Raw genomic sequence first — 71118 nt, 5'->3', positions numbered from 1 at the left:
GGATGTTAGACCTCTTATCTCACTGGGTGTGCACCTCCCTCGGGCTCAGTAAGGACACTCTGGTCTCACAGAGGTTGGTGATTCAACCAGGGTCCCCAGAAGAGCCTGGCAGAGCAGGGGCATGCCTGGGCCTGCGACTCACTTCCCATTTGGACCACTTGCCAGCTGGATTTGCCGTCAGCGCATGCGCACTGTGGTCTGGCATGGGAGTCGGGGTTACTTTCTCTGGGTTGGTGCATCCCACGTGTACAGAGAGACACACCGGGGCCACGGCCCTGCACACAGCCCAGAGCAAGCAGCCCCTGTGGTTACCAGCTTCCTCGCTGCCAGTCTGGGATGCTGAAACTCTCTGGTGGTAGGAGAATTGTTCAAGTTGTTCTTGCTCCACAGTTCTGGATTGGGCGCTAGGCTTGGAAGCCTGTATGTAGATCCATTGTTCAGTGAGTACAGTCAAGAGCGGGCTCCTGCTGAGAAGTTTCTTTAAGAGGCTGCTTCTTTTCGGTTGAAGATACACAACCCCTTTTAGGTTTGTTTAAGCAGACTTGACTCTGTGACATCAACGGCTGAACCAGGAGGCCAGAGCGAGAATGTTCAAAGCAGTACGGCTCACGAGAGAAAAATCTGGAGCCTGCCCCAGTGCCCATAAGCAGCAGGGATGATGAATGAGTTGTGGCGATGTGGTCACATGGTGAAACGTTAGACAGCGGTCAAAAAAAAAAAAAAAAAGAACGGCCTAGCCACAATGTGATGGAACCTGGCAACAGGAAACCAAGACAAAAAGGTCCCAAGAGGCGGCTGGCTGCATGACACTCGAGTAAAATTAAAAACCCTGAGTAGGAAATCTTAATTTTATGGCATTCATATGCATGTAATTAGACTATACAAAGTGTTAAACAAGGGGATGCTGCCGGGATTAAGATGGCAGTTACCCGGATGGGGCCTGAGGCAGAGTTAGAGGCAGGCTGGAGGGAAGGGGGAGCCATTGTTCTGGGTGATGGGTTTATGGACGTTTATTACATCAGTAAAACCAATGTCACTAAGCAGTGCCAATAAAAGTGGGCAGGGCACAGGCCATTAATACGGCTGCCACGGACCAGGGAGTCTGTAAACCTGGGATCCAAGCAGAAAACCCAAACCAAGCTAAAGGCACGAACAGAGACTGGAAAAAATATGTATGTCAGGGAGTAAGAACTTGGCAGCCAGACTCTGGGGAAGGACATTATTTTGTTTCGTTTCAAGACAGAGTCTTGTGTGGCCCGTGCTGGCCTTAAACTTGCTGTGTAGCGGTGGATGACCTTGAACTTTTCCTCATCCTTGTCCCGCCTCCCCAGTGCTGGGAAGACAGGTGTGTGCCACGCCCACCTGGGGTACACAAAGCCCAGGCCTGAACTCTGGCTTCCTTCACACTAGGTAAGCACCTTACCAAAGGAGCCACGGGCCCAGTCGCCCCCCTCACTCCGAACTGACTTTCCGTTACCGCATGGAAATTTTAGCTGTCCCTCAGCATCTGAGGGGGCTTGGCTCCAGGATCTCCCAAGTCCCTTAATTGAAACGGCGTAACATTCACACATGTCTCCCACGCATTCCTTCCGTGTTCTTTACATTGTCTCTAGATTACTTATAATAATACACAGCTGTTATGATGTCAACAGTTGTTATACTGTGTCATTTAGGGGATAATGACAGGAAGAAATAGTCGCTACACGTTCTGAACAGCTGGCGTTCTTTTACCAGATTACCTTTGATCTGTGCTTAGTGGAACCCGTAGATATACAACCTCTGGATACAGGTAGTGGCTTCTGTTTTTTAACTGTCATATTGGTAGGTCAGAAGTCTGGGCAGTCTACAGCTATGTCCTTTGCACAGGGTCTTTGCACTTACTTAAATAAAAATGTGGGTACTCTGTGATCTCACCTGAGGCTTGGGATCAAACTTAGTTAGGGTTTCTTAGTTGCTGTGAGGAGACACCATGACCAAGGCAATTCTTATAAAAGACATCATTTAACTGGGGCTGGCTTACAGTTTCAGAGGTTCAGTCCTTCATCATCATGGCGGGAAGCCTGGCAGCATCCAGGTAGACGTGGTGCTGGAGGTGCCAAGAGTTCTACATCTTGATCTGAAGGTGGCCAGGAGAGGACTGTCATCCAGGCAGCTAGTAGGAGGGTCTCAAAGCCCACAGCCACAGTGACACACTCCCTCTAACAAGGCCGTACCTACTCCAACAGGGCCACACCTCCTAATAGTGCCATTCCCTGGGCCAATTGTATTCAAACCACCACCTCTACCCACATCGTTCCCAGTTCCCAGAGGGCATTAACTTCGTGAGGCCTCTGCTATCTCCTACAGTGTGGCTTTCCACAGCATGAAAGCGACCATGCTCCAGTAAGTGACAGACATCGGTGTATTCATGAGTCCTGCTCACACTCAGGGGGAGAGTATTTACACAGTAAGTGTGTTGATTCGAATGAGAATCAGCCTCTGTAGGCTCAGGCATTTAAACACATGGTCTCCAGTTGGCAGCGCTGAGATACATAAGAGACACAGCATTGCTGGAAGAAGCATGTTATTGAGTGAAGGATTTCAGAGTTCATAGCCTTGACCCCCACCCCCTTCCAGTTTGCTCTCTGTTTTGTGTTTGAAGCTAAAGATGAGATCACTTAGCTTCCTGCTCTGGCCACCGTGCCTGCCCACCATGATCAGCTCTGATCCCTCTGGACTCATAATCCAAAATAAACTCTTTTTCCTCTCCCTTCCCCTTCCTCCTCCTCCCCTTTCCTCCCTCTTCTTCCTGTTCTTTTTCCTTTTCCAAAAAAGGATTTATTGGTCATATTTTTATGTATGTATTTGACTTTGTCAGTGAATACCACATGTATGCAGTACCCACTGAGGCCAGAAGAGGGCGTCAGATTTTTCCCTAGAGCTTGGGTTACAGATAGTTGTGTCTGATGTGGGCCCTGGGAACCAAACTCAGGTCCTCTGGAAGAACAACAGTACTTAGCTGCTGAGCCATCTCTCCAGGCCAATTCTTCCTTCTACAAGTTACCTTGATCAGGAAGTCTCAGCAGAGCAACAGAAAAGTAGCCACCCCTGTATGTGCACAAGGGCGATGGAATCCTGGGGACCAGATAGAAGAATGCTCTCACTTCCTTTCCAGAGCCTACTCCCTCCTCCGTGAAGTAAAGGGGGTACTCAGGAGGGACTGTAGCTCAATGGAATAGAAGGATCAGTGGAGAGGCCATTCAGACATACTGTTGAAGGAGGGCCCTCTGGAGGCTCAGGGAACATGGTGGCTATTGTGGTTTGAATGTAAATGGCCCCATTGGCTCGTGGAGGGGGGCTCTCATTATTAGAGGTGTGGCCTTGTTGAGGAAGTGTGTCACGGGGTGAGATGGAGGCTTTGAGGTTTCAGATGCTCAAGCTAAGCCCAGTGTGGCTCATTCTCTTCCTGCCACCTGCCAGTCCAGATGTAGAACCCTCGGCTCCTTCTCCAGCACCGTGTCTGCCTTCTACCATGCTGATAACTGGCTGAACCTCTGAACGGTGAGGCAGCCCCAATTAAATGCTTTCCTTTATAAAGAGTTGCCATGGTCATGGTATCTCTTCATAACAATAGAAACCCTACCTGAGCAGGTAGTGTGGGTATCATTCTGCTGATCATCTTATGAAAAAGCTGAATTTGGGGTGTAGAGTCTGTGCGTTGTAAAGCTTACAAAATGCTGCTGCCAGAAACGGGTGAGGATGCAGAGAAAGATAAACCATATTCATGGATTGAAGACTCAGCAAGGGGAGGGAGGATGCCAATTGTCTCGGAATGAACTACGTATTTGACGTGTCAATCAAAGTCTCAGCAGAGTCTTTCCTGGTAGATTTAAAAAGGCGGTGTCAATTCCCAGAGCCTACATGGTGTGTGTGTGTGTGTGTGTGTGTGTGTGTGTGTGTGTGTGTGTGTGTGTGAGAGAGAGAGAGAGAGAGAGAGAGAGAGATCATTCTTACAGATCGTCCTCTGACCTTCACATGTGTGCTTAGGCAACCACACCGTGATGCACCCACCATGTAGCAGTTTGAATGAGATAACCTGGTCGTCTTAAGTATTTGAATGCTCTGTTCCAGTTGGTGGCACTGCTGCTGGTGGCACTGCTGCTGGTGGCACTGCTGCTGGTGGCACTGCTGCTGGTGCCCTGCTGTTTGGGTATGTATAGTTTGGTAGTAAGCTACTATGTGGGTGCTGGGAACCAAAGAGGGGCCCTCTGCAAGAGCAACAAGTCCTCTTTAACCACCAAGCCATCTTGTTAGCCCCTAACTTTTTTTTGAGATAAAAAAAAATCTCATGCAACCCAAGCGGACCTCAAATTCACTCTGTAGCTGAGGAGGACCTTGAAATTCTAATCCTCTTGCTTCAATGTCCAGAGATCACAGACTTGTGCCAGTTACTGACCTCAGGTCTTCCTGCATGCTAGACACTACCTACTGAGCTACGCCCAGCCGCCCTTTCCTCAGAGCTGATTTTTAATACTTATTTACCCTGTGTGTGCTGATGCACGCATCATGGTGCGTGCGTGGAGGGCACCGGACATCTTGTACCTTCTACCATGTGTGTCCAGATACGGAACTCAGGTTTTCAGGTTCAGCAGTAGGAGCTCCTATACACTGAGCCATCTCACCGTCTCCTCAGCCCTTTTATGGTTATGGAAGGTTCTATTTCAGGGCCGGAGAGATGGCTGCGTGGGCTCAGCGCTTGCTGTGTGAGTATGAGGACCCCAGGTTGACCTCTAGCGCCCACGTAAAAAAACTGGGTATGCTGGTGCACACTTGTATTCCTAGTGTCAGAAATGGGGAGACAGGAGGATGCCTAGGACTTGCCAGCCAGTCAATGCAGCCTAAATGGTGAGTTTCGGTCCCTGTCTCAGAAAACGGGGTGCTGGCTCCTGAGCCACAATGTGTAAGGTTGACTCAGGCTTCTGTGGGCATGCGCACATTTCCTCTACCTCCTAAGACAGAGACTGCAGCAGTTGGGCCTTCTACAGTGACCTAAGTGAAGATCTTATTATTTCAGGAGGTGACAGCCCCATGAGTATAGCCGTGTCCCCAAAGATCTGCCAATAGGACGGGGCGTAGAGGTGGAAGTCCAATGACATGGATTAAAAAATTGCTTTAGGAATAAAACCAACGAGCGGGAGCATGCTTATAGAATGAGGAAGGTATTTTGTGAACCTTGACAATGTTTCCTTTAGGCTGAACGTCATTACAAAAGCATGCAAAACACAGTTTGATCGCAGGGTTTGGGGTTAAATCCTGAGCCTTGGATGTGGAAAGACATTCGTGAAATGTAGTTTCCCAGGTGTATGGTGTCTGGAGTCTGCAGCGGTGTGGATGGGGCAAGGCCTTCTGGTTCGTTTCTACTCCAGCTCACCAGCGCAGAGTCCCTTACTGCACGCTTCCGCACAGGTGCCCTGCATGGGAAAACTGCTTTTTGGCGTGATTTTCTTTCTGTGGTCCTGGGAATTGAACCTAGAGCCTTGTACACGCTAAGCTAGTGCTCTACCCAGCTCTGTTTTCTCTTCTTATTTCGACATACAGTCTCACGAAACGACTCAGGTTGGTCTCGAACTCACTCTGTTGCCCCGGCAGGCCTTGTATTTCTGATCGCTCTGACTCAGTCTCCTGAGTAGCAGTGATTATAGGCCTGTGCCATCAGGCCTGGCACACTTCAAAAAAAAAAATACCATTGAGACGGGTCTCACGTAAGCCTGATTGGCCTTGAATTTGACAGATTCCCTGAGATGATCGAGACGTCTGATCCTCTCGCCTCTACCTCTAGCTCACCGCGGTTATAAATGTGCACCACTGCCTCTGGTTTATACCGTGTTCAGGATCGAACCCAAGGCTTCATACATGCTAGGCAAGCACTCTACCCAGAAGCCCCATTTCCAGCCCCTCACACGTTGGACTTCACATTTGCTTTTCTGCCATTACACACGCTTAGATGTGCAAATGTTGCCATATCACCCTGACCATACAGAATCCACCCGGTGATGTGTTATTTAAGTCTGTGGCCTCCGAAAACCAGGCTAGATCACGAGTCCAGGCATGCAGGGGGCTATGCCGTTGAGGTTTGTGTCCGCACACCCTAGATGGGCTCACAAAGGGCAAAACCACTCAGCGGCACATTTCTCAGAACATTTCTCGGTTGTTAAGCAACACACCATGGTATTTACTCTAGAGAAGAAATGAAAACTTTTCTTCCCACGAAACCTTGTCCTCAAACGTTCATGGCAGCTCTGCTTGTAAGAGCCCATAGCCACAAACGACCCAAACAACTTCGAACGGATGAACGGTTCGCAGAGCGCGGCGCGCCCAACAACAAACTACTATTCCACAGTAAAAGGGTTGCAGTTGACACATGCGACAGCTTGGATGGCACTCAAAGACATTTCTATTAAATGAGAGAAGGCCGCCAAAAGGTTACACGCTGGATAATTTCATTTATCTGACGGTCTGGAAAAGACAAAGCTGCAGTGATGGAAAATGTATCAGTGGTTGCCGGGGTTACTGGCGGGGGACGAGGGCGTGTCTGCAGAGGGGTAGCACGAGGGAGCTTCTGAGGGTGACGGGGTTGTTTGGAGGATGCTCACACAATTCTACACCCGCGTCTAGATTTCTAGGACTGTTGAGCGGAAGACGAAAGGGTGCATCTTACTGTATAAGATCTTTATATTTTAAAGGATTCGTCTATTTTTATTTTATTGGCCTGAGTGTTCTGCCCCAATGTATTGTATATTATATGTATGTGTGTACCACGTGCTCGCCTGGTGCCCCCAGAGCTCAAATGAGCATGTTGGGTCTTCTGGAGCTGAAGTGACAGCTTGTTGTGAGCCGTGGTGTGGGTGCTGGGACCCAAACCTTGATCCTGTGGAAGAGCAGCCAGTGCTCTTAACAGCTGAGGCGTCTCTTCAGTCACATGAATTAATCTCTCTCTCTGCTGCCACACCCAACTTCCTGGATATGAGGCAAGCATTCCACCAGCTCAGCTGTATCCTCAGTCCAGCTGCATGAGAGTTTAACAGAGACAGACACAAGCTCTAAGAGAGTCCTTGAGTTTGCATCTTGGAGAATAGACTTGTATTTTGGAAAGGATAGTTCTCTCTCTCTCTCTCTGTCTCTCTGTCTCTGTCTCTCTGTCTCTCTGTCTCTGTCTCTCTGTCTCTCTCTGTCTCTCTCTCTCTCTCTCTCTTTCTCTCTCTCTCTGTCTGTCTCTCTCTCTCTCTCTCTGTCTGTCTCCCTCTCTCTGAAGGTTTGCATGCATGAACATATGGAGGCCAGATGGGTATCTTCCTCTATAACTCTCCATCTTGTTTTGGTGGGACAGAGTCTCTCACCAAACCTGGACCAGCTCTCCAATTTGGTTAGACTAGCTGGGTGGTGAACTTCAGGAATCCACCAGTCCCCACCCTCTGCGTACTAAGATTACAGGAGCACACCACCGTGCCTTGTGTGTGCTGGGGATCTGAACTCAGGTCCTCATGCTTGCACAGCCAGCACTCTTTACCGACTGAGGCCCCTCTCCAGCCTGGAAAGGCTTCTCTTATATCATGGAGAAGTCCACATAGTGCATAAAGCTTAATAAATGCTCAGTAAGGGAACAGTAGCAATAAAGAGATAAAGGATTATGTACTCATAAATGAATTATGAGTCTTGGAAGCAAAGTCTCCAAGAAAGTAAGCACCGGGTTCTTCTGGGAAGCACACTGCTGACTTCTGGGAAAGATGCCAGAAGGTGCTGGACACCAGCTGGGAGAGGGGATGCCCCAGAAGGAGAGGGAGGACGACTGCCGGCCTGCAAGGCTGGTTGCAGACCCTGCTTTCTGGATGCCTGGTCTGCGTAGGGGAAGAGAGTTAGTGGTGGCCTGTGGTTTGAACCCCAGGTCCCTCGCTCACCTCCCAGGTGGCCCGTAGCCATGACCTACTTTGCTTACCTGTCCTGCAGGTGAAGCCCCGCCCTTAGCTATTTTTATGCTGGCAGAATTTCCAGATTTTTTTAAAAATAAGACTGGTTTGTGGAGCTGCCCCATGGGAGACCATGACGGGTTCTTTATTTCTATCTATTGAGGACCAAACTGTCATCCCATAGCTGTCTCAGACAGATGGTGTCTTTCTTTTTTTTTTTGGTTCTTTTTTTTCGGAGCTGGGGACCGAACCCAGGGCCTTGCGCTTCCTAGGTAAGCGCTCTACCACTGAGCTAAATCCCCAGCCCCCAGATGGTGTCTTTCTTGCTGGGAGAGTTCCCCCAGTGTCCAGGATAAAGTTCAAACTCTTCCCTAGATGTTCAAAGATCTCCTGTAACCTAGAAGCCAGCTTCCCTTCAGCCTCACATCTTGCAGAGCCTCCTAGATTGCTCTAAAGACTAGCCACTGCAGGCTTCTTGCCAGCCGCTGACAAGGCCTTTTGCCTTCCTGCTGGGAGCTCCCTGTTAGGAACATCCTTTCTCTACCCAGCCAAAATGAATCCATCCCTTGGGACCCCGGCTAATGTCAGCTCCCCCATGAATCCACTAGCTGGAGTGATGGTACCCTTAGAGACTCTTCTTCCTATGGAGTTTCTGCTTCCTATGGAGTTTCTGCTTCCTATGGAGTTTCTGCTTCCTATGGAGTTTCTGCTTCCTAGGTCCAGGGGTGTCCACTGGGACCATGTCCCTCTCTTTGGTTCCTGGACCTGACCCTGGTCCCACAAAGTACTGATATTGTTGGCAGCCAGGGCCTCTGTAACAGCCTCAGATGCAGTTCACCCTGAGTCAGGGCTGAGGCGCCTTCATCCTGGCCTGGCAGGCTCTCTGCCTAGTGAGTCAGAACCTTCCTGGGTCAGGCAATGGGCTCACCACTTTTCCCAGTCCTTGAGCAAGGTTCGAAGAGGTGATCTGAAAGTTCTCCTCACAGCAAAGGGAAGATGGGCAGGCAGAAGTGGAGTTTCAGTTTCAGGCCTCAAGGAGTTGCCTCTGGTCTAACTGCTATCCCTTCTTCCTCCTCTTCCAAGAGAACTCCTTCCCCGTGGCTCCCTGTGCCCATTTGCTGGACCCCAAATGTGGTGCATATGATGGAGCTCTCCTGGCTATTCTGAGTCTGCCTTGCCTGTCTCCATGGTCCCGGGATGACAGGTGCCCTCCAGTGTCCTCCCCAATCTCCTTGTAGATCTCCTTCCTAGCTGCCAGTCCCTGAGAGGGTGGGACCCTTCCAGGTAATCTTGTGTCATTTCTTTTCCTTCTGCAGTTACCTAAGGCCCAATAGCCAACACTATATCCTCCCAACCCTCCTGCTTCAGTGTTCTTCCCAATGCCCTGGTGTCCCAGGATTCTCATAGTCCTCGGTCTGACACGATCGAAGCTCTGTGTGTCTCTTTCTCCAGCTCTTCCTGCTCAATTCTACCCCAGGCACAGAGCCCAGAAGTTCTGCACCAGTCTAGGCCTTGCCCTCGGATCCTTCTGACAGGGCTACCTCATAGTCTAGGTCTTCTCTTAGCCACCAGCATTAGTCCCATCTTAGCTCTGTTTTTCTGCTTTTGCCGTTCCTAGCTTCCTCCCCACAGAGACCCCAGGATGCTTTAAAAATAACCCACCAGGTCTGCCCTGAACCATGCTGTTTGTAGTGTGCAGGAGGAGAAGCAGTCTGCTATGCATACATCCTGCTGTCTCCACGACTTGCAAGGTGACTCTGCCTTCCCAGGGCCCCCATTTCCTCTTTGGAAGGTAGATCTACCTCCTGGAACACTTCTGAGAACGGAACGCGGTCATCCTCAGACAGGGACTGCTCTAAAACAGAGCAACTAAAAGCGGGTCACAAGCCTGACCTAGTCCACGTAGGGGTCACAACTAATGTGGGAGTTGAGGGAGGCTCTGTAGTGGTGTAAGTAAAAAGGATCCTGAATGCACAGAGACCAAGAGTCTGATGAGTAGGGAAATCAGGTGCACAGTCAGCCTGAGGGGTTCAAGGTGTCACTCGCCTGTGTTGTGTCCGGCTCCTTCACCACAGCCCTGGCTCTCCGATGGAGTTTGTGCTGAGCATGGCTCATGCTGCCTGGCATGCTGCCAGACACACCTCTGCTCGGATTCAAACTACGGGATGTTATGCGATGTCGTGTTTGTATCATATAGAACATCCTGCCTTCACAGAAACATGATGATTTAACTACGCAAAAGCAAAGAGATAATATCTTCTTCCAATCACCCCCTCAGCACGTAACAAGTTAGTAGCTTACTGTGTTAGGATGTCTGATTTTTTTTTTTTTAATTCTGTTACAGTTGCTGATTTGAATTTCAGAAAAAAAAATGGTGATTTTTTTTTCATTTGGGATTAGAATAGACTTTCTAACAATTTCTGATATCTGCCCATTTTTATTAGGTATTTACATGAAGAAATAGTTTTAGCTTTGGTTATTATAAAATCAAAATACGGATCAACTCTGAAGGAGAGGTAGTTAGCTGGGCGTGTGAAAATGTTTGTTGTGTGATCTGACCACTGACCCCGGGAACTCTCGTGTATGTTACAAACATCTTGAGAAACCCTCTGTGCTGGGGCCTGCAGAGGTGACTCAGAAGTTAAGACCACCTGCTACTCTTCCAAATGACCCAGGTTCGGGTCCTAGCACCCATATCAGACAGCTAGTGCCTGCCTGTAACTCTAGTTTCAGGGGATCTGATGCCCTCTTGTGGCCTCTGCAGGAGTACATAGGAGTACATACGTGCATACAGACCTACATGCACGAGTTTTTTTTTTTTTTTTTTTTTTTTTTTGTTTGGTTGGTTTTTTTTGGTTCTTTTTTTCGGAGCTGGGGACCGAACCCAGGGCCTTGCGCTTCCTAGGCAAGCGCTCTACCACTGAGCTAAATTCCCAGCCCCCACGCACGAGTTTTAAAAGTGTTCTATGAGTTTAAAGATGCTCTATGTCTCACGGTATCAAACATTCAGATGAGATTTCTATCTCTATGCAAAATAAACAAGTTCAATCGTCTCACTAGTGCGCAAACTTCCTTTAGTCTTTATTATAAGAGGTAGACCCATATCTATACCAAAGAGATGTTTTAAAATAAGGTTGTGATTTTTTTTTTAAATTGATGAGTGTTTAATTTTGTGTGTGAATGGTGTGCACGTGTGGTGCTCATATGTAATGCATGTCTTAGTCAGGGTTTTACTGCTGCGAACAGACACCATGACCAAGTCAAGTCTTATAAAGGACAACATTTAATTAGGGCTGGCTTACAGGTTCAGTCCATTATCATCAAGGTGGGAGCATGGCAGCACCCAGTCAGGCACGGTGCAGGAGGAGCTGAGAGTTCTACATCTTCATCTGAAGGCTGCTACTGGAAGACCGACTTCCAGGCAGCTAGGGTGAGGTTCTTAAAGCCCCCACCCACAGTGACACTCCTACTCCAACAGGGCCACACCTCCTAATAGTGCCACTCCCTCGGCCAAGCATATACAAACCATCACAATGCATGAATAAGTACACGCAGGTGTGTGTGCACATGCGCATTCGTGCATGTGGAGGTCAGAGGTCAACATTAGGTATATTCCACTCGGGCTTTCTACTCTTGATGAGTTTTGTTTGTTTGTTTTCTTAGCGGGGCTCTCTCAGTAAACCTGGATCTCTGTGAATGACTAGACTGGATAGCCAGTGAACTTCTGGGATCTGCCTGTAACTGCTCTACCCCCATAACCCAGATACAGTTATGTACCCCGCCCCCTTTTTTTGGGTTGGGGGGTTCAGTACTAGGGATCTGAACTCAGGTCTTCATGTTCGTTTGGAAGGCCCCTTACCAACAAGGTCATGTCTCCAGCCCTGTGTTTTGTTTTTATCATATTCGTGATACCCACACTCATATGAGAAAGCCTGAGCTAACAGTGTGTAGTGAATGAGCCTCCAGGAAGCCCTCAGTATCCAAGGAGATTGGTGGTGCTGGCTGCATCTTGTCTCCATGGTCCTGGTACCTGCAAACTTCCCTCATTCGAGAGGCCAGGCAGTCATGCTTCAGGGGATCTGTGCTTTTGACTTCTCCGACCTGCCTGTCTGGCCAACCGTTATTCCCACTTCAATGCCCAGGTGGGTACTTCCTCTCCGTGTGCTCTCCGCAGCTCCTCTCATTGCCCTGCCCGATCCCACCAGCATCGGAGTGGGAATGAGCCGCACTCAGGAATGGGCCATTTCCACCTCCGTGGCTCTCAGGCTTGGGTGTGATATGTCACATCTAGACCAGGATAGAAGACTGTGGGGTTGGAGCAGGGGTCTGTGAGTCTCGAAGGCCTCAGGGCTGGTGTGGTGTGGGAAACTGTCCACACACCTCAATACTGGACTCTGTGGAATCTCTGGGTAGGAAGGGAGGTGACGTGAGTAACAGGCCCAGCTCTTCCAGACACCAAAGGCTGACAGGCCCTGCACAGGGCTGCCCTGGCCTTTGGAGATGCTCCCCAGGCAGGAGGGGAACCTGAAGGTGGCGTGTGGGATGCTATGGGTCAGGAAGGCCCAGCATGACAGACAGAGCATCCTGGAAGTCTAGGCTGGAACAGCGGAAGGAGGATATAAGAAGCCTACTAACTGGTGGCTCCACCGAGTCTCTAAGTCTGCCACACAGCGGCTACTGCATCCACATGGGTGTTCTTATTAAAATGAAGTAAAGGTTAGCCCAGCTCTGGGGTCACATGACTCATGTGGCCAACATTCCAGGGCCTCCGGGTCTGGTGGCCTTCAAGCCTCTACACTTCCAGGTGCAGGCCCGTGATTTTTCCACCACCATGTCCTTATTCAGAGCAAGTTATGGGACCACTCCGTTTCCAGTTTTCCTGTCTCTAAATGGGAGCTCAGCAGGTTTTGAGGTTAAATGAGTTAAGTTCTTATCATAGCATCTGCTCCCTGGGAAAGAAAAGCTTGACTCCTACCAGGGCTTCCCAACGAGATATTAGCATTTGGGAAGGGTATACAGAATTCAGACTCAGTGGGCCATGGGCATCTCTGGGAGCTGTTGGGAGCACCCAGGTCTGTAGCTGCAGGAGGAACAGGCTGGCTGACTGACTGTCCCTTCGCTGCGTGTTTTGTCTGCTAAAGTCCAACGTGAGGTTTCAGAGAGAGCGACGTGGCTCCACTCTTTGAGTATTTTAAACCACAGATCATCAATCAGACCTGCCCAGTCCAGTGGTACAGATCGTCTACCGCTAAGGTAAAGAATGAAGTCTCTCTAATTCAAAGCCACACTCAAAGGCTGTGAGGGTGGCTTGCAGACTGTCCTATCGTGTTTTGACTAGGTCTAGTCTAAGAGGAGAGGGACCGTACCCCAGTCCCCACCGTTGGCCCAGTTTTGTCTCCACCTCACCACCCTGCCCACCCTGACTGCCTCCATCTGGTTTCCAGTGATTGAAACCTCCCCGCCGCTCTCATAGCTGACCTTCCCACCTTTAATTCGATCAGGAATCACAAGCCCTTTTAATTTAGGAAATAGAAGGCTAGCTGCTGAGCAGGCTGCCCCTGATTGACAGGACTGTTAGCCCAGTCAGGCTGGCCTGGGGAGGAGGGCACAAGCTCATAACCTCAGCTGGCTCCCGTAGGGTAAGGGCTCACCCCAGGGACCGGGGAACAAAGAAAAGCCAGCCCTCTGCAAACCCCAGAAGAGGAGGGGGTGAAGGCTTCGTGGTTGGGGGTAGCTGCCAGCTGGCCCAGAGACACAGAGGAATGTGGGGCTCTCACTGCAGTCTGGGGATAATGACATAGACACAAGAGAGGACTTCCCAAATGGCACCCACCATTTTCGTTGTGATATTGGGTTGTCTTCCAAACTTCCTGGACAACAGTAGGTGTGCTTTCTCTCTGTCTCTCTGTCTCTCTGTCTGTCTCTGTGTCTCTGTGTCTCTGTCTGTCTCTGTCTCTCTGTCTGTCTCTGTGTCTCTGTGTGTCTGTCTGTCTGTCTCTGTCTGTCTGTCTCTGTCTGTCTGTCTCTGTCTCTGTCTGTCTCTGTCTCTGTCTGTCTCTGTCTCTCTGTCTGTCTGTCTCTCTGTCTCTGTCTCTCTCTCTCTCTCTCCACTTCTGGAAGAGAGGTCCCTGAGGAACCATTGTGCCTGGGCCTTAGTTTCTCATCTGTACCTAGGGATCAGGGCAGGACCCAGCTACCTGGCTGTCACGAGGATTAAATGAAGGGACAAGAGCTCACAGGTTCCTCTCGTTTGATCCCAGCACCCCGGACTCCAATTTCCACGCATGCACACGTTCTTATGAGCATGTCCACCCCACCATAGTATACCCCAAACAACTCTGCCATTCAAGAAGCTCCCTCTTGCCTCTGCGAATCTGTCTCCACTCCTTCCTCTCTCCTCAGCCTACTTTTCTGTCCCTATAGGGTTCTCATCTCTGTCTCTGGAGATTTCACGGAATCAGACTTACACAATCTACAGTTTTGTGTGCCTGATTTTTTTTTTTAACTTAGCATAGCGCTTTTGAGGTTTTTCTGCGTTGGAATATACATCAACACTCGGTTCCCTCTGAGGGCTTGAGTAGTGGTCTATTGTGTGTGAGCCGTGTTCTTTTGCTCTAATATCTGCGGATGGCATTTGTGTCAGCTTTGACATTCATTCACTTTTGGGAGTCAGTACTCTTCATCTATCCTGTGGCTTTGGGGATTTTCCTCGGGTTTGCCGGCAAGCACTTCGGCCTGCTGAGCCATCTTTCTGGCTTCACGTGTTAATTCTTGAAGACATCGCCAAGGCATCACCCACGGTAGCTAAACCGTTTTTGTGTGTTTGTTTGTTTTGAGAAAGAATCTCACTTTGTAGCCTTGGCTGGCCCAGACGTTGCTATGTAGACCAGGATGGCCTCGAACTCATGGAGATCTGCCTGCCTCTGCTTCCAGGTTGCGGGGATTAAAGGTGTGCAGCACAATGCCCAGCTGGATACACTGTTTGTCTTCATTTCAGGAGCAGTGGACGAGGGTTTCCACATCTCCACATCTCCAGGACTGTTCTAGTTCATCCTTTGGTGTCAAATATCCATTCTAGTGAATATGAATTCATTTTGCTTTTCAAGATTTATTTTTCCTTTTAATCGTGTGTGTGTGTGTGTGTGTGTGTGTGTGTGTGTGTGTGTGTGTGTGTGTTAGCACTTGGGTGCAGGTGCCTGTGGAGGCCAGAAGAGGGCGTCAGATCTCCACGAATGAGAGTTACATACAGCTGTGAGCTACCTGATGTGGGTGCTAGGAACTGAAATTGGGTCCTCTTTGAGAGCAAGAAGTGCTCTTTACTTCTGAGCCATCTCTTCAACCCCGTGAGCATGGAGATTAATCTGCATGTCTCTGATGGCTGACGTGCATCTAAGTTACGTATGTCATTGGCATAAAACGGCCCGTCCTCTCGTCAGCCATCGGTGAGGTTGGTGTGGTCCCTCCCTCACTTTTGTGATGCTTTCTCTCTTGGTCAGTTTAGCTCAAAGCTCCTTAACCAAAGCCATGGCCCTATATGGGAGTAACAAAAAGCTGGCGACAGGAAAAGGTTCCTGAATGACTAAACTGTCATTAAAACCCAAATTCGATGACTCAACAGGTAAAAGCACTTGCCACCAAGTCTGAGGATGTGAGGTGGGTCCCCCAAGACCTATACTATAGAAGAAGAGAACTGACTCTCACAAGTTGTACTCTTATTTCCACACACACATGCTCCCGAATAAATAAAAGTGTGATAAATATTTAAGAATTCAGAGTGCATTGAATCTGAGGTGGTTCACCTAACCTTGCTGCAGCCTTGGTTCTAAACAAGCAGCAAGCACGCCTTGCACATGCAGCTGCACCATACTCTGCCTGGAGCCCTTCTGTTCAGGACTAATGTGTAGATTCCCCCTTTAGGGCTTACGGCCTCCCCAGCCACAAGTTTTGTTTTTTTTTAAAACCAGGTTTACAGTGTCAGATGTGAGTTTCCTTCCGTGGGGGAAGGCATTAAATCAGATCAGAAAGTGGTTGGTTACTCCCTTAATGGTATGCCACCATTGCCACAGTGGGCACTCCTTGCCTGCAGGTAAGTAGCATAGCACAGAGTGTCTCCAGCTCAGCAAGACTTTGACATCATGGTCATAGCGTATTTACCATAGTCTTTTGCTCTTATAGAAGAGATAAAACAGTTGAGTTACAGAAAACAAGACAATAATTTCCTTCTATCAGTATGTATCAGATTAGCATATCCTTGGAATGTATTGTATTGGAAGGCTTCTAGTGGTTTGACTGAGGCTGGCCCTCACAGGCTCACGTATTTGAATGCTTGGGCCCCAGTTGGCGGAACTGTTTGGGAAAGGTTAGAAAATGTGGCCTTGTTGGAGGGGTGTCACTGGGAGTGGGTGTCTTAGTTGGGATTATTGCTGCTGTGATAAAAACACCATAACCAAAGCAATTTGGTAAGTTAATGTGGTTTATACTTCCGCGGCACTGTTCGTCCGTCATTGAAGGAAGTCAGGATAGGAATTCAAGCAGGACAGGAACCTGAGGGCAGGAACTGATGCAGAAGCCATGGAGGGAAGCTTACTGGCTTGCTCAGCCAGCACTCTCTCTCTCTCTCTCTCTCTCTCTCTCTCTCTCTCTCTCCTGTCTCTCTCTGTCTCTGTCTCTGTCTCTCTGTCTCTCTCTGTCTCTCTCTGTCTCTCTCTGTCTCTCTCTGTCTCTCTCTCTCTCTCTCCCCACTCCCTCTCTCTCTCTCCTGTCTCTCTCTCTCTGTCTCTGTCTCTCTCTGTCTCTCTCTGTCTCTCTCTGTCTCTCTCTCTCTGTCTCTCTCTCTCTCTCTCCCCACTCCCTCTCTCTCTCTCCTGTCTCTCTCTCTGTCTGTCTCTGTCTCTGTCTCTCTCTGTCTCTCTCTGTCTCTCTCTGTCTCTCTCTGTCTCTCTCTCTCTCCCCACTCCCTCTCTCTCTCTCCTGTCTCTCTCTCTCTGTCTCTGTCTCTGTCTCTCTGTCTCTCTCTGTCTCTCTCTGTCTCTCTGTCTCTCTGTCTCTCTCTGTCTCTCTCTGTCTCTCTCTCTCTCTCTCTCTCTCTCTCTCTCTCTCTCCCCACTCCCTCTCTCTCCCTCCTTTATGCTTATGAACTCACTGTCTGGAACTGTAAACCTCAAATAAACTCTTTCTTCCTCTTTCTTCTGCAAAGTTGGTTATGGTGACTCTGTAGCAACAGAAAAGTAACAATGTTTGTTTTTTAAACTACTGTTTGACACTATAGACAGTTGCCAGTGCTCTAGGTTGCCCACTGGATGTGTATGGTGAGACCTCAAACCTGAGTGCACTGTATATTCTTGTCACAGGATAGAGGGAAATCAAACAGGAACTGTGCTGGAAGCATCCACTTCCTTCTGGACTCCGTTGTTCCTCATGAAATATTAGCTGTTAGCTCTTCCACACAACCTTAATATGTGCCCAGTCCTGAGTGTGGAACCCAGACCCTCTCCCATGCGAGGAACGGGGTCTGCAATGGACAGACTTGTAAAAGTTTCTATTTGGAGACAGCCTCTATTAAGTAGCTTCAATGCCCTTAACCCCTGCAGTCCAGACAGGTCTTGGACCTTATGCTCTACCAGCCTCGGTGTTCCTCTGCTGTGGACCTGGACATCATGTGGATGTGTAAGTGTCCATCAGATTTGGGAATATTTTGATTATCAGTTTTTGAAACATTCCTCCCTCCCTCCACTCCAGCTCTTTCTTCTTCTTCTTCTTCTTCTTCTTCTTCTTCTTCTTCTTCTTCTTCTTCTTCTTCTTCTTCTTCTTCTTCTTCTTCTTCTTCTTCTTTTCTTCTTCTTCTTCTTCTTCTTCTTCTTCTTCTTCTTCTTCTTCTTCTTCTTCTTCTTCTTCTTCTTCTTCTTCTTCCTCCTCCTCCTCCTCCTCCTCCTCCTTCTTTTCCTCCTCCTCCTTTTCTTTTCCTCCTCCTCCCCCTCCTCCTTCTCTTCCTCCTCCTCCTCTTCCTCCTTCTTGAAACTTCTATTAAGTTAATTCTGTTACATGCTAGTTCCATTACAAGTTCTATTACATGTTAATGCACTGGTTAGTTTGATGTCAAATTGACAAACTAGAGCCATTCAAAAGGAGGGAACCTCCACTGAGAAAATGCTTCCAGAAGGTCAGACTTGGGCAAGCCTGTAGGGCATATTCTTAATTAGTGGACCCAGCCCATTGTGGGTGGTGCTGTCTCTGGGCTGATGGCCTTGGGTTCCATAAGAAAGCAGGCTGAGCAAGCCTCGGGGAGCAAGCCAGTACGCAGCACCCCACCACCACCACCTCCCCCCTGCCCCATGGCCTCTGCATCAGTCCCTGACTCAAGGTTCCTGCCCTTATTGAGTTTCTGATCTCATTGCTTTGGATGGTGAACTGTGATACTGAACTGTGAGTGAAATCAATTCTGTCCTTCTTTTCTTGCTTTTGTTTCTTTAGTGTTATTCTCTATTCCATAAGCCATTTTTATCTTTAATTCTTTTCTTTAAAAAGAACTTTTAGAGGGCTGGAGAGATGGCTCACTGGTTAAGAGCACAGGTTGCTCCTCCAGAGGACTTGGGTTCAATTCCCAGCACCCTCATGGCAGATCACAATCATCTGTGACTCTAGTTCCAGGGGATCTGACACCCTCACACAGACATACATGAAGGCAAAACACCAATGCACACGAAATGAAAATAGCTATTTGTTTTTAATTGTTTTTAGTTTCTGTGTATCAGTGTTTTACCTGCATGTCTTAGTGTATCATGTGTCTGCAGTGTCCATAGAGGCCAGAAGAGGGCGCCAGATCCCTTCACCTGCATGGCTGTAAGTTGTGTGGGTGCTGAGAACTAAGCTCTCCTGAGTCACCTCCGGACCTTCTGTAATCCCTTACACATGACTTCTGGTATCTTTTTTTGATGACATTTTAAGTGGACATAGTGGCACATGCCTGTGAAACTAGCCTTGGGAAGCTAAGGCAGGAGGATTGTGAGTCTGAGGCCGGCCTGGCTACAGATGTAGTTCTAAGCTAGCAAAAAAGACCCTGTCACAAACAAAACAAAAAGCAAAGAGAAGCCACGTGTAACAGTGACTTTCCTGACATCATCAGTTCCTGGGTGCCTCAAGTGTGGTTTCCGTTGATAATTCTTCTGAGTAAGTCTCATTCCCGCTTTTGTTTGCATGTCTTGAAAGGTTTTGTTGATAACTGGATATTTTAGGCAGCTTGCAGCAACTCGGGATTCTGATTTATCACTATGGACCGCTACTTTTTGAGACTGTCATCACTAAGTGTTTGGGGTGTCGATGGCCTGGCCAGCTGCCTGGGGACTTGTCTGGGCTTATTCAATAGACTGTTTTCCTTGCTGGGAGGCATTGCCAGTGGCTCTGCTTAGCCTCTTCGCTTTAATTTTTAAAAATTAATTGACTAAGTAATTAATTAATCCATGTATGTATGTGGAGGCAAAGGGATGACAACTTACTAGAATCCTACCATGCGGGTCCCGGGGATTGAACCCAGGTCATCAGGGTTGGCTGCAAGCCCCTTTACCTGTTGAACCATCTCACACGTCCTATTTTGAATTCTCGTTTTTATTTTTATTTTTTTTTGGCCTGGCTTCCTAGGAATCACTGATGGGTCTTCTAAGCTAGCCCATCAGCCAACAACTGATTGGATATGGTGTTTAAATCGCTCCGTCCCAGAAGGCCTCTGCTCTCTGCCTGGCGATCTGTGAGTGGGTTGGGAGTATATTCTGACTTCCAGTGGATTACGGTACATCCTGGCCTTTATAGCCTGTGTGCTCAGCGGGTATGAATGGCTAGCAGAGGCTCTCTCCGGTTTCCCCAGGGATGCATGCTGTGCCCTGGGGATGTGTGGGGGCTTATCAGGGCTTGCTGTGGCATTCTTATTCCTGTACAGCTCTCTTAAGTGCCTTGCCGTTTTGACTGCTTTAATTGTCCCTAACTAGTGACAGACCTCCAGGTAGCCGCAGTGTTGGTCACCACGAGCATCCTTTGAAAGACAGAAATATAGCCACACAGAAGTACACACACCAGTCCTGTTGCTCCATATGAGTGTGTGCTAGCATGAATTCATGATTAGCCAACCACAGTTTGAGATTGTGCTCAAATAGGCACAATAATAAGTGTGCTCTAATAAGATCTACTATCGGCTTCCTGCGTTCTCCCTGGGCGGAAAGCTATGTGTAGTCACAAAACCTTGCTTTTCGTGCCCCCTGGATGGGGCTCGGAAGGGACTATGAGAAAGCTAGAGCAGCTCCGGGTTGTTGAGAAGGCGTTTTTGAAGCATGTGGTGGTTATCCACAGTGGTTGAACTTGCTTCCTTGGGTCATCAGCCTGGCCTGTCTTGGCCGTCCCTCAGGGATCTCGGCCTGGCAGCTCAGTCAGCAGGCCTGGGGTGGGGAACCAGGTGCCCTCTACACTGGCTTCCAAGCACAAGGAGCTTGCCAGGCACTCGAGAGGAAGGTCTAATAGAGCCAAGGGAGAGATCAGTCCCCTCTGGGCAGGACTGCCAACAGCAGGGTCACCTAGCACAGAGCTAGCTCCTGACCCAGGAGCCCAGGCAAGAGAGGGCTTGAGGCTAGAGGGCTTCCTTGGACCCCTGCAAAGTCTTCATTTAGAGCACGGGGAGTCAAGGAGTGGGCCCTACCCTGGGTACAAGCCTGTCCTTGGAGTGTGCGTGCAGACAGTGCTCAGGGCCTGCCTCTGAAGGTCACTGCGCTCCACAGGCACGCTGTGGCAGCGGGGGTGGTGGCAGACAGAACTGGGCTGACAGTCACGTACGCTGATGTCACTGGGCACTCCACCTCCCTGAGGTATCACTTTCCCTGTGACCAAGCCTGCAGCCTGGTTCAGGGGAGCAGTCACGTCCCATCCTAGGCCCGTTCCTCAGGTTCCCCACTGTATCACCTTAGCTGCAACCAAGGTCAGGGTGGGACACACCCCTGCTTCCCAGTGCCCCAGCTAACCTGATGTGAAGAAGAAGAGGAGCCTTGGGGGTGGCAAGTGACAGTGACAGGTGTGTGGGAGCCAAGAGACCAAGGCCAAGGCTGTCCCAAAGGATGTGTGGGGCTGCCAGCCGAGGGGCTCAGTTGCAGTTACAGAGAGATGAACAGGGCTCCAGTTCAGGGGCTCCTGGCCTGAAGGAGGAGTGACTTATACTTAGCTACAGGTGGTTTCCAGTTTGGTAGACATAACTGCTGCTTCTGGACTGAGTAGAGGGGTGGCATCGTTCAAAGCCCCTCTGTACTCAGCCTCTCTAGGAGGGGCTCGGACTTCTCAAAATCCACCCTCCGTGTAAGTCTCCTCCACAGATAATTTGAAGTCCTGGCAGGTGCCCTGCATGTGACTCCCTCACTCCCGTGGTGGAGGGAGAGCCAGCCCCCAAGTGCAGACAGACAGCAGCGGCGTCCCAGTGTCTGAGCTCGTCCTCAGGGCTGGGTCCAGCAGAGGGAGCTGCCAGCCAGCGGGAGCTGAGGAGAGCTGTCTCTGACCCCTGAGAAGGCCTTCAGGATGCCATGCCCAGTGGGTGTGGGATTTACCCTGTGGCTGGAGCTGCACAGGATCTAAGCTGCCTCAAGTCATCCTGATACTCAGCACCATCCCCTTGGGGAACCCTTTAAAGAACACCAACTCTGCGACCCACCAGCTAGGCCTGTACAGTCTCTCCCATCACCTCTAGGGTAGGTAGAAATACCAGGGGCAGAGACCTAGGTGTAGACTCTCCCACTTTGCTCTCTATGTCTACAGCAGGCAAAACGGAGAACCAGCTTGAACCTCAGCTTGATCGTCTGTGGAATGCACCTCGCGGAACTGCGGTGCAGTTGTGTCATCTGTAAAACTGGCGGCGATGAAGGCCGCATATGGAATCTGTCTGGTGCAGAGCATGTGCCTGTGCAGGGTACAGTCCCTTCTCCACACTGCATCCTTCCATGTTGACCAGGGCCTCTCCTAAGCCCAAGTGGAGAAGCTCAGGTAGGGAGGCTCAAGCAGCATTGCACAGAGTAGGTTTGCCAGGTCTCAGGTCTCAGAGATACTTCTTTTCATTCTCTCCTCCTCTTCCTCCTCCTCCTCCTCTTCCTCCTCTTCCTCCTCCTCCCCTCCACCTTCTCCTCTTCCTCCTCTTCTCTCTCTCTTCCTCTTCCTCCTCTTCCTCCTCTTCCTCCTCCTCCTCTTCCTCCTTCTCTTCCTCCTCCTCTTCCTCCCTCCCTCGATCTCTCCCCCACCTCTCTCTCTCTCTCTCTCTCTCTCTCTCTCTCTCTCTCTCACACACACACACACACACACACACACACACACACCTACAGCCGGGATGGAATGGGACAGATTTGAATGAGGGAGCACAACCACACCGGCCTCTCCGCCATCCCTAACCACCATTACTCACACATCTGGCTATGGGTCAGTTCCTGCTAAGACTCACTGGCCCTGGCCATCCTCATCAGTGTCTATGCTGAGGTCTCCTTATAAGTTAGTGACTTCCAAATGCTCATTCCCTTTCCCAGTCAACGTATGTTGAGGATTAGCCAAAGTCTGTGACCTCACAGAACCGACATGCTAAGAGCACATATGACATACACGAATAAGCATGTTAAATGGGCAGGCTCACTGCACAGTCCACGCAGTCACTACAGCGCAGTACGACATCTGTGTAGCATATGGGAAGAGATGTGCAAAATGTCCTGGGTTCTGTCCAAAGCTCTGAAGAGAGGAGAGAAAACGCTGCAGAGAAACAAAGCGTAAAGACCAGGGGACAGGCATGAAGGGCACAGGACTGGCACAGTCTTAAGTAAGGAGGTTGGGGATGCCTCAGTGAGAGGTTTGAGTGTGGGCATCAAAGGATGAGACACTTGTGCACGGAAGCGAAGGCACAGAGTGGAGCGCATGCATGTCATGTACAAAGGCCCTGTGGCGACTGTGCTGTTGGATGGCTTGAGGGACAGCCAGGACAGCAGTGGGGGATGAGGAATTTTGGCAGTGGCAGATAAGGTCCCAGGGAAGGGACTGTCAGCCCTTTGTCCCCGGGCTAAACACAGACAGAGGGAAAGAGCAGAAAAATCCCCCTGATGGGCAGTAAGAAAAGAGATGAGCCCAGAGCTCCCAAGGCTGGAACTAAACCCAGCCCCATCCTTGCTTGGCTCTGAGGCTATGCATAATGAAGGCTGTTGCCAGCTTGTGGTACAGTCTTTCCTCTAGCTCTTAGGTAGACGTAGGACTGTTCCCCACCAAAACCAGGGTGAGCTGTAGAATCTGTATAGTGGATGTTTTGACAGACAGCCAATGAAGGAGTGGGCAGGAGGAAGAGAGGAAGGGGGCGGGATTGAGGAAGGAAGAAGGAAGGAAGGAAGGAAGGAAGGAAGGAAGGAAGGAAGGAAGAAATAATGAGTATTGCTTGCAGATCCGGGTCTTCAATGGCCCTTAGCATAAGAACCAGGCTAGAGAGTTTAGAAAGTCCCCACAGGAAAGTAAGGGAGGGTAGTAGGACCATGAGGTCTCACCTTTGCTGCCCAGAGTGACTCTGCTAGTTCCTGGGCAACCATTGTCCCTAGCAATACACTCCTCAGAGCATACTCTGATACTGCGAGTGCATGTTCCAGGTAATGGGAGGTTGTCGTCCCCGAGTGTAGTCGCAGTACAGACAGTCACTGCTTCTGGTGTCATATCACCGTCCGTTATCAACCACAGACTGCAAGTCAAGATCCATCCCAACTACGCCACTGGCAGATTCCAAGTGGCTTCCCTGAGTGAGACGAGGGGACAGGGTACTTATTCCTCCCTGGGTGGGGAGCCCCTTCTCGCCATTGCTCAGCACCCCCTGAACTCACCAGCCCAGTACCCTTATCTCCTGTGAGACAAGCCCAGTGTCAAGCTACGGTCCTGATTCATAGAACCCACTTATATGCTGGGTTAAGGAAAGCAAGAAACAGGGGATCACGGGCCAGCAAGATTGTCTGCAAGGCCCAGCGGCCTTCCATGTGCTGCTGGTGCCCTGGCGGTCTGTTCAGGCCCCAGGGGGAGAGGTGTGGGAAACAAAGATAGGTCAGACATTCCAGTCTAGTCAGGAATGTGTTTCCATCCAGAAGACAGATCTAGGGAATCATGTACACAGAGAAAGAACTCCGAGTCTCTCTGAGACTGGGCCATGCAAGCAGTTAGCCTGGCTCACTGCAAGCTCAACTCTTCTCTCTGGCCTAGTATAGCTTCCCTACCTGGGGAGTTACTGGGAGGAGGTGAGCTGTTCCACCCACCCCTGCAGTCTCCTCTCCCCTCTCCTTTATACACACTCTGCATGTTCCGTGTATTTATGCTGTGGTCGGAGGGTATCCACTTTCCTCTGTCTGAAGACCTGACTTTCATCAGGACCTCTAGCCCATCCTATACCCTTCTGATTCCCTGGGGAAAAAGCCGGACCGAAGAGCTTCTCATGACTGGATCTAGCTCTTCCTACTATCAGTTTCTTCTAGAAGCTGACCAGCCAGGATGGTAGGGCAGTGGAGGCAGCTGGAGGGATGGGTGGGCTGTGGGCCCCCTCTTAGCTCTCTCTAAGGTCCCTACTCCTATGTGTCCCCTTCTCACACACTTAAGAACAGAAGAAATACAGACTCTGCCCTGGCTGTGACCATAATATGGGGTTAATAAAGAAAGGTGACATGGTCTTAGGAACAATATGCTGTGGGATGTGAGCCCTAGCAGTTGGCATCCCAACCTCCGGGGAGGCAGTCGTACCGGGAAGGGGACATAGTTTTGAGCTTTGAAAGTAAAGGAGGACCAAGAGGGTCAGGACACTGGGCAATGGGGAATGGCCTGTCATAACCAGCCAAGTGGGTGGCACAGGAGAGCTCATTCAGGCCCCACATTGAAAGCGAGCATGGGAAATCTGGCAAGGTCTTTGCCAAAGGCTGGTGCATGGCTGGTCCAGCCCACAGTGTGGCTGATGCAACAGAGATGGGGATTTCAAGGATAAAGAACAGAGTGAAGTTCTCGTCTTAGCCCTCTCGGATGGTGGGAGAAAGTGGGAAGCAGGGAGAGAGAGCGTGCGAGGGAGGGAGGGAGGGAGGGAGGGAGAGATAGACAGAGACAGAAAGATGGGGGGAGAAATACAGAGATCGAGAGAGACAGAGACACAGGGAGAGACAGAGACAGAGAGACACAGAGACAGAGAGACACAGAGACAGAGGGAAAGATGGGGAGAGAGAGAGAGAGAGAGAGAGAGAGAGAGAGAGAGAGATCTCCAAGGGTTAGTTTTAGAAAAGATGAACTGGGTCCTTTCTGAGGCACCATTTCTGGTGGACACAGGAAATCTCTGCCCTGGAGGTGACTTGCCCGGAGCAGCAGCTAGCAGTGGATCCAGCTTTGATGGCCACGAGGCCAGGGCTTTCCCCCTCAGACCCTCTGGAGGGCATCTCGAATACCAAATGGTAAGTCAGCAGCAAACCAGTGTTCCTCCTCATCTGGGCTGAAAGTTGAGGTTTGGACTCCGAAGGGTCAAGGGTAGTGTGGTGGGACTGTCAGCTCCCCGGTGACAGGTGATGGATGGAGGGCTTGCCCTGGGGACCTGTCATTACCCCCTGTATCGCTTGAGATTTTTATCAATGGTTTGAATGGAGAGGCAGGGGCTTCCTCCCTGTTTGCTGGTGACCCTCAGCTGACAGGAACAGCAGCAGAATAGTCTCCAAACAAGGCGGAAAGCAACAGGAGGCAGCAACTGGATGGAGGAGAAACCTAGCTCCTGGGTGACGAGAGAGCAATGGGCTCTGAGTCCTGGGCTTAGGACAGTGCTGGCTTCTGGGAAAAAAGGGCCAAAGCACCCCGGATGTCCACAGGGAAGAGGGAACAGTTAGATACTTTGGAAATCTCCATGAGAGAAGGCTATGGGATTCCTATAAGGAATGAACTGATGAGGTCATTCTCCCTGACACCTCTTTAAATAGCAAAGTAGGATGCATGGCCCCACATCTGACGGCACAGATCTGCTTCGGGAAAGTACTAGCAGGCATTTACACATGTCCACCTCCAGACAACAGGAGACCAGGGTACTGCTCAAGTCTTTGATCCATCTTTTGAGTCATGTAGATTTTCATTCTTTCCCTCTCCCTCCCCCTCCCCACTGCATCCTCCTTCCCCCTCCCTCCCTCTCACCCTCCCCACTGCCTCCTCCTTCCCCCTCCCTCCCTCTCACCCTCCCCACTGCCTCCTCCTTCCCCCTCCCTCCCTCTCACCCTCCCCACTGCCTCCTCCTTCCCCCTCCTTCACTCTCACCCTCCCCACTGCCTCCTCCTTCCCCCTCCCTCACTCTCACCCTCCCCACTGCCTCCTCCTTCCCCCTCCCTCACTCTCACCCTCCCCACTGCCTCCTCCTTCCCCCTCCCCCTCCCTCCCTCCTCCTCCCCCACCCCTTCCTCCTCTTCCCCTCCCTCCCTCTCCCCCCTTCTCCCTTCCCTTCCCCTTCCCCTTCCCCTCCCCTTCTCTCCCCTCTTTCTCTGGATAGAGCATCCTGCATAGTAGTCCTAGTTAAAAATCAAAACAAAAATGATCAGGAAATGTAGCTGATCACTCAGAGTTGAAAGTAACAGCTCACTCTGCCATGTAAGTTTGCACCAACAGAAGCCTGAGCCTCCGCCCAGAGGAGGCTTGCACCTAATCATACGCTGAGCTGCCTAGGCTATGCCCAGATAGGGGTAACCACGTTTGCAAAGAACCCTGGTAGTTGGACCCAATCTTGGGGGACAGTTTGGCTGGACAAGGGGCTGTGTGGGGGAAGGAAAGAGGCAAGCCTGTCAGTCTGGGGGTCCAGAGAGTCACTGAGTGCTGTGTGAATTGGAGAGCTGTGGGAAGGCTGCCCGGGGAAGCAGCAGAGGCCTGGTTAGCTTAAGTCCTCTGAAGGGCAGACTTGGATGGATGGCTCGGAAGAAAGCACGGGTGTTTCTTAGCCAAGGATGACCTAGCTAATTTGAATGGCTCGTTTGTACAAAGACGAGCTTCCTACCGCCGCATGTATCCAAGCAGCCACTGAATGTTGTCTAGGGCGTGGCGGAGGGCATCGACAGAACCACCAGGAACTATGTTTTGGGCTCACTCCAGAGGTCGAATGTCTAGAGTTGATCTGGAAGCCCACATCGTGTATCTAATTTTACTCCAAAAGCAGATACTTAAATCAATTCTACCCTTGTCTCACAGAACACTGTCATAAACACCTAAAGCCCCCTACTTTTCATTTCATTTAGTTTCATTTTTTTTTATTTATTCCTGTACACGTCGGTGTATGTAACTGTTCATGTGGTTATGTGCCTGTTCATCCCATGTGTGCATGTGACAGCTAGAGACTCAAGGCTGGCGTCTTTCTCAACTCTCCCACCTTATTTTCTCACCGAACCCTCAGCTCACTGACTTGGCTCAGCTAGCTGCCCTGTAGACTCCTCTCCTCTCTGTCTCTGCAGTGGTAGGAATTATAGATGCACACTGGCTCTTTACCTGGGTGCCGGGATTTGAACTCAGGTCCTCATGCTTGCGTGGAGAGAACTTTACAGACTGACTTCCTTCTATGTATCTGAAGCGTCTCTCTTTTTTTTTTTTTTTTTTTTTTGGTTCTTTTTTTTCGGAGCTGGGGACCGAACCCAGGGCCTTGTGCTTCTTAGGCAAGCGCTCTGCCACTGAGCTAAATCCCCAACCCCCTGAAGCGTCTCTTAAAATACCCGTCTGCTCTGCATTTGTGTCCCTGTTAATTCTGTGTTTTATAATTTATCTGGCTGATGGGAGTTCTAAGCTGCAGCTCTCCTGCTGCATATTTCATTCAACCTTGCCAATCAGGATCTGTTTTGAGGTGACTCACTCCTAAAGTACCAGCATTCTGAGAGGCAGAGAGGCAGGGGGATTGCTGCAAGTTTGAGGCCAAATTAAGTTTACATAGTCAATTTCAGGGAAGCTCAGGTGACAAAAAAAGACACCGTGTATGCTCTCCTCAGGGACACTGCGGACTTCCTCTTTTGTAAATTCTCCATTCATATCTGTGCCCCTCCCCCCGCATCATCGTATGGATTAATAGGAGGGTCTCAGCCATTTTAATTTTTAATCTCCAGTGAGCCCACGTGGCGGCCATCTTCTCTCGGCCTGGGAATCTTTCATTCTATCTGTGTGCTGGGAACAGGCAGGGCTGAGTGGCCCGAGGAAGATGCCTGAAGTCCCAGATCCCTTTGAATTCTCCCAGCAGCCTTTCAGGTTCCCCGGTTCGCAGCTGGTGAGGATGTGAGCTGGTGCAGCCACCGGCCGTCAAAGAACCAGCGATAGAACAGCCCTATGATGTGGCCGCACCGTTCCTGGGCACACGCCCGGCGGAACAATAGGCAGCACGCGGCGGTGCTACCCACACAACTCTGATTACTGTAGCACCATTCACAGAAGCCAAGATATGGAGCCAGCAAGGTGTTCACCAGCAGATGAATGGAGGGAGAAAGTGGGGCGTCCACACAGTGGGGTTTTATTCATTCTCAATGAACAATGAAACTATGTCACAGGGCATGGAGTAGAAAGGGGGTAATTTGGGTGGCAGTCTCTCTCTTCCTTATAACCTTCCCTTTCCCCTGAGCTTCTCCACAAGAGACAGTAATAGAAGTGGGTGCTAAAGAAAAATGTGGCTCAAGTCTTTATACAGAGAATTTGGTTTAATATATGCCTATGTGACATATATACATATGTGTATAAATGATGTAAATACATATATGTGTATACATATATATGTGTGTATATACATATGTATAATTTGGATATTTGGGTTACACACACACACACACACACACGTATCATGAAAGTAGAGGGAAAGTTTCTGGAGGCAGGTAGAGGGCGAGGAGTAGGGAAAGTAATGGGGAGAAAATATGAGCTAAGCACAATTGTTGTTATGAATGAAAATGTTTCAATGAAACCCATTATTCTATATGCTACTAAGCGAAATCAAACAACCAAACCTCTTGGCGTTCTGCATAGTTACCTGGACACCTCCACGGGGAAAGCAGAGCTGAGGAAGAGGGAGGGAGGTTGCAGCAGGGAGCTGGTCATACTGTGACAATGCGCATGGGACCTTGTGTTGAATGACTGATCTCCACCAAGGGTGAGATGCCACTTGTGATAAAACTTAGAACAGTTTTTTGTTCAGAAGATACCTGTGATCCCCTCTAGTTTTCTCTTACTCTGCCCCCTTCATTTGGGGTGGCGTACGGCAGGAGGGTTTGAGCTATGTATCTCAGACTAGTCTTGAACTCATGATCCTCCTGCCTCCGACTTGCAAGTGTGAAGATTACAGGCACAACCCCATACTACGCCTGTGTTGGAATCCCCCTTCTTTTATTAACTTACATTTTTCATACATATGGGGGGACTGGTGTGTATGCATGTGTGTATACATGTTCTGTGAGTGTGTACTTGTGTGTATGTGCATGTGTGCACATGTGAGTGTGTATGAGTGTGTGTGTGTGTGTGTGTGTGTGTGTGTGTGTGTGTGTGCCTGCCAGAGGTTGACATCAGGAGTCTTTCTTGGTCACTCTCCATCTTCCTTATTGAGGTAGGGTCTCTTCCAGAACTCTGAGCTCTCCAACAACGCTTGTCTGGCTAGCCTGCTTGCTCTGGGGGAAAACCCCTGTCTGTTTCCCAAGTTCTTGAATTGCAGATGGACCACTATACTCAGCTGGCACTTATGTGGGTTTGGGGGCTCTGAATTCCAGTTCTAACATTTGTGTGGCCAGCTTCTTCTTCACTGAGCACCTCCCCAGCCTCTTTACTGGAATTTTCTTTTAACAGTAGAAGCTTATTTCTTTTATCTCAATAGAAGCTTTGAAGTTGGGCCTCGAGGTTTTCATACTGCTTTGACCAAGAGGTAGGAAGTCTCTAATTGCTCCCCTTGAATCAGGTCTGGCCTCAATTACTTCCTGCGCTCAAGAGAATGTAGCACAAACGAAGCCCCGTGCTGTCTGAAGAAACTCCGTAAGGCTCTGCATCTTCAACCAGCTTTCTTAGGACTCTTTCTGTCTGAGGGAAGTCACCTGCCGTGGAAGACGGCTAGCTCAGAGACCACTATGCCAGAGAGGTCACAGAGACCAGGCAGCAGCCAGCCATACTGAAATGACAGCTTCCCAGTCATGCTGTTCCTGGACTTCTGCTCCATAAAGTCACAAGACAACCAAATTGCTGTTTTACCTTGCTGTGTTTGGGGGTCATCTTTTTTGTAGCAACAGTAGCTACAGCGATATCCTTAAACAGAGCAAGTGCAGTCTCTCAGTTCTACACTGGTAACTATAACAGCTCCATCAGGCACCCTTTCTGATGTTTTCAATATACTGTTTCCTGACTCCTATGTGTGCTTATTGTTATGGTGAGTTGGATGTTGTATTTATACACTCAGAGAAACAACTTGATACTTCCAATGTTGTCAAGTTCTGTCAGAGGAGATCTACATTTGTGTCCTCAGTACCCATGAAACTCGATCCCCTTGCTTCTGTTTTAGGGGTTAAACAGAAATGGCTTACCTTTGGTTTGGAGGGCTCAGCCGATTTTTTTGGAGTCTTTGCTCACAGAGAGAGGCCCGCACTAAGTTCCACTTTGGTGAGCCGGAGTTCTGCCAGAAGAGTGGTTCTGCTCCATGGGCAATGGGCTGACCTCTCTCTCTCTCTCTCTCTCTCTCTCTCTCTCTCTCTCTCTCTCTCCCTCTCTCTCTCTCTCTCTCTCTCTCTCTCGTGTGTGTATGTGTGTGTGTGTGTGTGTGTGTGTGTGTGTGTGTGTGTGTGTGTTGCATGTGAGTGAGCAGGGGGACACACTGAGTCATGCTCAAGCAGCACATGCTATCCATGTCCCTGTGAGTCACTTTACCATTGACCCAGGATCTCTCGAAGAACCTCACTGTTCTCGGTAAGCTGGCCAGCCAGCGTGCCCTTGAGATCTGCCTGACTCTGCTCCCCGATCCTTGGATTTCAGGCATGTACAGCCACGTTCAGCGTTTGATACAGATGCTGAGCATTCAAATTCAGGTATCACACTTAGAAAGCAAGCATCTTACCCACAGAGCCTTCTTCTGCTTAACCAGAAATTGATCTCATTACATTCCCCATTGCAGACCGGAGGCTATCCCACTGGAGACCAGAGGTTATCCCCTAAGAGCTTCACAGTGTTACTGACTTGGCCTCTGCCCCGAGTATCCCATCTCCTTTTACTTTAGGGTTTCAGGTTCAACTTTGATTGCCTATGTCTTTGTCATCGAATGCCTTCCACAGTTGGTTCAGTTTGACTGAATTTGGAATCATCTAGGTGATGCACTTCTGCGTGTGTCCCTGAGAGAGGTTTATTTGAGAAGGGAAGACTCCCCCTGAGTGTGGGTGATGCCATCCCAGGAGCTGGTGTCCCAGACAGAATAAAAAGCAAACCATGGGACATCCAGCTCAGTACCAAGGTCTGTCTCTCTCTCTCTCTCTCTCTCTCTCTCTCTCTCTCTCTCTCTCTCTCTGTCTGTCTGTCTAGGGGTGTTCAAGTGCATTTATTTGGGCAAGTATATGAACAGGTGTATGTGTGAACACATGCATGTCTGTGTGCAAGTGCATGCATATAAGGTACATGTGTGTACTAGCGCACTGTGTGTGAGTGTGTATTCATGTAAGATGCGTATATGTATGCATGTGTGTGGAGACATTGAAGACATCCTTGGGTGTTATTTCTCATGTATCATCCACCTGGGTTTTTCTTTCTTTCTTACTTATGTATGGTGTGTGTGTGTCCATGCATGTGGGAACATGTGTGCAGGCAGGTATTTGTGTACCCAATGTTGGTGTGATTTTCTTCCTTGATTGCTCTTCACTTTATAGAGGAAGGGGCTCTTGCGTAACTTGGAGCTCACCAGTTCCAGCGAGTCTAGCCAGCCTGCCCCAGGGATCCTCTCCCCCCCCCCCCGTCTTTCTGCTTCTTGCACATTGGGATTAGAGGGGACCCACCCATCTGCCTGACTTTTAGAAAGGTTCTGGGGTCTGAGCTCTGTCCCTCACGCTTACTCATACTGTAAGTGTTCCACACACCGGGCCATCCCCCAGCTCCCACCTTATACTGTAAGACTGAAACTGGACTTACAGATGGCTGTAAGCCACCATGTGGGTGCTTGGAATTGAACCAAGGTCCTCTGCAAGAGCAACACGTGCTCTTAACCACTGAGCCATCTCTTCAACCCTCCCCAGCCCCAGTGAAACTTAAGACAAATTTTCAAAGTTAAATTCTGTTGTGCAGCCCACACTCTGGTTCTCACACTTGTAGAGCAGGCACTTTCCTAATGGAGTTGTCTCCTAGGCCTGTCCATGCATCTTTATCCTGATCTTAATTCTGAGTCCAGATGGTTGGGCCTCAAGGAGTAAGGGGCGATTACATGCACTTGCCCTGTCTTAGGGACCCTGTGGTGGTGCTGGTTGTTGGCTGCTCATTGAACACAGCTGACAGATCTTCTTCCCATGGCCTCTGGGGCATGGTAGTCTGTGATGGTTAGTGTTAATTACCAACCTGACAGAGAATCTAGAAGATGGGTCTCTAGGCATGTGTGGTGGTTTTAATATGCTTGGCCCAGGGAGTGGCACTATTAGGAGGTGTGGTTTTGTTGGAATAGGTGTGGCCTTGTTGGAGGAAGTCTGATACTGTGGGGTGGGCTTTGAGAGACCTTCCTCCTAGCTACCTGGAAGTCAGCCTTCTCCTGTTTGCCTTTGGAACAAGATGTAGAACTCTCAGTTCCCTCATCAACATGCTTGCCTGGATGCTGCTATGCTTCCAGCTATGATGATAATGGACTGAACCTCAAAACCAATAAGCCAGCCCCCAATTAAATGCTGTCCTTCATAAGTGTTGCTTTGGTCGTGGTGTCTGTTCACAGCAATGGAAACCCTAACAGCATGCGAGTAGAGGAATATCTTGATTACATTAATTGATATGAGAAGTTCTGCCCACTGCGGGTGGCATCATTCCCTATTTACAATCCTAGACTCTATGAATGGAAAAAAGGAGCTAAGCAGCCACAGGCTGCTTTTTACTTGCTCTTTTCTCCAGACTCTGGATGTAAAATGACAACTGCTTCAAGGTCCTTGCTGCCATGACTCCCCCGCCATGATGGACTGTGTCCTGAGCTGTGAGCTAAAACAAACCTTTCCTTCCTTCCCTTGCCGCCATGACTCCTCTACCATGATGGACTGTGTCTTGAGCTGTGAGCTAAAACAAACCCTTCCTTCCTTCCTTAAATTGCTTTATTCAGGACAGTTTATCACAGGAAAAGAAACTAAGACCCAGCCCCAGAGCAGCCAGCTGTACCTGGGTACCCTGAGAGCTTTGCCCTACAGTAGCCTACAGCTCTGGCCAGCTCTAGGCTGCACCCTCTTTGTTTCTGAGACCCCACCCTGTCTCCTGGCCAAGGAGACTCAAGAACTCTTGGCACAGAAGGATGCTCCCTGCTGCCCAGCGGAGATGACCACTTCACAGAGAGCGGAGGGAGGAAGGCGGAGGAGAGGGAAAAGAAAGGTCCCCTTTCAGGCTCAAGACGCTGTGGAGTAGCAGGCCAGCAGCCTGCCAGGAGCTGACTCACCGGCATGGGACAGTGAAGTACAGGTGCACTCAAGCTAGCAGACAATAGGCGCCTGTTGCAAACCGCCCCACGCCCCAGACTGACCACTGGGTTCAGGCAGAGACTGCTCCCCACAGGGGAGCATGGGGGTTTTAAGGGTGGAAAAAGAGGGCCTGGGTTGGAAGCTGTAATCCTTTTGCATTCTCTGCATCTGGCTCAGAGCGCACCACAACCATGTGATTTCATGGCTGGGAAAACAGACACATAGAACCAGAGACCTGGGCTAATGTCCCTCTTGTTCCTTCACATCATCCCAACTGTTACTGCTGCCAGCATGCTCTGTGACACTGGGGGAGGGGCACATCCTTTCTGAGCTTCATTTGACCCTTCTCTCAGGAACTCCTTCACCTGCAGGCTCTCATTAAGAATCTCCACTGGCCTTTGCCAGAGGCTATCACTGCTCCCATTTAATAGGTAAGCAAACTGACCCAACAACTACTACTGAGGCTCCGGCTTCGAAGACGATCCCCGCCCCGTGAGGGGACCCAGTGCCTGGCAGAATGACACGCATACAGCTTACTTTGTGGGGCTCTGTCACAGGCAATAGATACAAATGGCAGGGGAGGGATGGGCAGGCAGAGTGGCGACCATGAGTGGAGCTGAAGGCTGAGGCTACTATGAACTGAGGCGGGACAGGAAGGGCTGGGTGCCAGGCATGGCTCTGGTTGTTGGAATGTTCCAGGGATGTTCTAAGGGGTCCAGTCTTCTCATTAATAAGATTGGAGCAGAGGCACTAGCCCAGGTCCCCGCCAACCTCTTTTTCTGCATCACCTGACCCAGAATTTAGCATCTGAGACCTGAGTTCAAGGCCACGCTCCGGCTGACTCAACATCAAGCCCCCACTGAACTTTCCTCTTTGTCTGGAGCCCAGAAAGTTCCAGCCTACACCCTGAATTCTAGGCAAGGAGGTGGATAAGAGCAGGCAGCACAGATACTCTGTCCCGATCCTTCATGACTCAACCCCTCTCTCCTTAAGCCCAATGTCTCCTGGGTTCTTGACCTGCAAGGCTTTGCTCTCTGTGTTGAAGTCACAATAAGGCCTCAGAGGAGTTCTGTGCTGTTTGCACAGTAACCCTGTTTAGAGTCTGCCAGAAAGGAGACACGGCAAGGGCCTTTTCGGGACCAGTCCTTTCTTGACCTTCAGCTAGTCAAGGCTGAACAGCCTGTTAGATGTGTGGAAAAAGGGCCAGTTCCCAAAACTTTTTGGGCCATCTCTTCCAAGAGCCAGGATCCCCTGCCACAAACAGTGGCTTCAGTAGGACAATCAAAAGGCTTAATCCAGGGCCACGGGATGCCCAGAAGAAGGAATCTTCCTGCCTCCCATTTCAAGGGAGAAGGCCTCAGGGCCACAAGCCTGGGGCCCACTGCCCTAACCCAGCTTTCTGTGCATGGGCCTTGCCACAGCCCAGAGAGTGCTGCTGCTGCTGGTGGTCAGGGACTGCCGCTGCTTTTCGTTTTATTGCCTCTCCCAGACTCTGAGCCTCTTGTGTTAGGAGATTTTCTCTGTGAACTCACATTGCCAGCCCCAGTTACCGGATGGGAAAAACAAGATGGCATAGAGGCTCAAATCCAGGGCCTTGAAACCCAATCTCTTCAAATACTGTACTGTGTATAGTGGGGTTTCTTAGGCAAATATTTCTAACTCACTAAAATGCTCCTGGGAAGATTGGGAAGGTAAGCCCAGGAGATCAGTGTTCTCAGGGATACACGCTACTACTCTTAACTGAGATAAAGGAGATCTGCAGGGCTGACTCCAAGTGTTTGGAGGCTGTGAAGAAACCACGTGGTGGTGTCTCTAGCTTGCTTACTGCTCCAGTACTCTCCCGAGCCACCCGGGGTGGAAGGGCACAGGCAGGGACAGATCCTCTCAGTCATACCCATTCACAAGGAACACTTGGTGGCTATAGCCTCTCCCTGGGAACACAGCAATGGCACGGTTGGCAGACGCGTTCCCTGCTGAGGCCTGGTCAGCCTCAGCCTTGTGAGTCCCCAGGTGCTTCCTTATAGTGAGCTCTGTGATGTGAGTTCAGATTCTCCAAACTCACGTGAGAGTCAGGCATTGTGGAGTGTGTGTGTTAATATGACTGTGTGTGTGTCTATGTGTGAGTGTATGTGTGTGTTGCGTGTATACATGTATGTGTGTGTGCTTATGTGCATGTGTCTGTGTGTGTCTGTGTGTGTGTCTGTGTTTGTGTATATATGTGTGTTGTGTGTACATATGTGTGTGTGCGTGTGTGTTGTATATGTACATATATGTGTATGTGCTTATAGTGTGTGTTTGTGTGTATATGTATATTTATGTGCATGTCTCTGTGTTTGTATATGTGTGTGTGTGTGTGTGTGTGTGTGTGTGTGTGTGTGCGCGCATGCGTATATGTGTTTATATCTTGAAACTTGTTAACCAGCCAGTCTAGCAGAACTAATGATCTTCTGGTTAAGTGAGAGAGCCTGTCTCAAAAATAAATGTAGATCACTATTGAGAAAAGAGACCTGGTGTCAACTCTGGATGTCCACTCACACTCGTGCACTCTCAACACACTTGCACACACATTCACCCACCACTACCACCATATATTCACACAGACACATACACATACGCACACACACACATACCACCACCACCACCATATATACACACACACATACAAGCAAAAATGGTTGGGTAGGTATGTAGGGGGAAGGTAAGTCACCTGGGTCTCAGGAAAAGGGCAACCCTCAGGACAGCTGATTCTGCACTGGGTCTGCCCAAGCCTACAAGATGGGTCTGACTCTCATTAGTTTCTGGGCCTCCAGGAAACCAAGGCTTGAGGCCGGCCAGCGGTCTTGTGGTTTTGGAAAGAAGAGACCCAATCCCCCAGTTCCAAGGATCTCAGTATTCACAAGCTTAAAGGGGTGTATACACATACCCACACACACAATACACACACTCGAGTGTTCAAACACGCACACACACACGCACACACACACACACTCAAGTACACACCACACACACACACTCACACATATACACACACTCAAGTATACACACACATGCACGCACACACATACACACACACTCAAGTATACACACACATGCACGCACACACATACACATACACTCAAGTGTACACACATGCACGCACGCACGTGCACACCCTGTGCTCAGGATTTCAGGCCTATGGGAGGATTCTGAGCTCAGAGACTTCTCAGAGAATCAGAGCCAGGGAGGTAGGAAGGTCCTGGTCTCAGTTGACCTCTCCCTGGGCAATGGCAGCCCTCCCTGCTCTGTCTTTTCCACATAGGCTGTTTGACATGGGGACAAAGGAGGCACTGGCTCTGGCCTGACTCTGAAAGAGTCTCTTTTTTCCCATTTGCCACAGAGGAGACATTCTAGACCAATATGAGGGTGGGAGTTCCTGGGCTCTGAGGAGGTGAAGCAGTCCTCACATATCCAACAAATACCTGGAGAAATGACTAAGAAGCATATCTCACCCAAGCCAAGGTTCCGACCAGGTAGCCGATCAGACACAGGTAAGTAAGGTCTGGTCTCCTCAGAGCAGAAGGTGCCTCCCAACATGGCTTTTCTGGGGCTGGCTCCTATAGCAGTGGTTGTAACTCAGTCCTCATGCCCTGAACCAAGATCTAAGGGCAGCAGAGATTCAGACCTTGGACACAGCTTGGTCATCTGGCCCTGCCTTTTTAGGGGGTTAGCTGGGTTGGTCTAGGGACAGACTATCCTGTCCTGACTTTCTTCCCTCTCCTGTACTTTGAAACACAAATTGCTACCAGCTACAACTAGCTTTGTAACCTCCTGGAAGGTTGGGGCTATGCTGTACCATGCTGCATACCCCCTGCACACAGCCAGGCACAAAGTAGGTATGCAAATCGACTGCTTTTGTTTCTAAAGCCTCTCCGTGTTTGTTCAATGGCTTTCTCTTAGGCCTTAGACCTAAGGTGAGCCCAGCATCCTTAGGTCTCCCAGGGATGAGCTTAATAGCCTCCTAGGATGCAAAGTGCCAAATAACTGCTGAGATGAGGTTTGAAACTCACCACCTTCGCTGGACCTCAAAGAAAATTCGGCCTGAGGCCACCCAGCAGGCGGCTTGCCTAACTGGAGACAGACTTCCTCCAAGAGGCCTAGAAAGGCCACAGGGATCAGTGGATCTCCCTGGTGTGTGGTCATTACAGATGACCCCTTGCCCTGGGCCCTCCGCCACTGTCACTCAGCTAACTCTTGGCTTCCTTCTGGTCAGAGAGCTGAGAGTTCAAAGAGTCCTGGGCCATTCTGTGCCGCTGCAGAAGAGACTGCAGTCCCCTGCCTGAGTCTGGGAGAGCCCCGATTGCCACCGAGGTGGGCTCTGGTAGTCAGTCATCTATGATTTAGGTCCATACCACCTCCCTCAAAAATGGCTGACTCAGCTCTGGGCTGCTGGCTGGACTGGTCAAGGGTCATCGCAGAGTTAGGAGTGTGTAAAGAAATATCCCAGACTCGAGGCTGAGCTAGAAGCACCTTTGGGTTTAAGAGTTTAGCCTCTGGCCCACACTCTAGGGTTTCCACTCAAGGCTGACCGTCAACTGAGACCTCAGGTGGATTATTTGAGGCCTTTGTGCCTGGGCGCCATCCTCTGTGAAGTAGGAGGATAATAGCCCTAACCAGGAGAGTTGTTTCGAGAATTCGATGAGATAGGCACGTAAAACAGTCAGAACAGTGCCTGGCACACAGTAAACCCGCAGAGGTCATTAGACGTTATTGCTGTGGTCTGACTAGCGGATGGACTGCTGAAGCTTGCCCTAAAAGGCTTTAATTGACTGTTGACATTTTGTTTCCTCCACTGGTCTCTGAGACTCCCAGGCCCTTTATCTCTCATGCCTGGCACATCTCAGAGACTCGAGCATGCGATGAAAGGGCGAACTAACGAATGCGTGTAGCAGGGAGAGGATGCGTCCAAAGAAGCTTCCAGAAGCAGAGCATAGGGTAGAGCCCTGCCGAGGAGGAGAGAACAGTAGAGGTGGAGGCTGGGAGGCCTCTCCAGGTGAGTGTCTGCCCGGGCTGCAGAGAGGCCCCTGAGGAGGAAGCTGTGTGGTAAGGGTTGGAGAAGGGGACGGCCATGCCCATTGGCCTGCCATGACAGTCACATCACAGGAGGGCTCTCCAGTGGGGTGAAGACTGATAGGAAGGAGGGGACAAGGCCCTGCGGCTCATGGGCCATTTCTGGAGCCCACTGTTCAATTGTTTCTGGCAGAAACACCAGCCTCTCTCCACAGGCCCCTCAGTGGGAAGACAGGCGCTGGAGATAAGAGGATTTTAAACAAATAAACTGTCCTCCAGGAGCTAAAAAGAGAAAAGATTGTGAGCTTTTTCCCCTTCCCTTCTTTTTCTTCCCCTTTCTCATTTCTTTTCTTCCTGGCCTCCCCACCTCCACCCTACTGCCTTTTTCCTTCATGTAGAACTCAGGCCCTCCCTCCCTTCTGTTTCCCCTCCCCTCCCTCCTCCTTTTCTCCCTTTAAAATTTTACCTTTCTGAACAACCTGTCCTTCAGACTAAGGGGTGGGGGACGAAAAGTCAGGAAAGCCCTCCCCGCTTCATCAAGGTATTATGGGCTGGCAACTGAGAGCCTATGGAAGCTGTTAGTGCCACAATGAACCCCTGAGGACCCTTCCTCAGAGTCCAACTGATACACAGGGGGTGGGGGTGGGGGTGGGGGGAGCGAAAGGGGTGCAGAACCCAGTCTGAGGGGGACTGAGGAAACCCAAGTATGAGGGTGATATGACGTCTTCAGGAAGCCCCAGTCTGAGGTAGTACGTGGATATAAATATGTCCCAGGTGTTATATTGTTTAACTCTTGGAGCTGGTGCGCAGGTGTGAAGGGTGGACCCTAGAATCTGTATCCACAGAGATGAGACTCCACGAGAAGCTGTTAGGTATCAGACGGTGGGAAAAACTGACACCCGGAGCCCACACACAGTGCTCATCCTCCTCCCTCCCCAGGCTATGTCTGACTAACAGGGAGGGTCCCTGGGGTCCAGTTTTCCCATGAAATATAGGTGAGTCCAGTTGGAAGAGTCGAATGAGTGAGTGACCATGGAAGCTAAGCCATCTTCCTTGGATAAGGGACACTCCAACCATCTTGGTCAATATAGACCCATGGCTGATAAGCTGAGCCTCCCATGGGCCAGGGCGTATGTGTAGAGGGGAAGTAATTAGGACCTAGAACTCTTCCACCAGGAGTCAGGGCTGACCAGGTGAGAGTCTCTGAGACCCCTGCTCCCTGTCGCCCCTATCCTGGTGACAATTGCCCCTTGCTGATATGGGATCTACCTCTCAGATGCTGTTGAAGGGAAGATGGAGGTGGTCATGGACTGAGTAGGGGGCACTTACAGTCACTGTTGGTCTCAGTGCACTCTCATAGTACTGACCAGCAGCAAATATTCAGGAAGTGCTCTCGGAAGTCGCCATAGCTTACGGGAGAGGAAGTTTCCAGAGAAGGAGAGGCATGAGCCATAGGGCAAGGCTGGTTGTGGTGTTTCCATGACAAGAGGACAGTCTCTGGGAGCCAGATGGCAAGCTTAGGTTGTCAATAGGAGTTTACAAACACGGACACTACAAAGACCTTGATGGCAGAGAAGGAGAAACTGAGGCACCGAAAGCCAAGGGAGGAGAGAGGATTTGCCACACAGCATTGAGCATTACCAGCCCCCGAGAACTCCGGACAAGCTTAGCCTCCCTTCTAGTGTAAAAGGATGTCTATGAGATGTGCTCTGTGATCTAGCGGCTGGAGTCAGGCCCTGGAAGGAGTCCCAAGCCCAGCCTTGTCCAGGCCCCCAACCCTCTGGTCAGCAAAAGCAACCCACATGGGATGGCCCCCAGACTTGCAGGCGACGGTCACTCAACACTCCATTAGCTGCTCTCCCTCTGACAGTCCCCAGGCGGGGCGGCTCTCATTCTGGAGAGTGAAAGCGTCCAGGATGATGAGTCCCCAGGGATGCTGAGCTCCCTCACGCCAATTTAACCAGAACCGAGGAGAGGTGAGGAGCAGATTAACTCCCTGGAAAACCATGGCCAGCTGTCACCAAGCAATGCCACAGAGGCACGATGAGAGAGCCTAAAGTTGGACATGGTCCCCACGGGGACTGCCCATCCAGAGAGGAAGGAAAATGTGTGGGAAAGGGGACAAATGACCTAAATCGAAATGCCTGAAATGAATATGGATCAGAACATACTCTATGCAAACAGATGTAAATGAACATGTAAATCTACCCCAGGGTGGGGCCACGTGAAAGTCAAGGCTCTAGGAAGTCTTCACAATGAAGCCCTCTGTTCTAGTGAATCCTTTCCAAAGGTTCCCACTTATGTCCTTGGATAGAGTATAGGTCTTCCTGCCGTTCCAGAGACCCAGCCCTGCCACTTGATCTTACTCCTCTCGTTACCTCTGGGGGACGGATCATGAACAGAACCAGAACACAGAATAACTCAGATGCCAGCCTCCCACAGGGCCCTGTCTACCTGTTCTAGTCTACAACCTTAAATGACACCCCCCCCCACACACACACACACTTCCTAACCACCATTGCCCTCCACAAACCTGCTGCCACCCAGCCCCCATACCTACAGTCTCTACCACAAGCTCAGCCTGTCCCCATAAGGGGTTTAAGCCCACCAGAAAACCCGCCTTCCCCATAGACCCCTGGCTGTTCCCAGCACTGCCACGGACGCCCAGTAACAGGATGGCTGATGAAATAAATGAATGACTAAACATATATTCACAGGCACAGCCGGCTCCCTCTGGAGACCGACCTCGAGGTTCTTCCACTTCCTGCTCAGTATTCTCACAGCTGTCTGAGACTGGAAGGGAGAGCTCCCGCTCATGCCCTCAGCCAGCCCTAACTGGCTGCAGGCGGAGTATGGCTCGGTCATCTCTGTGGTCTTAGCACCTGCTACGGAGAGCTCCGGGATGTGGACTGGCTCCGTGGATGCACACCGCCCACTTCTGTCCGTGGGGACTTGGACAACGGCGGGCCAGGGACCTGGCAACAGCAGGCCCTTCAGAGCCAGATATGAGGCCTGGGAGGACAGTGGCCGATGCTGAACTATGAAGGGCTTGGCCCCCAGACAAAGAACAGAAGGAAAGAAAAAGGAGCAGATGCTAAGGGAGTGAGGGGTCTGAGGGAAACTGGTGCTGGCTGTGGGGCTCTCCTGGGCTCACTCACATCTGTGTTCAGACTTGAGCTCCTTGCCAGACTGCCTGGCCTCTTCCCTTTCCCAGGCTCCCTTGTGTCTTCCTGGGAGTCTTGGCCTTTCTAAGCAGCTGTTGGAGAGGTCTGGGTGGGGTTCTTCCTGCCTTTTTTTTTTTTCCAGATAGAAGGTCAAGTACAAGTCGGGAGGCTGAGTCTTCCCCAGCCTTGGTGTCTGAATCTGTAAAATGGGAGATAAGCAAAGAGACACTTGGAGGTTCCATATTCAGTCCCGGAATGGGGCTGCTTGGTCAGTCCTCTGTGCATATGACCCCTCCCTCTTTCCTTGCTGTCCTCCCTGTTGTCCTATGGGGCTGTCACCAGTAGGTCCCAGGAGTATTGACCTGTTGTTTATTGCTATTGTTGTTGTTGTTTTTGTTTTCGAAGCATTCCCTAAACAAAGGAGAAATGCTAGAGTTGGTTGTGCAGGAGGCCTTAGCTTAAGAGAGAGAGGCATCAGGACCGTGACGGTAGAAAAAGAGGTGGCCTGGGAGAGAACTGTGTGCAGAAGCGATGCAAGGAGGAACAGAGTTCAGGATGAAACAAGAGGCCTCAAAGTTAGGCAAGAGAAAGGACTTCCCAGGAGCAGAGAAGCCGAGGGGAAACCAATGGTCCGGGGACTGAAGCTTGGGAAGGCCTTGGTTGCTGGAGGTCTTTTGAGCTCATCTGCTTGGAGGGTTTCAAAGTGTTTGTCTGGTTGTGTGGCCCACAGCATCGAGCTCAGAACCTAGGTGGCACGCACTGTCAAGTCCCTCTGTAGTGTGAGAGGAAACAAAGTTCTAAATGATCATGGGAATGGTCAAAGGTTGCCCAGCAGAGGGTTTGGGGGTGGGTGTCGGGCCAGGAGCCAGGCTTAAATGCTTTCCCGCCCTCTGCTGAGGGTGAGCTAGTTGGCATGTTTTATTTATTTATTTACCTACACGTTCACTTATTTATTTACCGTTACTGGGGATGGAGTCCCAAGCCTCATTCATGCTAGGTAAGTGGTCCATGCCTCCCCGTACAGAGTCTGCAGAGTTTTACAGTTTCACGCTAACTTCTTTGCTCTGTTAAGGAAAATATGGGAGAGGGAGAAAGGGGATGCTGTGGAACTCTGTGGCCGGCCCGCATCTGTCCCTGCAGAAGGTCCCCGAAGCAGAGTATCTCCCAGGCAGGACACTACGGACAGGCAGAAGGGGGCTGAACTGGGCCTGGGCTGTCTTCCATCAGAGGCAGAAGCCTTCCTGACCCCATCTGGGCGGCCACCCTTTCTCTGTACGGCCAGATTCCCCTTCGTCTCCCCGAACCAGGCCCATCTCTGCCTTACTCCAAGCCCTCAAACAACATGTTGTTGACAATTCTCGGGGGCCAAACACTTGATAAGATGGTCCCCACCACGCCAGACATCCTGACAGCAGGCAGTGCTCTGCGCTGTGATGGCGGATGCTTTGAATACATCATCCTGTCAAACCAGTTTATTATTCTTTCAGTCAAGATAAACTACAGCCGCCAACGAGGGGCTGTATAAATTCCAGGCTCAGAAGTGGAGCCGGCCCCCTCCCTGCTGAACACACACATACACACATACACTCTCACACACAAAATCCCGCTGAGAAAAGGCTACCACCACCACCTCCCCCAGGCCTGGTTCCTTACGGATCTCTGGGGGACTCAGAAGCTGCGTCTCCTGGGGTGGTCCCAGGAGCAGCTGCAGACACTGAGGAATCCAGGACTTGGGTCTACCCTTGGACTGCTTGCCTGCCTGGCCAGGCCTGAGCTGACTTCCTCCGGTCTGGGGAAGGTCCCTCCCCAGGAGCCAGCTGGCCTCCCCAGGGTCAAGCCTGGCCTCTCGACTTTTGGACTTCTGTCGGCCCAGGCTGCAACCCTCGTGGGTGGCCAGAGCAGCCATAGGTCACGCCAGGCTTGTGGGGACAAGGCCAGCTTTCAGATTCAAACGTGGATAGTCAGTCCTCATGGGATATGACCCACGGGGCTTTCAAAAGCGGTCAGCAGGCTGGAGAGGTAGCTTAGTGGGTAGAATGTCTGCTGGTCAAGCACAAGGACCTGTATTTGAGCTCCAGAACCTACCAGAAAGTGCCAGTCATGGCATGTGCTTGCAGTCTCAACATGGAGAGGGTAGGGATAGGCAGGTGGCTGGGGTCACTAGCCAGCTAGCCTAGTAGATTTGGGGTGTTCCAGGTAATCAGTGAGAGACTACATCTTAAAACACAAGGTGGATGTCGCCCTAGGAAGCGACCCCCAAGGTTGTTTTCTGCCTTTCACAGATATTCAGACACATGTACTCACACAAGCACACATGCACTGCCTCCACCCCCGAATGTGAATGCACCCCACAGTCCTTATCTATTCCCGGGGGGGACATGAATTCTACAAATCCCACACCTGCTCCCAGAACAGAATCCTTGGGCCCAGAATTCAAACCTGGTTCCTGGCCCTGGGGACCTCAGGGCTTCAGCCTTGCCTTGTGGCCCAACAGGGCTTAGCATTCACAATAAAAAGAAACACAGGGGACTTTGAGTGACAAACCTTGAGGTGACAGTAGAAAGCAATGGAGGTGACAAATTTGGGGGACAGACTTGAACTCAACCTCCAATCTTTTGTTTCCTTATCCATCAGGTAGGGAAGATGGCTTCTCTCCTGCAGACAGTCATGGGCCTGGAGAAAGTCTGACCCCTGTCTCGGTTCACTCTCCTGCTCTCTGGTTAAAGGCCTTCACCATGACCCCCGGCCCAAGTTTGCTTGTACCAACCTCCATGAGGACGAGATTACCATGGCCTTGGCTCCTAAGACAGTACCAAGTCCTCAATATATAATATTGATTGGATGAAAATACGGCATGAAAAGCTGTGCCCGATACACAGTAGCCACCAATATGTGTGTTGTCTGTTGTCCCTCGAGTGTCTGTGAATACATATGTGGCTCAAACAGGAAGGGCTGGCGAGATGGATCATCAGGGTACGGGGTTTGCAGCCAAACTCCTTGCTCTCAGAGTTGAGGGCACATCTTACAGACTATTGGCCCACCACTCTCTGAATCTGGTTTTCTGCCTCCCCCAACAGAAGGGCCCACACCTGCTACGTACCCCGCTTGCTGAGAAGGGAGCCCAGGATCCGTTCTGCTGTTATTGTGACTCTCCACTCCAAAGCAGATAGACCCAAGGCCAGATGCCCGAGTGACCGGACAATGTAGGGTTCTCGTGTCATCCTGACCCAGCAGAAGAGTGGTCACCTGCTCCATGATGTGGGCACAAGGACAGCCACCTCATTAGTGATGGCAGGGCTGGGGAGACACATAGTGAGAGCTCCTCAAAGGTACAGTGACGCCTCCAGATGCCCCCGACCCTGTGTTTGTACTTCCTCCACTTCTGGTACTTTTGCTGACCAAGGTTAATGGGGCTTGCTACCCATAGGAAGCTTGCTGAGGCAGTCCTCAGCCTTGCTGGGTCCTAGAGTTCTAGGGAGGTTAACCCATACTGAAGTCAGCTTCGGTAACATCCCTGCCTCATCCCTCTAGAGATCCTGGAGTACCTGGTAAGTATCCAGGGCTGCCGAGCCTGGCCCCCTTCTCCCAGATGCACCCCTTCCCTCAATGGGGACACAAAAAGACCAATCTATACTTTATCCTTCTCCCCCCCCCCCAGCCTCTGGCCTCAGGGCACATCTGTCTCTTCCCCAGTGTGAGAAAAGGAAGAACCAAGGAAGACACGGGTGCTGGCACTGTGTGTGAACCACTGGCTCCTCCCCCCAGGGAGTTTAGGGGGCTCTGAGGGACACAGCACATGCAGGATGGAAAGACAGAACTGGCTCCAAGTCTGTGTAGGAGTGGGACAACATAGAGTCCTGGAGGGCTTCTAGGAAGAGGTGACACTGGCCTGGGGTTCTAAAAGCCAAACCTGAATTTATCAATTGCTCACAGAAACAGGGAATGGACAATTGGAACAGCTCGTGCCAAGGCACAGAGGTGCAACCTAACCTAGGGGTGTGCTGGCAGCAGGCCAACTGATTCAGGGTAACTGGGCGACATAGAGAAGTGGTTGGTTGGAAAGAAAAGTGGTCATGGGCCAGGACGGCTTGGAAAACCTGCTAAGCCTTGGCACTTCAGAGCTGGAACTTTCTACAGCTTTTAAGCAGGATAGGATATGATCAATATTTAGCAAGGGGTCTGATAAGGAGATAGGAGGCCTCTGCCATCAGGCAGGGCACAGACAGGGCTGGGGGCCAAGAGAGGGTGGGGTCAACTGAGATGGCAGCTCACCCCCTGACCCTTACCGGGTGTCCCATTTCCTTAGTCTGTTGAGGAGACTGGGGCCCGCAGAGATTAGAGACCCGGAGTGACTGAGGGCCTTTGGTGGTTCATGAGCAGCTGCGTCCTCTCCCCTACAGCCTGTACTCAGAACAACACTCCGCATAGCCAAGCCGTGTTCAAAGAAAGTTTGCTACTGGGCAATTGCTTCAGCTCTGTGGTTTTCCGTTCAAGAGAGAGCCGAGTTCATTGAACTTTAGGGCAGCTGTTTCCTCGTCTTCTCTCCACTGCAATAATACAGTTAATGGGATTATTTCCTGCACATAAGAACAGGGCTGCTAAGAAAACACTTTGGAGCGAAGGCTGTTTGCAGAGGCCAGGCTGAAAGGCAAGCTCACACCAGGAGGAAGAACAGGGCGTGTTTCCACACGAGCTCAGGTGGAGCGATGCCATCCACACCTCAGTCTGCCTTCCCCTCCGCCCCACTAGGCTCTGATTCACAGGTTTCTCAGGACTACCGGCCAGTTTCCCGGCCTCTCAGGTACTGGGTTAGCTGGCTGCCTAGGCCCAGGGGATGTTGAAGATCGTGTGGATACACGTCCTTGTAAATGGGGATGGAGACTCAGAAAGGGGCTATAGATGGGTGGGAAGCTTGTCCTGGGTCACACAGCTAGTTGGGATATGACCCGGTGGGGTGAATGGAGCATGGAAATAGGAAATTGCTGACTGTGGTTATTTAACTAGCTAGTAGATTGAAGTGGGGAAACTGAGGTGTGAAGAAATGAGATGGTTTGCCTAAGCTCTGACAGTCCAGAGGTGGTAAAAAAGAATTCAAGATGGGCCCCAGGGGAGGGCTCACCTCTCATTAGACCTCCTCCTATCAACCACCTTCTTCCAGCTCTTCTTAGAAAGAAGCTTCCGTGGGTCACCCCCTGTTTGCTGAGTCTCAGTATCCTCCCTCCCCCGACTGGCGGCTCCTGCCCTTCTGCTCAGGGCCCCTTTAGATCTTATCACTCCAGCTCCCAGAGACAGATCTTCACCTGGTCCATCCAGAAGCCCCACCGTGTGCACAGGTGCTCGGGTGGGTGGGGCCAGAGGACATTCCAGGAGAGAGGAGACAATGGCAGGGTTAAGAGGGCCATCCTCTTTCACACCTTTGATTCCAGTTAGTAAATCATTCTCCCGGGCCACACAAAGCAGTCTTTGAGCAGGTCTAGTCCCCGCACCCCACCCCACCCCCGGGTCCTGTGCCACGGATAGGCAGAGGCTACTCAGATCGCCCAGTGTCCAGGCGGGCGACCGGTCCTGAGTTCTCTGCCCCCACTGGCATGGGGATCAGGTTACCCCATTTAATCCCTGCCCCTCCATCCACCCTCTTTGTGCCTATTGTAATTTATAATGGGCGCATGATGCAACCTGCTAATTACATTGCTGGATTTCCAACACATCCCCGCTTCTCTGACTCAGGCAGCGGGCAGGAGGAGCAGCCGGCTGCTTTGTGGCTTATCAGGACTGGGTTATTCAGCTCACACCCGACCCGCCTCCCCCAGCCTCCTGTCTTTGTTAACCCAAGCTTGCATCACCCCCTGCTTTCCATTTCTCTGGATTTTTTTTTTAACGGCTCTCTCTCTCTCTCTCTCTCTCTCTCTCTCTCTCTCTCTCTCTCTTTTTTATGAGCCGCTCCATCTTGCTAGCTAATGAATGACCGTGGGCCAGCCATGAGAGTCGCTTTGTTGCCTCTAGTAAATGTTACATGGTCGCAATTATAAGCTAACAAGGGACAGCTAATAATAATAATAATAATAATAATAATAATAATAATAATAATAAAAAGATAATCTATTTTGTGGCCCCAGGGGTAGACATTCGACTCACTGCCTGGTTCCCTGGGCTGAATAATTCAGAGCCTTGGGGACCACAGGCTGGACAGGCCATCAAAGCCAGGGAAGGAGGGGAGGATGGCCGCTCTGGGCCTGACAGGGGTATAGCAGTCAGGATAGCAGTGGTGTTACCTCCAAACCTCCGAGGCAGCCCCCAGGAGGGCTTCCAGGTTCCCACAGGTGGGTGTCTGGTTTGTTATAGCTGCTTCCCAGAAGCCCCTCCACAGCTGTCATTGCCCTACACCCCCTCTCCACAGTGAGGCAGAGTGGGCTTGTGACAATACATGGGGGGATGGGTGTCACACCCCTGCTGTCCTTTTGGTGGTGAGCCAGACCTACCTCCCTTTACCACACATACCCATGCAGCAGAATGTGAGGGCAACAAGAGTGAGGCCCCATGGGATGGCAAGATGGTGTCCTCTCCTGAAGCCCCAAGGGCTTAAGCTCGATTCCCAATTCCCACGGTGGAAGGAAGTCTAAATGTTGTCCCATGACCGCCGTCCCAGTGTAGGCGAGTTATAAGCTCTTCGGGCCTAGGTTTCCCCATTTTCACACCAACATCCCATGGTGTGCACTGCAATTGCCCTACCCTTCTGCCCGCACCCACTCCACAGCACTCAGGCTCATGGTCACCATTGGTTTCAGGAGACGCTCGGTAAATACTCCATCAGTAAGTTGCTGAAACTAGGCTGGAGTGGTAGCCCTGTGGGTAGACTACCCAGCATGTACACAGGGCAGGCCTAGTCATCAGTTAAGCCTCTGTTGACCCCTGCACTGGGGAGCTGGGAACAGAAGAACCCTTGATTCACAGTCAACCCAGTGACATAGTGTCTGTTAGGCTGAGTCACCTGAGGCACCGTCTTAAAAAGTAGCTGGAATTAAACTTTCTCCAAGGACTCTGGGGTACTAGGCTTATTACTAAGGGCCTTTCATATGCTACTTGATATATTTCTCCATCTTCTGTTGCAATAACAAAATACCTAGGGCTGGGGACAAAGGTGTTTAATATAGAAAAGTTTACTTGTAGAAGCTTGCCGTTCTATAGGCTCAAAACACCTGATTGGCTTTTGTTAGGGCAGCATGGTGTATGGTATCCTGTTGACATGCACTGAAGTGTGTAGAAGAGATTATACAGAAGTCAGAGAGACTCAGGGACCAGGCTAGCTCTTTCCAACAGCCTCTTCTCGGTGTGCACTTACTTGCTCCTTGAGACCAGCATCAGTCCCCTTTTGGGGCTAGTGGCTACATTTAAGCTGTAGCTCCCCATTAAGGTTGCTGGGGAGACATTCTAGACTCCATTTTTAAGCAGAGGCAACCGGGGTTCCGAAAGCTTAGAGCTAAAGCCTATTAGTGTTGGAGCTGGACCAAGATGTCTACCCACAGGCTCTCAACCAATGGCTGAAGCACGTTGAGAGCTTTGCCCAGGTTTCTTGCGTCCTGGCTGCAGTATGCAGGCGACCGCAGGCTGGACGGCAGGAGGAACAACCACTGGGACGCACCGCTGAAGAGCATCTTCAAATGTTGTGGTGGGGCTGTAGGCACCTGGAAACCACAGCTACCACATCTGGGTGGTCTGAACCAGCCCTGAGTAGGATGCTGGGTTAGTAGGCAGACTGGGGGGCACGATGGAGTATGCAGGAAGTCAGGACTCGGGGAAAGGTCTGTACCAATCTCACCCTAGAAGGACTCAGACAGTAGCAGAGCTGCCTATATAATTTGCAGGGCCTCTGGTTTTTTGTTTTGTTTAAAAAAAAAAACAACAAAAAACAAACAACTATTAAGAATCTTAAACCAAATATGAGCCCTTTAGACTTCAAGTCTAAGAAGCCAGGCCTGACTAGTGGGTCATTTGTCCCTCATCCCCCACCTCAGGATTCTATGGCAGATGTCACCTTGTAAAGACCTGGTCCCTCGTTGTCTGATAGGGCCTATGTAACTCAGTGTGAGGTAGGACAGGCCAGCAGGAGGGCGGGGCATCTGGAGGTCTCCTGCCGTGGACCCTCTGTTAGCTGTGGAGACAGCTGTAGCAAGGTCAGGCCTGGGTTGGGAGTTGAACCCACCTGGCCTTTCTGAGACACTGCTACTGAGTCCACCACTGTAGAAAGGGGTCTGAGTGTCACCAGAGTCCCCGCTTTGGTCATTGCAGGAGATCCCAAGATCGCCTAGCCTTGAAACGCTGAGCAGGGAACACAGTCTCCAGAGGTGAGTCTCCAGAACACAGAAACTGGCTCTTAGCAGCGAAGAGGACCACGTTGCCTGGGACTTAACTGTTCTTTGCACTGCATGCTGTGCCCTTAAGGGGATGGGAGGATGGGATGTGGGGGAGTTCACTCAGCAGCTATGTGCACGCATGCGGATTTGTGTGGGAGGCACCCGTTCCCCACCTAGTGTACCCTACCTGTTTGCACACACAGTGTGTTCATGTACTCGGACTGTGTCACAGGTAGCTGCCAAATCCCTGGTCCCCATGTCTCCAGCTGGTCACCCCATCCATTCCAGGAGTCAGAGCTGCAGGACTGAGGTCGATAAGGACTGGCTGTCTTGTTTACATTAGACTCTCCTTTTCCCCAGTCAATACGTCCTTGGACGATGCGTATACCATCCTCTCTAAGCCTTGTGTCTACAAGAGGGGTTCAGGGCCACAGTCCTAAATACCTAGGAGGAGCCTAGGGAAAGCACACTGTTGTTTGTATCTCTGTGGCTGCCACACCAGACCCCAGACCTTGCACGGAAAGGAGAGCTAAAGGCCACAGCCATTCATCACCATAAATGTGGTGGGCAAGGTTCTAACTCAGCCGCCTGGAGCACAGAGGTGAGCAAGGTTGGAGTGCGGTACCACGGCCCCCACACAGCCCCCCAGACTCCGTAAAGCTTCCCTCTAACCTGAGGATGAATCCCCACTTGGAACACACACGTGGTCGGGCCTGGTGGGGTAGAGCACCTACAGTTCTCCAGAATCATGGGGCTGGCCCCAAAGGCCACCCACCCACTGCAGGGACTGGCAACCATGCAGGGCAAGGTAAACTACCCAAGATTGCTCTCTGGAATGTGGTGGCTGGGAAAGGTAACACGCATATTACTGCTATGTAAACACAGTTAAACTATTTACAAGACAGGCTTAGGCCTGGGGGCCCCAGGAAGCCCCTGCCATGTGGGGTGTGGGACCTACCCCTCTTCCAAAGCTCTGCTGGCCACGATGGTGAAGAAGATGATCCTTGGCCTTTTCTGGAAGCCACCCCACCCAGGTCCCCTTATGGGCCGTTCATTGGCCCATCGCACTGTCTGTTCACAGACTAGGGCTGGGGACAAAGGTGTTTAATATAGAAAAGAAGTTTACTTGCAGAAGCTTGCCGTTCTATAGGCTCAAAACACCTGATTGGCTTTTGTGAGGGCGGCATGGTATATGGTATCCTGTTGACATGCACTGAAGTGTGTAGAAGAGATTATACAGAAGTCAGAGAGACTCAGGGACCAGGCTAGCTCTTTCCAACAGCCTCTTCTCGGTGTGCACTTACTTGCTCCTTGAGACCAGCATCAAACTGCTCGTTTTGGAGCAGTTTGCAGAAGATGCTTTGCAAGTAAGTGCTCTGCCCCACATTCCAAGGAGGCCTTGGGAGAGATCTCCATGTAGAATGCAAAGCAATAAACGGAGGCAGAAGCCCCGTGCTTCCCTGAGGAGCCCCTCGGGGGCTGTGTTTAGGACTGTGGCCCTGAACCCCTCTTCTAGAGGGGAGAGCCAGTCCCCTGCCCAGAGCCTCAGGTCTAAAGGGGACAATTTTTGCCTAAGCTCATGTCTCACCACACCCAATCTAAGAAGCAAGGCTAGTCTTGAAGGCTCCAACATCCAGCCCACTTTTTCTTGGGGTGACCGGACCAGAAAGTTCAAGACTAGACATGAGCTGCCCTGAAGAGCAAAGGCCCCAAGGATGGTTGAGCTGTGCCTGCAACTGCAGATTCATAACCAGGGCTGGACCCTTCTCTGTGCCCAGGACAGATGTCATGCTTATCCTCTGCCTTCTCCTGGAAGTTATCCCCTACTGGCTAAATTCGAAAAGCTCGCCAGCTTCCCAAAGAGGTCGAAGCTGATACATGCTAGAGGGATTGCTTATGACTGAGTGAAGATGCTACTGTTCTCTTCCCAGCCCTTCCAGGCTCTGTCTGCCTGGCTGCCCCTCCTCCAGCCTCCCGGATTTGCTTCTGCACACGCTGGGGTCATCCTGAGCACCGTACCCAAGCCTTTTTGAGAAGCACTGCCCACAAGACCTCCCTTTCCCTCCCAGAACCCCTGCCAGCCCAGAGTGGTTACTCTGACTGACTTATGATGTTCCCAGATACTTAGTCGATGGTCTTCTCTGAAGACCTTGCTCCTAGTTTGGTGGCCCACAAATATTTCCTCTAACTTCCCACTACTGGGAAGTGGGAATTTTGGCTCTCCTACTCTGGTTAGGAAACTGAGATTGGGGGCGAGAATAGGTTAGCTCCCGGGGTCAGATGGCTTGCGGTATGGCAGGACATTCTGATATCCATGTTCTGATTACTGCACTGCTCTGCCCATGTGACCATGGACACTGAGGAACAAGGTGTGTCCTCCATCGTGCTGGGTTAGGAAAGGGTCCGATTCAGTTCAAAGGAACCATTTATTACATCGATTGATTTTGTGAGCTCATGTGCACCACATGCATGCAAGTGCCCTTTTGGCCAGTAGAGGGCGCTGGATTCCCTGGAACTGGAGTTACAAGTGGCTTAAACTGCCTGCTGTGGGTGCTGGGAACTGAACCTGGGTCCTCTGTCAGAGCGGTATGTCTTCTTAAATGCCAAACTGTCTCTCCAGCCCTGGCATAAGCCTTCAGATCAGTTCAGTAAACACATAGAAATACAACTGGGGACCCTATAAGATCCCCATAGTTAGCATTGTAGGAGACAGCCAGGTGGTCTCCCCAGGTGGCTGGAGCAGTTCTCATCCTTCTGGCAATGATGGGGAAAAGATTTTATTTTTGTTTTTGTTGTTGTTTGTTTGTTTCTGGGACAGGATCTTACTATGTACCCCTAGCTGGCCTGAAATTTGCTATATAATTCAGGTTGGCCTTGAACTCAGAGACACCCTCCTGCCTCTGCCTCCTGAATGCTGGAATTAGGAGCTACCACACCTGTCTACACATTTTGGTGAGTTTGTTTTTGTTTTGTCTTTGCATTTATTTATTTATTTTTTATTTATTGTGTGTGCACGTGTATGTGTACGTGTGTGTGTGTGTGTGTGTTGTGGGGGAAGGGTAGGTGCATACATGTGGTGTGGTGCACACGTGAAGGTCAGAAGATGATTTTGGGGATTGGTTCTTCTGCGACGTGGGTCCCAGGCATTGAATTCAGGCCATTACATTAGTCTTGATGACAGGCGTCTTTATCCACTGGACTACCTTGTAGGCCCAGAGAGGGAGGATTTACATAAACTAATACCTAAGGAGCCCTATCATGGCCCTGGTCGCTGTGTGGAGATGATCTCACACACCCCTTGCCTGTTCCCAAGGTGGTCCTCATCTCTGATGAGCTGCCTGCTCTCGGTACTCCCTAGCGGGGTGACCGACAACTTCACCTTCTGAGCCAAGCCAAACCCTCCAAAAGCCCTCTAGGCCCCTTCCCATATGTCCCCAGGGTTGTCACGGTCCAGGAGGTAGCTGCCAGTTTAAGTCGGAGACAGGTAATCTGGATCCCTGCCTGGGTGTTCAGAAGATACACCCCCTAGTGTCCAACAGGCTTCTTCCAGGGCGGTGGGCTGGCTCCTTTACAGTGGCTGCTGTACTATGCTCCTGGGACTAGAAACCAACACCTTGACCTCATTAGCACAATGTTCTAGTCAGCGGTCTTAGGGAGATGTGATGATGTTAATTATGTGCTGATTTATTTAATTCCTGCTCTTGTAAAAAGAGTACCGTTTGCCTTCCTTCCCTTCCCCCGGGGCTTCTAAATTCCTGGGGGCATGGCAGGGGGTGGAGCTGCGGCAGTGAGGAAAGTGGACTGGACTCAGAGGTCACACAAACCCAGAGTCATTTGCTAGCTCCAGTGACCCTGAGTAACCTCCTTGAGCCCGGGATTGGGTAAGGATTATGAGTTTGGCACCGGGCCTGCCCTGGAGGAAGCTCTCAGTAGATCACAGCCTCTGTTATCAATGATTGTTAATTATTATTTTAGTCTATCGACTGAAGGATCATCTCTTTTGCTCCATGTCTGCACTGAACAGGCATCAGCAGAGAGGAATCCAGCAGAATTTCCTGCAATGTTCAGCATCTGCCCTGTTCAATTTGCTCCAGTGCTTTGAGCAGCTGAGGTGCTGAATGGCCGCCATATGCCAAACAGATCCAGAAAGAGTCACCTGCATCCTGTGGAGACTGGACCATGAGTGCAGATGCACAGGCCAAGAGCTTAGGGTCCTGGCTAGGCGGTCCGGTTAGGAAGTATTGAAGCAATGTTAGCAGCCACCCAGTGAGAAAAGTTACTGAAATACACGAAATCCTCCTGCCTCAGCCTCCAGAATAGCTGGGAATATAAGTCAGTGCCTCTGGATAACAGGCCTGTGTGTCTGCTCCATTCTGAATATCTCCTGAGCTCAGGAAAAAGGAGTCCTTTCCACCACGTGAGGACCATGAGAATAGTGAGACACGTCTCATCTGGTTATACAGAACGCCCCTGGGAGAGGCAGCCAGGAGCACACACAAGAGAGGTTTGCTGAGCATCTGATGGTGGGGTGTGACCTTTCTCCATTCCAGTTGCTCTGAACAGGGAGTTGTAAAAGACTCTATCCTCTCTGAACACTGTTTCCATGGACTCATCTGCCAGGCTCGGGCTAATAGCTGGAGGTGGCAGGGCAGTACAGGAAAGCGACGAGCTTCTAAGAAACGGTTGAGCTGGATACAAAGCCAGGGCCCAAAGCTAGGTCTTTGGAATTCCCCCTTTCTGTCCAGCAGCTGGGAAACCAGTTCCTCCATTTCAGAGAACTGGTGCAAGCTTGTATCCTTTGCTTCTTTTGCAGCAAAAGCCTGAGCAGCTGTGGGTGGAGGTTTCCCAACTCCAAGACTCCTTGGTGTCCCCAGAGGCATAACCTCAAATTCCTCTCAAAGAACGAGAAGTCAATGATCCTCTGAGAGTCCCCAAAGCCCTTGCCTTCATCTTGGCTCACTACCTCCTGGCTTCTCGTAGGACAGGGCAGGGTTAAGGAGCCTCTATGAATTGTGTCTTTGTAGAGCAGTGGTTCTCAATGCTGCGGCCCTTTAATTGGGTTTCTCACGTGTGGTGCCCCCCAATCGTCTACTTCGTAACTGTCATTTGCCACTGATATGAATCATAATGTAAATCTCTGACATACAGGATATCTGATGTGACCCCAATGGAGCCTTGACCCACAGGTTGAGAACCACTGTCTTAGTCACCTGACCCACTGTGGGAGACTCTTGTTTCTGTAGCCAGGAGCAACAAAACACCAACGAGAGCCAAGGAGAAAACCGACCATCCCATGTGTGTAACATCTGGGCATGGGGCATGAAGGGTGGGGATCATCTTAGCATTCCTTTTTCTGTAAGAGATGGCAAGAAATGTAAGGCCACAATTCAAGAAGGACTTCTGCCTGGTGAGAGACTTGAGATAGCGTCCTGTTGCATTCAAGGCGGGGATCAGGCGGACCATGAGATACTCCAACAGAGTGGTGTTGAGGGAAATGTGGAATTTAGACACAAGACGCACAGTATGTTTCTCAGTTGGATTTGGGGTGACGGGGTACAGTGAGTGGTGAAGTCGAGATGTGGCCACCCCAGTAACAGGTCCAGACTCAGGCTCACTGCTTCTGCTCCGTCCACACTGCTCTCTACTGTAGACCACCTCACTGTAGAGACAATGAGACACTAGGATTCCTCCCAGAGGTCAGCACTGACAGGCCCCTATGTCTTTGTATAGGGAAACTTTCCCTAATCCCATGAAGGCCCTGGGGGGGGGGGGCTTTTAGATTGGCTTCCACAGCAGGACTTCAGCTTTTGAAAGACTGAAGCTTCAGGACGGCCTACCCAACTATCCAGTTCTGGGTCCAGGGAGGAATGAGATCACCTGAGGCTAAGATAGACCTCGGGTCAGCAGGTGAGGATGTTGACTCTGGGATCCATGGCCTCCTGCCCCACCCCCACCATGTTACTTGCTTATCTCAGTACTGTGACAAAGACCTAACAAACAACTTAAGAAAGGAAGGGGTTATCTCAGCTCATTGCTTTGTTATTACTTATTTATTTAGTGTGTGTGTGTGTGTGTGTGTGTGTGTGTGTGTGTGTGAAGTCAAGCAGATATACCATAGCTCACACTCTGTGAAGAGGTCAGGGGACAACTTAGGAGTCAGTTTTCTCCTTCTCCGTGCCCAGATGCTGTCTCTCATTGTTCCCGCTGTCCTGCGTACCCCAGTCTAGCTGGCCGCTGAGCTTCTGGACAACTCCCGTGTCCCCCATCCGCTCCAAGAGGGCTGAGGTTACAGATGCATGCTGCCTCGGTGGCTTTTGATGGGTTTTGGGGACTGAACTCAGGTGGTCATTTTTGACCCACCAAACTGTCTCCCTGACTCCTATCTGAGGATATGGTCCATCTTGGCGGGGAAGCCAGAAACATGAGGTGGCTGGCCCACATTGCAGCAACAGTGAGGAAGCAGAGCTATTGCTCAGATGTCCCTCTCCTTTGGTTTTTATTCAGTCTAGGACCATGGTCCATGGGACGGGCCTGAACACAGGGTGGGTGCTGAACACAGGGTGGGGCTTTTACCGAAAGTAACTCAGTCTAGGCACTCCCACACAGACACACCTCTGGGTAATTCTCATGTCTATCAGGTTGACACTGATGAAGAGTTACCACACAGCCACACTCAAGGTTTCAGGCCCATCTCCGGAACTTTTGGAAGGGACAAGAAGGAAGCTGTCTTTGCTCCAGCCGGCAACCAATATCAGCTGAACCCTGGGCTGAGTAGCTTTTGAAGCCTTCCCTCCTTTGGACTCTGATGGTGTGTGGGAAGAGGACGCAGGGTGTACAGTTCAGTTTTGGACACAGAGCTCTTGTCATGTGCCCTCAGTCCCTTTCCCTTAGATGGGAGTTCCCTGGGAGCAAGCTGTGTTCTCCTGGCCCAGGAGCAAGACTGGGAACGTAGTCCCTGCCATCACTTGCTCCAGCCATAGAAAGGAACAATTTCTGTCTGCGCTGTTAGCATCTTAGAGGAACATCCTGATTGTCCTGAGAAGCTGGATTAGGGACCCCAAGTTACCCTCCTTCCTGTATCTCTGCCACTCTTTACTCAACTAGGTATGGGGTGGTCCCAGGGCCGGGCCTGGAGCTGAGATCAAAAGCCAGCTCCTCTGTGGGCTCTTCTGTTTGTTTCTTTTCCATGTGGCTGTTCTTAAAAGTGACTGTGTGTGTGTCTGTGTGTGTGCCACACACACACACACTCACCATATACCACTCACACACCTATACACACACACACACACACACACACACACTCACCATATACCACTCACACACCTACACACACACACACACACACACACACACACAGGAGACAAGTGTTTGGATGTTAAATAGACAGGGAGTAGACCTTCAGTGGCTCCTTTTCATTGCCCACTATACTAGACACGGAATCAACTAGGCTTGTACGAAGGATGTACAACTGAGGTGGAAGACCCTTCCTGAAAGTGGTGAAGGACCCATCCAGTGGGCTGGGTGCTTTGGATTGAATAAAAAAGACAAAGGAGAAATCGCACTGAGTGTCAGCATGCCCTGCCCTCCACTTCTTAGTCTGCCGAGACTTGAGGAAACCTGGTGACTTGCTCCTGCTGCTTTGACTTCAGCCACGCCCCCTTAGAATAGACTCCGCCCCATCAAACCACTGGGGGAAAACAAACAAACCCCCAAATTATGAATCTTCCTACCCATACATTGCTTTTTGTATTTGGTCCAATCGATGAGAAAAGAGGTACCTCTCTCCCCTAAGTCCCCTGGTCTCCCTGCTGTCTTACTCGTCCCAGTTGAGCTGCTCCCCTCCTTCTGTGCCCACAGAGGACTGTACCCAGCTGCCCACTGCCAGGCACAGAGGATAAAAATACCTAGTGGAAAAACACTTGGCTCCAGGTCAAACATTAACCTGTGGGGACTGGTGTGCCAGCCCCAGGTCCCCTCCCAGGCTACCTGACTACCAACACCCAGCTGGTAGAAATGTCCCCTCCCTCTGGCCATCACCGAAACCCTCAGGTACACACCACCTGTTTCTGGCACGAGGCATTTAGTGATAACTGTGTCCTTCTGCGATACCCCATCCCAGTTCCACTCCAGGTGCGGGGACCACCAGCCCACAGTTTGGTGAAGAAAGAGACTCTCTTCCCTCCTCCCGGACTGGGGACAATCGCCCCTTCCATCCCCTTTCCCCAAGATGTAGCTCAGGCTAGCCTTCAAGCTGCTATACAGCCACGGGTGACCTTGAACTTCTAATCCTCCGGCCTCTACCTCGGGAGCAGTGAGATTACAACTGTGTTTCGCCGTGCCTGATTTATACAATGCCAGGGTTTGAACCCAGGGGTTTGGGTATGCTAGGCAAGCCCTCTACTAACTGAGTTGCCTTCTCAGGCCCCCTACTTCCGGGGGTCCAGATCCCCCAGTCCCCTCAGGGGGGAGAATCCTGGCCCACAGCTTCTCTGTCTAATAATTTCTCTTTGGCTTCAGAGTTGAGCTCACTTAGAATCTGGAGGTAAGGAAGAATGGAAGGAAGGAAGGAAGGAAGGAAGGAAGGAAGGAAGGAAGGAAGGAAGGAAGGAAGCGGGTGAGGGAAGAAGGAAGGTCTGATGGAGGGAGGGACGGCAGGCAAAAGGCAGAAGGAAGGACAGACCCTCACATGCTAGATGGCCACCTGGAAGAGCTGTGGGGAAGACGGAGACAAGTGAGAAGTGCAAACCTGTGCTCGCCTGCCTCTGGTCTTTTCTAGGACTAGGGAGGCCAGAGGCCAGAGTGTTCCTTTTGTGGGCTCTCGGGACCCAGTTCCCTACAGCTACTTGACGTTTATTGGCTGGGAGACCCGGCCACGCCTCCTCCTCCCACACCTGTGAGGGCCAGGGCCCCCGCAGTTCTAGGAAATGTCTGCCCTGTACATTTGAGCTAGGGCCAGCCAAACGCTCCGTTTTCCATCAAGGAAGTTTGACTGTACACCTCACCAAGAAGATGACACATGCCTGCCTGCTCCTCCAGCTGTTGTGTGTGTGTGAGGGGTGGGGGTCGGAGGTGACAGAGACCTGAAGCCCAGACGTGTGTGTCTTCAGGAGCAGGGAAGATCTCCTGACCTTTGCAATGCCCACAGCAGCAGCAGGGGCCTGATGGAGGTATAAATATTAACTTCTAATGGGAAGTGGACGGCTTAAGAGCAGGTCAGCGAGGGCCACCTGGCTCCCAGGCTGCCAAGTGTCGGGCTGGCTCCTGGGTTTAGAGTCCAGCACTGGACAGAGCAGGGAAGCCTGGGACCCGGAGTCTCAGAAGTAGTGAGGCTATCTTATACACAGGAACTCCTACCCTGGTTCCATCAGGGTTCCTGAGGGTGTTTCTCACCAGGCTGGTGGTCCGTGCCAGGAAGGACATCTGGAGGCAACTCCCAGGTTTAGGCAGGCTACCCAGAAAACCCCATGCATTCTGGGAGTCTCCTGTTTAAAGTCAAATTCTGATTTTTATGTAGTGCCTGTCACACAGAAGTTACTCTATTTAAAAAAAAAAAAAAAAAAAAAAGAGGTGTTCCGCTCGGTGCTGGGCCTCGGTGCTGGGCCTCAGTTTCCCTATCTATAACTGGAAATGCTCACACTCAGATCACAGGACGGGATGAGATACTCTAAATAGTTGTTGATTGGGGCTTGCTGGCCTTGTCACTACTCACACAGTTGTCACTTATGCCCGTTTCCCAGTTTGGATTTGGTCCCCGGGGGATCTGAGCTGGAGGTTCAAGGCCTCAAGCATGTGTTCCTTCCCTCAGGCTCAGCAACGACACACCCGGTCTTCCCCTCCCCGCCCCAACAGGCAGAACGCATCCCAGCTTCCCTCATTATCACGCTGACATTTGCTTTGGCTCTTGCAGCAATGACCTGTTGAAATGAACAAAGACTGAGGAGGGAGACCAATAATAGGATGGCCAGGAGCCCGGCTTTGCCTAATAGGATGGCCAGGAGCCCGGCTTTGCGGAGAGCCTCAGGCAGAGGTGTTGGTCCATGCCCTGACCTCAGGTCCGAGGAACAAAGCAGCTGGGGCAGGGAGGTGGGTGTGAGGTGGAGGTCAGGACGGGCTCCCCCCAGCTGTGGGGGGAGGGAGGCTTGCATCTGGATGCCATCTGGATCACAGCAAACACCCAGGGGCCACTCAGGGAAATGCTTGAGAGCAAATCAAACCCTGCCTGAAATCACCACCAAGCCCTTGAAGTGAATGTCTGAATGTCTGAGGAAGAGGAATGTGTGGGGGTTGGGAGCCAAAGTTAGGAAGAGGAAAGGAGGGGGAAGCCTGGGACTCCCTCAACTCTGTAGACACACTCCTCAGGAGGGTGTGAAGAATACTGGGGAGAGGGGTGTCCCAAACAAGTAGGGAGTCTGCTTTTCCAAAGAATCCTAAGCATCTGAACCCCTCGCCAGACCCTGGCCCCTTCAGGGCTGCTGGCAATGGCTGTTCACCCTGACAGAGCACTGACTGTGTAATAATCCCAGAGACTCTCAGAAGTGTGTCCCAACCCATGTGGGTAGTCTGAAGTCTGACAGACTGGGTTTGACTCCTGGTTTTTTCCAAAGAAGCATTCCTAAAGGCCAACTTGCTTGGTCCACCCATTCTTGTATCTGTTTAGGCTGCAATCTTGCAGCGTCTTGGGGCCTCTGGAAGCATGCATGGTCAGTGCCAACCTTAGGCAAAGTAATGACTTGTGGGAGACCATCAAATCTCTGTGGTCTGGGGACCATACCTTCTTGGCCTACCCCGTAGCAAGCAGATACTGGTGAAGCACTTGCTCATGACACCTCAAAAGAGGAGACGGGACATACTTACCCCAAGTCACCAGGCACCTACAAGCATCCAGACACACCAACTCTTTCCCACCATCTCCCACAGTCTGGGCCAGGAAGGTACCCTGCAGTATGGGCACATGTGTGCCAAGATGTAGGTGCCTTTGTGTGTGCCACATGGGTGTGTACCTGTAGGCTGATATGTATTTGTTTGCATGGTTTATGTCTGTGCAAGTGTGTTCGAGAATTTTCTTGTGTGAAATATACGTGCAGGTGTGTGACTGTATTTGCACGTAGTATGCAAGTGTGACTTGCATATTTATGTACGTATAGGTATAGATTTATATACATGTACATGTTTTTTCAGACTTATCTTTAGTTACCTGTATGTATGTGTGTGTGGCGGGGGTGGTAATGTGGGTACCTGAGGACCCACAAGTCCAGAGAGATCCAGCCCTTTAGAGCTAGAGCGACACATGGTTGAGAACAACTTGATGTGGAACTTGGGTCCTACGCAAAAGAAGCAAGCACTCTCACCTGCCGATTTGGCCTTTCTGAGCCCCCATGGGCCCAGCTTGACCCACATCTACTGAGTTCTGTGCTGCCTGACACATAAGGCTGAGGTCTGAGCAGGGCCCTAGTAAGCACAGGGGGCCTGGTGAGCTCCAGTCACCTCTAGAATTGCAGAGGAACATGGCCCAGGTCAGTCTTCTTTAAACAGTCTCTACAAAAAAGACAAAATGGAACCCAGAACACAGAAAGAAGATAAGGACGGTCCAGGAGAGGTCAGATGAGTACAGGCCATCTCTCTGGGGCAAACTCGTTCCTGAACTGTGAGTCAGTCACTTCACTTGCTTGTGCCTCGGTTCCTCCATCTGGAAAATAGGATCACAACAGTACACACCTCAGAAGGCTACTGTAAAGTCTGAGACACGCTGTTACAGAGAAAAGACTTTCTGCTTCAAACTACAAAGTGCCCCAGATGTTAGCTGTTACTGTTTTCATAAAACGAGAGCCACTGAGATATCTTTAAATACACAGAAAATTATGAACAGTAACTCCAGGGAGAACAGGAAATATGCAAAGGAAATAAAAAGGAGTCTGGCTATCAGCACTTCCCCAGGGTCACCTGTCCTTCCCAAAACACCAGGATGACCTGGGGAGGGGGCTGAAGGACTGGGGTGCATGTAAGCTGTGGGCGGGACCATCGGGGGGGACAGGATGGTCTAAGGAAGAATGTTTCTGCTGCTCAATCGCTTAATCGACTCTGATGCATTTGCAAAGAACCTTCCACACCTACCGAGGATAAAGGAATTATGAAGACTAAGAGAAATAAAACAAAGTCATCTGATGCACCAGAGGAGCTAGGCTGGGGAGCATGGTGGTTGTGACTGCCCTACCGGTTCCGGTTCTCTCCTTTCCCGGGAGAACTGGCTCTGCACTCATCAGTTTAAAAGAAAGGCAGAGAAGACATGTGAATGTTATTAACCAAATGCACATGAAACTCAGAGGCATCGCCCTTAAAAAACCTTCACATGTTCTAACTCCTCTCCAGTCTAATCCTCACAGCAGCCCGTTTTGATGTCCGTAGTAAGGTAAACAGAGCTCATAGAAATTAAGCAAAATTGCCCAAAGCCACACTACACTGCAGGTCCAGGGCTGGCCCTCCGGCAGCCTGACCCTTACAGTTCTGTCTTGATTGCTGATTTCTGAGGAAGGCTGCAGAAGCAGAGTGAGGAAGGAGCCGGCATTCCTGGCTTTAGAGGAGCTACAAAGAAGGGTACAAACCAGAGGGAGCAGCTGGTATCTAGGCCAAGCTAGATGGCCTTGACGAACATGGCCAGGGGGAGACTGGGTTCCCAGAGAGGTAGGGATTATCGGGCAAGGCATCCATCCCTGCCAGGGCCCTAGCAACCAAGCTCTGTTTGGGCTGCCTGTGCCTGTGCCTGGCCAGGTGGTTGGTAGGGCAAGGCAGAGGCAGAGCCAGGGCCCAAAGGCCTTGAGATGCCGAGCTGCTGACTTCAGTTCTCAAATCAGTCCGGAAGCCAAGCCTGCTTCCAGTTCCCAACAGGAGCATACCTGCCTGCCTGTCACCCTGCCTGAATCATGTCTGTCACTCTAAAAAACCTTTATGAGAGCTCAGAATTAGTAGAAATTAAATCCGTGTCCAGGATATTGAGGTTGGAATCCTGTCCTCTCTCAGTTGTGTGACCTTATATGAATGGCTCAACAGCTCTGTGCCTCAGTTTCCTCTTTGTAAATGAAAGTTACAAAAGCATCAATATCAGGGTTGTGAGGATTAAATGACTTCATATCCATAAAGTACCTGTCCTGGTCAGCTGAGTCCCCTGAGAGGAAAGCCTCAATCTAGGTTAAGGAATAACCTAGATCAGATTGTTAATCAAAGCACTGGGGCCCAGCCCACCATGGGTAGCACCATCCCTAGGCAATTAGTCCTGGGCTGTATATAAGAAAGTTAACCTTTAATTCCAGCACTAGGGAGGCAGAAGCAGATAGATCTCTGAGGACAGTCTGGTCTACAGAGTGGGTTCAATGACAGCCAGGGACACACACACACACACACACACACACACACACACACACACAATCTGTCTTGGAGGAGGAGGTGATAGGTGGGGGAAGGGGGAGAGAGAAAGAAGCAGAAGGGGGAAGGAAAAAAGATAATAACTAAGATGTGACAGAAAAGAAAAAGAGAAAGAAAAGGAAAAGAAGAAAAAGCAAGCAAGCTAAATGCGAACCCGTGAGTGAACAAGCCAGCAAGCAGCTGTCCTCTGTGGCTTCTGCCTTTGAGTTCCTGCTTGAGTTTGGCTCTAACTGCCCCCAGTGATGAGGGTAACAAGGGCATATAAGCCAAATACTCTCTTCTCTCTTAAGGTCCTAGTGTTTGTCATAACAACAGAATAGCCTAGAACAGAGCTCGGTCTGATGTATATACTTAGTCTGTCTGTCTTGAGTCGTATCACTGGGGACACTAAAGATACAACCCTGCATTATGTACCACTTGCTGATCCAGGAATGGTACCAAGAGGAGTGCGAGCTGCCTACCGGATGGTTTTCAGTCTATAGAAGGGATGCAGGTAAATTACTACTGAACAAGACATAAAATATGTGCCTGACCTTGAGTTTCTAACAATGGCCATTGGTTAAACTGAAAGCTAGAGCTTTGGACAGGGGTGGGGGAGGGTGGGGGGGCCCTGATGTGCCTTCAGGCAGGGAGAGCATTGACAACCCCACATAAAGGGTAGAATATCGGAGTGGGTAGAGAAGGAAGAGCCAGGGCATTATGGAGGTGACCCCCTCCTAGACAGGGACTCTGGGAGTGGGAGCCATGCCCACATGTAAAGCCACACAGTTGGGTCCTTTGCTTTCTTGTCCTCCTTCAGGCTGTTTTAGACACTCTGAGGTCTACATTGCTCACCTCAGAGCCAGATATACTTTCTAGCCCTTAAGATGGATACTAGGGTGTTTGCTCACCAAGTGGCTAGATAACTTTCTAGCCCTTAAGGTGGATACTAGTGGTATGCAGTATCTGTTACTTTGTCTCATTGCTGAGTCAGAATACCCCTGACAAAAGCAACTTAAGAAAGGAAGATGCTATGGGGTGTGTGTGTTAGTTTATTGATGTGGGGAAACTGTGGTGCCAGGTGCGGCAGCTGCTACGATGTATCCATAGTCAGGAAGGCAGCTGCTACAATGTATCCATAGTCAGGAAGCAGAGAAGGACATGAACGCTGGTGCTCAACTCACTGACTCCCTGTATTCAGAGACCTCCCAGCCTATGGGTTGGTAGATCTTCCGAACTCAGTTCACCTAATCTATATAACCTCAGATAGACAGGACCGGTGGCTGGTCTCTTCAGTGTTTCTAGTACAGTGGTTCCCAACCTGTGGGTCCCAATGTCTTTGGGATAGGGGTATTGAACAACCCTCTCATAGGGGTAGCCTAAGGCCATCGGAAAACAGATGTTTACATTACAATTCACAACAGTAGCAAAATTACAATTATGAAGTAGCCATAAAAATAATTTTATGATGGGGGGGCATCACCACAACACGAGGAACTGTCTTAAAGAGTCCCAGCATTAGGTAGGTTGAGAATCACTGACATGGAGCCTATTAAGTTGACATTGAACTTAGCCATCACACATGGCTTTTGATGCCTTCCTTGGTGGCGTGGGTGGCGGCACCAAGATGACAGCAAGGATAGATATATGTCTCTCATGAATCCCTGAGTAGTCTAGGGTCTTCCTCAGGTCACGACCTCCTTGTCACTGGGGAAATTTTTGCCCTGTCCTCTTGACCCACATATGCCAGGTATACCATCTGATCCTCTCCATAATCCAAGTGTCTCTCATCCAGCCCTTTGTGCTTTGTCTTAGTCAGGGTTTCTATTCCTTCACAAACATCAGGACCAAGAAGCAAGTTGGGGAGGAAAGGGTTTATTCAGCTTACACTTCCACATTGCTGTTCATCACCAAAGGAAGTCAGGACTGGAAATCCAGCAGGTCAGGAAGCAGGAGCTGATGCAGAGGCCATGGAGGGATGTTTCTTACTGGCTTGCTTCCCCTGGCTTGCTCAGCTTGCTTTCTTATAGAACCCAAGACAATGGGCTGGGTCCTCCAATCCTTGGTCACTAGTTGAGAAAATGCCTTACAGCTGGGTATCATGGAGGCATTTTCTCAACTGAGGCTCATTTCTCTGTGATAACAAGATCAAGTTGACACACAAAATCAGCCAGTACAATTGACTCCTTGTCGACTTGACACACAAACACATCACTATTAAGCTTCAACCCTTACTATCTTATTCATCCCCAAGATCTAAATAACTTTAAGAGTCCCACAGTCCTTACATATTAAAAAATGAATCCTTTAAAATATCCAAAAATCTTAAAATTCAAAGTCCTTATGGACTCCACTAAAATATTTTCTTCCTTCAAGAGGGAAAAATATCAGGGCACAGTCACAATCAAAAGCAAAGTTAAACTCCAACAGTCCAATGTGTGGGATCCACTCACGATCTTCTAGGAAGGGCTTGGGTCACTTCTCCAGCTCTGCCCTTTGTAGCACACATCTTGTCTTTTAGGCTCCAGATGCCTGTTCTCCACTGCTGCTGCTGCTCTAGGTGGTCATCTCATGGTACTGGCGTCTCCAAAACGCTGCTGTCTTCTGCTGCAACTAAGCTTCATCAATAGCCCCTTGCAGGCTTTATTCGGCTTACACTTCCACATTGCTGTTCTCACCAAAGGAAGTCAGGACTGGAACTCAAGCAGGTGGGGAAGCAGGAGCTGATGCAGCAGCTGGTACATGCCTTTATTCATGTCGTAGATATTTTTTTGAACATCTATTCAATACCAGGCACCATCCTCAACCTTCCTGTGTAATAGGAGGAGTTCTCATGTACAGATGACCCAGGCATGGTGGGACATCACTGTAACCTTGGCAATAAGGAGCTGAAGTAGGAGTTTGCTGTGAAAATCTGGGAATCTGAGTGCACATTCCCTAGCCCCCATGTGGTAAGCCCAGGACAGAGGCATGGGGGAGGGGCAGCTGATCCCTAGCACTCACTAGATATCCAGCCTAACTAAGTTGGTGAGTGTCTGGTTCAGTGAGAGACCATGTCTCAAAGGAAAAGAAAAGTGGAAAGCGACGGTGGAAGGCATCTATCTATCTTAGTTAGGGTTTCTATGACTGTGACAAAACACCATGCCCAATATCAGCTTGAGGAAGAAAAGGTTGATTTCAGCTCACAACCCTCAGGTTATCCCATCACTGAGAGAAGTCAGCCCAGGAACTGGAGCCATAGACTGAAGCAGGAGCCACAGAGAGAGGGGTGCTGCTCCCTGGCTTGCCCCTTGTGGTTTGCTCAGCCTGCTTTCACACAGCACCAGAACAATTGGCCTAGGGGTGGTGCTGTCTGCAGGGAGCTGGGCCCTTCCCCATCAATCATCAACCAACAGAAGGTTCTACAAGCTTGCCCATTGGCCAATCCCGTGGCGACGTTTTCTCTATTGAGGGTCTCTCTTGTAAAACGATGCTGGCTTGTGTTAAGTTGACATAAAAGCAGCCAGCACAGTCTCCCAACATCAGCCTCTGACCTCCTCGTATGCACAAGCACAAATGCACATACCACACAGATACACAACCCCACCCCCCTCCCCTGCAAAAAAAGAAGAAAGGGAGGAAGGAAACAGGTTTCAAGAGGCTAATGAAAGAGCTAAAAGCTAGAATGTAGAAACTAGAAGCCAAATTGTACAACTCCAGAACCTAGGACATTGGCTAATGTCTCTTATCAATCTCCCTGCTGTGATGCTAATGAGCCTGACACTAGCCAGAATGTTCACTGTGTACTCCCCAAGGGCCAAACATTACTCTCTGGGCTCCATCCTCACACTGGAGCATACCGACTTGCCTCAGGCCACACAGCTAAGGGTAATGGAGCCAGGCCGAGAACCCAGGAGGTGAGGCTGCAGACAGACAGACTTCCTCATGCTGGCCAGCTCCCTGCTAGCTCCCAGGAAGACAATGCTAAGTTTTCACACAGAGAAGCCCTCTGCACTGCTGCAGAACTAAAGCACGGCCTAAACTGAAAACAAGCTCAGAAAAGGTTGGAGGCCACCCTGTGGTCTAAGGAACAATAGTAATGTAGACCTGGCTGATCTTGCAGGACCCAGGTGCTGGGGTCTGAGTGGAAAGCGCAGAGAAGTAGACCCTGGTATCGGTGAAGAGAACCTAGGGTGGTGTGACCTGTGGCTGTCGTGGGTCCCAACGCAGGCCTGGGCCCTCTAGCTGGCTTGCTTCGGGGGCTAGCACTCAAGATATCCAGGCCCTTGGAGAGAACTAAAAAGGGAGATCCCACCACGGACAGCCTCAGTCCCTGATCTGGCTGTCAGAACTGAGACCTATACGAGCTGCAGAAGCAAGCCAGAAGAGACCAGAGTGGGTCCTGGGTCCAGGAAGCTGGGACGAGGGACTCTGGCCCCCCTCCTGGGATTCTTGTTAACACAATCTCCAAGCCCCGACCGTGGGGATGGATGCTGACTCACAGGAAGCTTGGCATGGGCTCCTGGAAACTATACTTCTGTTAATTTAAATTTTATTTTTAGGGCCGGAGAGATGGCTCAGCACTAATCACACAGGTCTGAAAACCCGACTTCAGTCTCCAGAAACCGAGTCGAAAGCCAAATGAATCCGCTCACATCTATAATCCCGGCACTCCAGCAAGACGAGAGATACAGAACTGCCTGAAGTACCTAGGACAGAGAAGAAACAAGAGAACTCCTGACCCAATAGGGGGAAGGCAAGAGCTAAGACCCTAAGGTTGTGTGGCCGCTACATGCTGTTCACATGCTGTGGCATGTGCTTGGAACACACCAAGCAACATTTCACACAAGTTATTTTTATATGCTTTCGCAAAAGAAATAAATTTAAAAGTGAAGGCCAGCTTGGATTGGAGACCACAGTGTACAACATGCCTTCCTCTTGGTCTTGGCTTCTCCCAGAGACCTTCCGAAAGGTAGCTCGCCTCTTGCTTTCCTCATAGAGACGCTCTGGGCACATATAGAGCTATATCCTGACAGGATTGTTTTTCCTAACTTTATGGCCCCCGCCAGCAGGTTTTTTAAACAATTCAGCACATTTGCATGAATCTTCTCTGGAGCTGGTGGCTCTAGATTCAGATCTTAGCTGACTTTGGAGGGTTTGAATGACCTTGGTCAGGATCCACGACTTCCCCAGGGCTCCAACCCTCAGCTTTCTTATGCAGAGAAGAAGGTAATAACAGCAAATACCGAAACTGGAGCCTGGACCCCCAGGCCCCTAAGTAAAAGGCCTAGCTGTGGCTGCTAGGCATCTAGAGACAAGACGATCCCTAGAGCTTGCCTGCCAATCAGCATGTAGAGTCAAACCAGTGAGCTCCAGGTTCAGTGAGAGACTCTGTCTCAAGAAACAGGTGAGCAATAAAGCATCCACATTCAAGCATGCATGCACACACACGGGGGCATGAGCTCATCCAAGAAGTAACTGCCACACTGTGCCTCCTCAGAGACGATAATTACAAAGAGACAGTAGGGCACAGCGGAGAGCAGGAACTCGAGGACTATGGGAAAGGCTATTGCAGCATCTGCAGATAGCACTGCTGCAGGCCAACCCCTGCCAGCTTAGCCCTGAGGAAACTGCTGGAGCTGCCCCCACCGGCAGTGAGGCCTGGGTGACACCAGCAACCCTTGGTTAGGAGCTTGGAATCGACAGCCCAATATAATGCCTTCTAGGACTTTCAAGCTCTGGGAAGTTGGGCATGGCCACATATCCCAGATGCTGACAGGGGAAAGTGCAGGTAGTTGGGACAATGTGGCAGACACTTACTTTTCAGGGTAACTTATTGTTTGTTGGGAAGGCCAATATCAGCAAGGCTGCTACCAGGTCTGATTCTTCTGCCAGATGGGAACTAGGGTTCCCTGGGGCACGCACCTCTAAAACAGATTTTGGGGAGTTACCTTTTCAGTCCTAAAACTAGCTAGAGAAAAGATTTCATGGAGTTCAGGAAAAAGAAAAAAAGAGTTGAGGGAGAGTTGGGTTGGACATGAGTTTACGTCCCATCTCAGTGACTCTGGTTATGTGTGATTTCCCACGCATAAAACAGGACTGAAAAGAAGCCATATGTCCCTTGGGACACCAGCCCAGGAAGATGAGTGGTGGCCCCTGACTGCAATCCCAGCACTGAGGAGGCAGAGACAGGAGATGCCTCTAGCCCGGGACACCCGTGTCAATAAAAAGAATCTCTGGAAAGATTTGTCACATAGTAATCACCCTCTAAAGTCATTGGTTTTTTTTCCCCTCCACCAAGTAGTGGGTTGGGATTTGCACTCTATTAGTAAATGAATTTAGAGTAGTTGTTGAATTTCAGCAGTTGCCTGAAGTAGGAGTGGTTTGTCAAGATTTTTTGGTGTTGAGAATAAAATTGGACACTAATTGAGAAAAAAAATTCTTTTTTGAGCTTCTATTAGGTTACCAGGCCCGGCCTGGAGTTTTGGGATAGAATCAGAGCAAAAGGCAGGCCAGAGTCCCTGCTTCCAAGCAGTGGGAATTATAGTAGATTGTTATAGAAGTAAACCCTCTGGTCTGTGAAGCCAACTTTGCAGACCCAAACAGGCCCCTTTCCTAGCCCTCATTTACATGGCCAGACCACTATATCCCAATCCTCAGAAAAGTACAGTCTGTCCAGAACCATGACTCACACTCCCCTGAGCCCCAGTCTGGTTCTGACCTGCAAGACTCCTGTGAGATGAATGATTGGCACTGCTGACTACGTGTTCAAAGTCCCCGAGGACAGGCCATGTCCCCCTCAGACTGGGGCCCTTTTAAGGATAGGCTATGTTTCCCTCAGACTGGGTCTCTCTAAGGAAAGGCTGTGTCTCTGTCGACCAAGGCTCCCTTTCTTGTCTTTTCTTCCAGGCTGTCTCTATGGAGATGGGATGTGTTACTCCATTTCTGAGGTGATGGCCAGCTAATTAAGGACTAAGCAGAATTAAACCCAGCTCTCTAGATACAGCCCGAAACCCTTCGTTACGTGCAACACCCTCCCTCTCCCGGTAATCCCTGGTGGTCTAGGGGCTTGGCGGTTGGCTCTGCTGTTTTTCACAAGTGTCAGGAAGCAAGGCTTCCAAAACAGCTGCTTCCCTATCACAGGGAAAGGGCTGTTCAAGGGCTGACACTTTATAACTCATCTCCCCCACGGAGCTATTAGGCAAGCGAGGCATGTGCTTTTCTGAAAAGCCTCACAGTTTAGCTACAGGATTAGTTCTAGTTCATTTACTCACAAGCCTACTGGCCAAATGCTACAACCAGAAAAGCCCACCACCCTGCGTGATCAATGTTTAATAACCACAGTTGGGTTTCATGAGAAAATGCCCTGGCCAGCTAGCACCAAATCACAATGGCTCCGGTAAGCCTTCACAGCTCAGCTCTAGTGTCCCCACCAACCTACCCTGCCTGCAGGTGACACTCTAGCCCTGCAGGTGACTTCCATATATACACCTGCCCACCCAGGGACAGTAGATCCCGTGGGAGTAAATCCTTCTGCTGGATTTTAATGTGCACTGTCTGTTGCCATCTACCTAGGGCATCACAAAGAATGGTCTCCTTTTGACTG

At 50.4% G+C, this 71118-nt stretch overlaps 2 long non-coding RNA genes across 6 annotated transcripts; both read left to right on the top strand.

The window, feature by feature from the left end:
- Positions 1-24415: 24415 nt before the first annotated feature.
- On the top strand, positions 24416-57605 carry LOC102550162 (uncharacterized). Of its 5 annotated transcripts, XR_010054718.1 has the most exons (5): positions 24416-24974; positions 25269-25390; positions 44865-45116; positions 50074-50129; positions 52070-57605. It is a non-coding gene; the product is annotated as an uncharacterized LOC102550162 (long non-coding RNA). The 5 variants fall into 5 exon arrangements; XR_005489456.2 differs by lacking the exon at positions 44865-45116; XR_010054717.1 differs by having other exon boundaries at positions 50074-57605.
- Positions 57606-64178: 6573 nt separating this feature from the next.
- Positions 64179-69951, top strand: LOC134480343 (uncharacterized). The gene is made up of 2 exons (XR_010054716.1): positions 64179-66271; positions 68075-69951. It is a non-coding gene; the product is annotated as an uncharacterized LOC134480343 (long non-coding RNA).
- The last annotated feature ends 1167 nt before the right edge of the window (positions 69952-71118 follow it).

Source organism: Rattus norvegicus, chromosome 9, assembly GCF_036323735.1.
Source record: "Rattus norvegicus strain BN/NHsdMcwi chromosome 9, GRCr8, whole genome shotgun sequence".
NCBI classification, from domain to species: Eukaryota; Metazoa; Chordata; class Mammalia; order Rodentia; family Muridae; genus Rattus; species Rattus norvegicus.
The sequence above is the reverse complement of the archived record's forward strand: the minus strand, read 5'-3'. Positions and strand labels throughout refer to the sequence as shown.